At 41.0% G+C, this 64553-nt stretch overlaps 2 protein-coding genes and 5 gene segments (V, D, J or C); all 7 read left to right on the top strand.

Moving 5' to 3' along the window:
* Positions 1-2359: 2359 nt before the first annotated feature.
* On the top strand, positions 2360-4550 carry LOC114115792 (T cell receptor alpha variable 22-like). The segment is given in 2 exon segments: positions 2360-2507; positions 2723-4550. Coding segments are annotated over 2 exon segments (621 nt in total).
* Positions 4551-9749: 5199 nt separating this feature from the next.
* On the top strand, positions 9750-10454 carry LOC132659111 (T cell receptor alpha variable 23/delta variable 6-like). The segment is given in 2 exon segments: positions 9750-9871; positions 10011-10454. Coding segments are annotated over 2 exon segments (471 nt in total).
* Positions 10455-19346: 8892 nt separating this feature from the next.
* On the top strand, positions 19347-28302 carry LOC132659110 (protein NYNRIN-like). Its single transcript, XM_060408751.1, has one exon. It carries the CDS (start codon positions 22636-22638, stop codon positions 24091-24093), a length of 1458 nt encoding a protein of 485 aa, XP_060264734.1. The 5' UTR covers positions 19347-22635; the 3' UTR covers positions 24094-28302.
* A 12326-nt stretch (positions 28303-40628) lies between these two features.
* Positions 40629-41923, top strand: LOC101103630 (T cell receptor alpha variable 22-like). The segment is given in 2 exon segments: positions 40629-40696; positions 40889-41923. Coding segments are annotated over 2 exon segments (408 nt in total).
* A 4635-nt stretch (positions 41924-46558) lies between these two features.
* LOC101103880 (T cell receptor delta variable 1) lies at positions 46559-47401 on the top strand. The gene is made up of 2 exons (XM_015105144.3): positions 46559-46691; positions 46908-47401. The coding sequence occupies exons 1-2, from the start codon at positions 46643-46645 to the stop codon at positions 47330-47332; spliced, it is 474 nt and encodes a 157-aa protein (XP_014960630.3). The 5' UTR covers positions 46559-46642; the 3' UTR covers positions 47333-47401.
* Positions 47402-51876: 4475 nt separating this feature from the next.
* On the top strand, positions 51877-54110 carry LOC114115582 (T cell receptor alpha variable 22-like). The segment is given in 2 exon segments: positions 51877-51947; positions 52185-54110. Coding segments are annotated over 2 exon segments (504 nt in total).
* An 8671-nt stretch (positions 54111-62781) lies between these two features.
* Positions 62782-63596, top strand: LOC101122586 (T cell receptor delta variable 1-like; the record flags this gene model as incomplete). The annotated part of the segment is given in 2 exon segments: positions 62782-62886; positions 63103-63596. Coding segments are annotated over 2 exon segments (543 nt in total), but the record flags the coding sequence as incomplete, so codon positions are not given.
* Positions 63597-64553: the final 957 nt, after the last annotated feature.

The following is a 64553-nucleotide window of genomic DNA, read 5'->3' as shown; positions in this document are numbered from 1 at the left end:
CTGCAGGAGGAGCTGAACACAAACCTCCTGGGACACCGCAGTTCAGCCTTTGTTATGTTTAGGAAGTTGGCATGCTCTGTGAAGGCGAACAGTACAGGCAATACAGAATCCTGGAAGTGTTTGGTTCCCATGGACATCTTAGATTTTTCTTTTCTTCATTTTTTCTTGTCTTTTCTATTCTTTTTTCTTTATCATTTCGCAAAGGAAAGACTCCTGTTTTCTGAAATTTGGCAGTTTTGTCCTCTAGAATCAGAATTCTAGAGAAAATGAGGCCATAGAATTTTCAACAAGCTGGAGAAAGAAAGTTACTCCCATGTCATTTGGAATAGTGATGGGCTGAGATATAATAGCTTGAGGTTAGCCATGTGACTTGATACAACACAAGTCAGAGAATTTGCTTTACAATATTAATCTCATCTCTCAAGCAAACAAAAAAACCCCAGGATAATGGCTTATTTCTAACTGCATTATCTCCAGACTATTTTGCTAGTATCCTAAGCATTTTCTTTCCTTAAAGGACTTCAACTCTTTGACTAAAGCATTTGGGACTGGTGCAGCTAATCACTGCTGGCACTTAAGGATGTATATGGGTGACCTTTCCAAAGACAATATAGTGTGAAACAAAAAAAGGCTTCTTTACTCATCAGTCCCCAATAATAGGCTTCCCAGGTGGTGCAGTGGTGAAGAATCTGCCTGCCGATGCAGGAGACACAGGGCACCCTCCTTAACGAGGAGGAAGATGAGGAGAGCCGTGAAGAGGTGGTTAAAGCATCTTACGGGGCAGTTCTTCTGGGCCTGTGTTTATCTTTGGCCAGATCTCTCTCTCCTTTTCCCACAGGAGACCTGTTTTAGGGTACTCCTGAGCGATGCCTGTGCATCTATTCACCAGGATGGACTCCAGCACAGAGCTGTGTGGGCTGCTTGGCATCGTCTGTTGTGAGGTGGTGCCACCTCCTTTTGAGCTCCAAGGAGTCTTTCTGTGCCTGTGCAGTTTTCCTTGACCTCTTGACCTCAGAAGTGGTCACTTTTTCACTCTAGCAGAGCTCAGCTCCTGCTGTTAATTGTCTTAGGTGCTGAGGCTGAGCTCCCTTTGACAGGCTAATTAGCATGACCGGTTAATGACTCTGAGAGCCGAGGGGTTGGGGCAAGGGCTTTATTTGGAAAGCTGGCTGACCGAGAAGATGGCGGACTAATGTCCCAAGTAGTCATCCTGTCCGGGTCTGGACGCCAGGTTCTTTTACAGAAGAGGGAAGGGGAAGGTGAGGAAACAAGTTAAAAAGGCAAACTTAATCTTGTAAACGTCTCCTGGAATGGCAAGCCTCAGGCAGGGGATGTATCAATTTCTTCTTTTCTACCATCCACAGGTGGACAGGTCATGAACAAAAAGCAGTCAGGCAGAGGGCTGATTCTCTGAGGGAGCCCATTATGCACGATTATAATAACAAAAGCAACAAAAAGCAAGTCAAAGGAACAGTTCCACAGGTAGAATTGGTCCTTCCCTCAGTGCTTGGAGTGTGTAGGGAAAACAAAGCTTGAATTTTACTCTGCTTGACACATGCCAGCTGTCTAGCCCAGGGGCCCATCTACCTCCTGCCTCTGAAACTCATCCTGAGGTTTCCAGTGCTCAGTCGGGTCTTGCTCTTTGCCGTCCTGTGGACTATAGCCCACCAGGCTCCCCTGGCCGTGGGATTTTCCAAGCAAGAATACTGGAGCTGGTTGCCATTTCCTTCTCCAGGGGATCTTCCTGACCCAGGGATCAAACCCCCATCTCTTTCGTCCCCTGCATTGGCAAGTATATTCTTTACCACTCCATCCCCTGAAAAACTCTTTCATATGGGGATTAGTAATAATAGAGGAGAATAATTTTGTGTGAAGAAAAGCTAAATCATTATTGGCATATAAGAAGCATGCTTTTTGATGAATATTCCTTTCAATCATAGCTCTGCCTTATTCCTTGATTCAAGCACTAGACATTTATGACCACAATGCAAAATACCTGTATTTGTATTGATTATTATTATCTTTCTATGTCGTTATCTTTATCCATAGCTCTCAGGAAAGTCCCCTGGATCAAACAGGGAGTCATAAACAAAACGTTAGATGGAAAATTTCGAAGTATAGATACCAGCTTTTTCTGACTTTTTTCCACTTTTATTGCCTAAGATTTATTTATTAATATATATCAGGAGAAAATATGAACGTCCATTTCACAAGTTCAAAATTATGTATAAAACATTGAATGTCACCTTTTCCTCCACTCTCACCCCTCTTTAACCTGTTTTTAGTTCAGTTGAGACCAAAGGGTGGGGCTTCCTGTCACAGAGTGTCAGCTGAGCAGGGTTTCTTGGCTGAGCTGATTGGTTGCAGGAGCTGAACCATCCAGACAAGTCATGACACTCACCACCCAGGGTTTGCTATGTATCTTGTGAACATTTTCCAGAAACAAGACAGAGTTATGAAAAGGCTAGTGGACACCGTGCTGGGGCTTTTGTTTGCCCAGGTTTGCTGTGAGTTGGGGCTGCCCCACAGGGGAATCTGAAGGAATGAGCAGCTTCTCTTTTGTTGAAGGAGGGAGAGGAGCTGACAAGTCTTGCAGACTTTCTATCCTTATCATTTATGGGGCTGGCGTTATGGTATTTATGGGGTTATCATTATGGTACTTTCCGGGTTTTGCAGGAGCTCTGTGATCCTCACCTGTGACTGTTTCTCTCCTTCTCATCAGGTGTGAGAGGGATGGATGTGGGGCAGAGTCCCCCAGCCCTGAGTCTCCAGGAGGGAGCCAGCTCTACTCTGCGGTGTAATTTCTCCACCTTCGCAGACAATGTGCAGTGGTATCTTCAGAACCCTGGGGGCCGCCTCATCCACCTGTTTTACATTCCTTCAGGGACAAAGCAGGATGGAAGATTAAACGCCACCACAGTCCCTACAGAGCGCCGCAGCTCACTGCACATTTCCTCTTCGCAGACCACAGACTCAGGCACTTACTTCTGTGCTGCACAGCACAGTGCTCCCCAGGCACCTGCAGCCTCTACACAAACCCTCCGCGGGGCTCAGCCCCTCCTCCAGCCACAGTCACACCCTGAGGCCACCACAGGGCATTTGCAGTGCTTGATGTTACTCACCTACATCAGCACAGTTTTAACCACAGATACTTTTTGGCCCTACAGATTATGGACTTTGGTCTTTATCTTCCCTTCTCAGTCTGTGTCTCCATCTGCACTAGAAACTTCTAACTGGGAACCAGCAGAGTAGTTGATAAGAGGATAGAATTAAAATAAATATTTAACCACTTTTTCCCAGGTGGCTCAGTGGTAAAGAATCTGCTTACCAATGCAGGAGACGCAGGAGACATGGGTTTGGTCCCTGGGTGGGAAGATCCTCTGGAGGAGGAAATGGTAACCCATTCGAGTATTCTTAGGAAACACTGGGAAATCTCATGGACAGAAGAGCCTGGCAGGCTAACAGTCCATGGGGTCTCAAAGAGTTGGACATGACTGAGTGACAGAGCATGCTTGCTAAACTCAAAAATGTTAAAAAGTGAAAGGAATTAAGTGAAATCACTCCAATAAAGATATTATCCAGCTTAGTTGCCTTCTCCAGAATGTTCACGTCTGCCTCACCATGAAGTGTTCCAACAGACACTGCAAATATTTACATGCCATCCTACCACTGTGGAAAGCAAACAAAAAAGGTTTGCTCAATGTTTAATATGAACTTAATAAGTTAAAACAATTAATTCTCTTATAATTCTGGGTTGAAGAAGTATGAAATCAATTTCACTGGTTACAGTCATGATCTTGGCTGGTTGATTCCTTCTAGAGGGTTTAAGGAAGAATCCATTTCCTTGCATTTTTCTAGCTTCTGGAGGTCACTTGATTCATTGGGTCATAGCCCTTCCTTGAATCACTGCAATCTCTTACTTCTACCACCTCAGCTCCTTTCTCTTCTGGAGTCAAATACTCTTCTGCTTCTAAGGTGTAGGAAATAAGTAAATAAACAGAAACTCATTTAATAGAGTTGGGAGAGCGGGAGAGCTCTCATACTCTGTGAAGATAACAGGGTTAAAGGGCAGAAGAAAGATGCCACCTCTTTTCCAGCCCAACACTGGGCCAGTAAAAAACCATGGTCTCTGTTCACTTTGTGTGTGTGTGTGTGTGTGTGTGTGTGTGTGTGTGCGCGCGCGCAGGGGCTCCTCTTGTTGCGAGCACTGTCTCTAGAGGCCGTGGGCTCAGTAGTTGCAGCACATGGGCTCTCTAGTTATGGCACACGGGCTTAGTTGCCTGGTGGCCTGTGGGATCTTAGGTCCCTACCAGGGATTGAACCATATCTCCTGCATTGGAAGGCAGATTCTTAAGCACTGGACCACCAGGAACATCCCAATGGAAACAAATGTAAATGTCTGTTTGCAGTAGCCCTCCCAACTTCTTTTCTTCTCTATAAGACTGTTCTTCTCTCGTCCTGTGGGGACTTGCATGAAGCTTGCCATGGTTGCAGACCCCAAATTGCAATCCTTTGCTGATCCCAAATAAACTCATCTTTCTAGAGAAATATCTGATAGTCTTTTTTTTTTCATCTCAGCAAAGGATGCATGGTTATGTATAGGACCTACCCAGATAATCCAGAATAATTCATATCAAGATCCTGCAACTAATCCCATACCCAAAGTCTACTTTGCCACATTTTAATCTAATTAAAACTTTTAAAATTGTATGGAAAAACCAATACACTATTGTAAAGGAAAAATAAAATTAAAAAAAATTTATAATGGCCAAATACACACACACACACAAACACTTTAGAAATGGATTAATTAAAGTTTCTCTGATAATCTAAAAAAAAAACCTTTTAAAATGGAAACTTAGTTGACTTACAATACTATATTAATTTCAGATGTACAGCATAGTCATTTGATATTTTTGATAAATTATATGCCATACAAAATTATTATAAAATTTGATCATATTTCCTTTGGTGTACATTACAAACATAATTTATTTTATAACTGAGAATGTGTGCCTCTTAATTCTTTCCACCTAGTTCACTCCTACACTCACTCCTCTCCCATCCAGTGACCACTAGTTGTTTCATTGTGTCTGTGAGTCTGTTTCTCTTTTGTTATATTTGTTTGTTTTGTTTTCAGATTCCACATATATGTATTAAAATGTACAGTTTATTTGTCTCACTCTGACTTATTTCAATAAGTATAATACCCTCTGGGTCTATCCATGTTGTCCCAAATGGCAAGATTTTACTTTTTATGGTAATATTTCACTATTTATATCTATATGGCTCTATCTATCTATCTATCATCTAGATCTTCTTTATCCATTCATCTATGATATGAATGAGCACAGAGATATCTTCAGTATCTTGACTATCGTAAATAATGTTTCTGTGAGCACTGGGGTGACTATATATTTTGAACTATCTCTTTTGTTCTCTTTGGATAAACACCCAGGAGTGGAAGTTCTGGATCATGCAGTAGTTCTATTTTTAATTTTTTAAAAAAAATTGTCAGTCAATTTGCTGTTATCTTTCCCGCCACAGCCACCAAGATAGGATTCCAGTCTCTATCTCTCCCCACCAAAAGGTGCTGCCTCCTTTCTGAGCAACTGAGGAAGGATAAGACTCCAGGTCGCAGGCATCATTCCACTTTTAATCTGGGGAGGGCAGAGCAGGGAGACTCTCCATACTGCTTTCCACAGAGGCTGCACCAATTTATATTACTACCAACAGTGCACAAAGATTCCCTGTTCTCCACATCCTCACCAACCCTTGTTATTTCTTGCCTTTTTGATGACAGCCCTAGTAAGGTGATTTGCTCATTTGTTTTTCTGATTTGCGTTTTACTGATGACCGAAGATATTGAGCATCTTTTCATGTGCCTGTTGGCCATCTGTATACCTTTTTTGGTAAAACAGGTCCTCTGCCTAAATTAAAATAAGATTATGTTTTTGATATTAAATGCATAAATTCTTTATATATTTTGGATATTAAATTCTTGTCAACATGTTGCTTGCAAATATCTTTTCCTTTTCAGATTTCCTTTTCTTTGTGTTAATGGTTTTCTTCTCTGTGCAAGAGTTTAGTTTGATTATAAAAAATATTATAAAGATGAATGTCACAGAGCATACTGTCTATATTTTCTTTTAGGAGTTTTATGATTTCAGCTGTTACATTTTAGTCTTTAAAACATTTTGAATTATTTTTATTCATGCTGTGAGAAAAATTTCTAGTTTCATTCTTTTACATGTAGCTGTTCAGTTTGCTCAAAACCTACTTATTGAAGAATCTTTCTTTGCCCCCACTGTATATTCCTGCCTCTTTTGTCATAGATTGATTGATCATAGGTGCATGGGTTTATTTTGGTTCTATTTTGTCCCATTTATCTATGTCTGTTTTTGTGTCAGTACCATACAATTTTGGATTACTGTGACTGTGTACCATATTTTCACATCAGAGAGTGTAGTATTTTCAACTTTTCTCCTTTTTTCTCAAAATTGCTTTGGCTGTTGAGGTCTTCTATGGTTCCATACAAATTTTAGGATTATTTTTTCTAGTTCTATGAAAAATGCCATGGGTAACTTGATGAGGATTGCATTGAATCTGTAGATTGCTTTGGGTGTATGGATATTTTAGCAATATTAACTCTTCCAGTCCATGAACACGAGATATCTTTCTATTTATTTGTATTGTCTTAAATCATTTTTATCAATTCTTACAGTTCACAAAGTACAGGTCTTTCAATTCCTTTGTTGAAATTATTGCTAATTATTTTATTCTCTTAGATTCAATTGTAAATTGGATGTTTTCTTAAATTCTTTTTCTTATAATTCATTATTAGTATATAAAAATGCAAAAGATTTCTATATATTAATTTCATACTCTGCAACTTTACTGAGCTTTACTTTCATTTATTTATCCTAATAGCTTTTTGATGGTACCTTACAATTTTCTATACACAGCATCATGTCATTTGGAAATAGTGGCAGTTTCTTTCTTCACACTTGGATGCCTTTTCTTTCTTTTTCATATCTGATTGCTATGGCTAGGACTCCCAGTAGTACGTTAAATAGAGGTGGTGAGATTTGCAGACTTGTCTTGTTTAAGGTCTTAGAGAAAAAGCTTTCATTTTTTAAAACAATTGATTGTGATGTTAGCTGTTGGTTTGTCATAAATAACCTTCATTATTTTGAAGTACATTTTCCCCATATCAAGTTTATTGAGAGCTTTTATCATGAGTGGATATTGGATTTTGTCAAATGCTTTTTCTGCATCTACTGAAGTAATTATGTGGTTTTTATCTTTCATTCTGTTGTTGTGGTATATCACATTGATTGATCTGAGGATACTGAATCATCCTTGCATACCTGGAATAAATCCTAGATGATCATGGTGTAGGATTACAAAGGGTCTTCTTAGAATAGTTCTAGTTCCCTTGCTTATTGTTTCATTCTGTTGGGGTCTTAAATATTGCTGTGCAGTTGCTGTCTCAATAATAGATTCAATAAATAGTGCGAAAACAAAAACAAGCTAAACTCATGTCATCAGTGTGCAGACAAAAAATAAAAAGAGCAGTACTAAGTGTGGGCAAAATATATAACACAATTTTCTAATTTAGAATCTATTTGAAGACATGGTCTCTTCAGTATAAAGGGCTCTTCTTGATTTGATGTTGCCATTATGGGAAAAAAGACAACTCCTTACACTGATTCAGTCTGAGGGTCAATATTTCAACAAGGCAAAATCTCCTCCTGTCTCAAGAAATCACTGGTTCAAGATGAAGACTTGGTTACTTATTTCAGTGCTCTGATTGATGTTCATAGGTGATAAAATGAATTTTTAAGAAGCTGTATACATTTTTTCAGTGTAACTTCTTTCTATGGCCACAAAGGGGCAATGCTGCTTCGGAGATTACTGTAATGCTTGTCCCACAAACACATATTCTTCAAGTAGCCATAAAGGATCCCTTAAAAATCTACTAAATTTTTATCTCCTATTATGGTTCTGTTTACATCTATCAATCATGTATGAAAGTATGTAAGTTTCTATCTATCCATCCATCTACCTAGGCAGTATCTAGGTATACTGTAGTCTAATACTTTGAAAATATGGCTTTGAAAATCAACACTTCTCTTAATGATGCATGTTGTCCTCAAGGATATGGCCACATTTAGCTTCTCTAATATAAATGTATACCCCACTTAGTTAATCTGTGCCTAGAGTTCAGTCCTCCACCTTTATGGGAAATGTAGTGGTATAAGTTCCAGTTCAAGTATCACCTTCATTAAAACTGTTATCTGGCTGAGTTGAGAAGCAGAGTTTATTACTTTTTTCTTTGTCATATCTTAGAGATACACATTTCTCCTTAGTAGCTTTTTTCTGATTGTACTTGAGTATTGGGCCTCAGTTAACTGAAGATGGGAACTGTCTCTTTCCTTCTTGAGATCCAAGTATTGAATATTAAGTAGTCACTTAGCAACACTCATTAAATATATATTGAGATGCATTCATGAATGAATAAATGAAAAAGAAAACATATCAGAAGTCTAACAAACAATAAAATTTCCCCTTAGAATGATGGGGTAGATGGGATTAGACTGAGGAATGAGAGCTTTTATTATTTCTCCTGTTGGACTGTCATGATGTTTTCTTTGATTGAATTTGAGATGACATCAAATACAGAGAGAAAATTCTGGGCTTCAAAAACATGTGCTCCTTATTTACTTTAACTTTATAAATAGATGGGGCAAATAGATGGGGAAAGAGTGGAAACAGCAGCAGACTTTATTTTGGGGGCTCTCAAATCACTGCAGATGGTGACTGCAGCCATGAAAGTAAAAGATGCTTGCTCCTTGGAAGAAAAGTTATGACCAATCTAGACAGCATTTTAAAAGGCAGAGACATTACTTTGCCGACTAAGGTCCATCTAGTCAAGGCTATGGTTTTTCCAGTAATCATGTATGGATGTGAGAGTTGGACTATGAAGAAGGCTGAGCGCCGAAGAATTGACTCTTTTGAACTGTAGTGTTGGAGAAGACTCTTGAGAATGCCTTGGACTGCAAGGAGATCCAACCACTCCATCCTAAAGGAAATCAGTCCTGAATATTCATTGGAAGGACTGGTGTTGAAGCTGAAACTCCAGTACTTTGGTCACCTGATGAGAAGAACTGACTCAGTGGAAAAGACTGATGCCAGGAAAGATTGAAGGCAGGAGGAGAAGGGGACAACAGAGAATGAGATGGTTGGATGGCATCACTGGCTTGATGGACATGAGTTTGAGTGAACTCTGAAAGTTGGTAATGGACAGGGAGGCCTGGTGTGCTGCAGTCCATGGGGTCGCAAAGAGTAGTACACGACTGAGTGACTAAACTGAACTGATCTCTTCAATAGACTTTAATTTGTGTTTGTAATAATAAAAAAAAAGAGAGAAAAGCTCATCTTGTGATTTCATGGGAGTCCCTCTCTTCGCCTTTGTAAAATAATGTAATCTCTGTTATGATATCAAGTTGTCCTGATACATGATTTTTAACCTTCTTGGAAATGTGAAGAAAGGGGAGAGAACTTCTAAACTAAGCATATTCCATGTGGAAGGAGGGGATTTCTGCTTTTCAATGAAAGTAATTTTGAGCAAGTCTAAGATAGAGAAAATCGGGAAGTGCTTGTTTTGAAAAAAATAGCTTTAGTTAAAAGTACTTGTGAGAAGGTGGGGCCTCTTGAAAGAATTAAAACCGATGCGAACCTTAAGTCAGAGTTCTAGCTGGCTGAGGAGACCAGAAGAAGAACCTGAGCTGTCATTGAACTTTGGTGCCAGGAACAATGGACAAGATGCTGGGAGCATCATTCTTAATTCTGTGTCTTCAAGTAGACTGTGAGTTATGATGGAGAAACCCTAGGATATCTTATTAATTTGAAGGAGTGAGAAAACTGGGGTATGGACAAATTCATGCAGATAGAAACTTAAGGAAATATCAGTTTGTGGACTAATGACTTTTTATCTCTTTAAACAGGGGTGAGCGGACAACAGAAGGAAAAAAGCAGCCAAGAGCAGGTGAAACAGAGCCCTCAATCTTTGACAGTCAAGGAAGGAGAGATTTCCATTCTGAACTGTAGTTATGAGAACAGTTTGTTTGACTACTTCCCATGGTACCGGCAATATCCTGGTAAAGGCCCTGCACTCTTGATAGCCATACGTTCAGTTATGAATGAAATGGAAGATGGAAGACTCACAGTTTTCCACAATAAAAGTGCCAAACAGCTCTCATTGCACATCGCAACTTCCCAGCCTGGAGACTCAGCCACTTACTTCTGTGCAGGAAGTGCACAGTGCTCCCCAGACACCTGCAGCCTGTACCCAAACCTGCAGCCGAGGCTCCAGACACACCCTGCTGTGCAGATGAAATATACACATATACATGTTTGTGCATAAAAAGTCCTAATATAAGGAAACTGAAATTATACAGAATTTATTCTTTCACCAAATTGGAATTGATAGAGAAAATCAGTTGTGAAAAAATGTCTCTAAAAACTCCCAAACACTTGGAATTTAGGCACTAAACTTAAAACAACTCATACATATGTTTAAGAAGCAGTTACAATGACTGTTAAAAAGTATTTGAAAGAAAATATAGAGAGAACACAAACATATACATATGTATGCTGCTGCTGCTGCTGCTGCTGCTGCTGCTGCTGCTGCTGCTGCTAAGTCGCTTCAGTCATGTCCGACTCTGTGCGACCCCATAGACGGCAGCCCACCAGGTTCCCCCGTCCCTGGGATTCTCCAGGCAAGAAGACTGGAGTGGGGTGCCATTACCTTCTCTGACATATGCATGAGGCACAGCTAAAATAATACCTAGAAGGAAATTTATCTCTTTTAAGTACTTTTATTACCAAAGAAAAAAGGTTGAAAAAAATTATCTAACCTTTCAACAAAAGAAGATAGAAAAAGAAATATAAAACCCAATATATCTAAAAGAAAGGTAAAATTAAAAATTCATATTGGTGAACTCTAAAGCAAACAATAGAAATAATCATTAAATATAGTTACTTTTCTTAAAACGATTAATATCATTGATCTATTCCTAGCTAGAATTATCAAGGAAATTATCAATATAATAAAAGAAAATATGAATTATACACATGAGAAAATCATATGCAGTGTGAAAATGGTAATTAAGCAATATTATTAATAAATTTATGCCACTGGGTAATACTATAGTAGTAGACTCACACAAGGAGAAAGCTGATTAATAAAACTGATCTGTTTCTAGGTAGAAGTATCAAGGGAAAAAGAGAAAAAGCATAAATTATGAATATAAAGAATGAAAAAATAAACCATAGTACAGATGCTAAAAGGAATTAAAAAATCATTAGCAAGTTCATGTCACTGAGTAAGAGTATAGAAGTCAACCCATACAAGTGGGGAAAATTGATTTTTTTGACAAAGGTGCAAAGACAATTCAACAGAGGACAGTTTTATCAGCAAATGATACTGGGACAAGTGGATATTAATATGCAAATAATTGGAACTTGGCCTAAATCTCACACCTTATACAACACATTGAATTCAGTTTCAAATGGATCATACATTCAAATGTAAAACTATAAATATTTTAGAAGAAACCATAAGAGAAAATCTTTATAATGTACAGTTAGGCAAAAAGATTTTTCACATGACACTAAAAGTACAATCCATAAAAAAAACTTAGATTTCATTAAAATGAAAAACGATTTGCTCTGTGAAAGCTATTATTAACAGAATGAAAAAGACAAACCACTGAATGGCAGGAAATCTTTGCAGACTATATTTCCATCAAAAGAGTGGTATTCAGAATACAATGGACTCCTAAACTCAGCAGGAAGAAAACAAACAATCCAGTTGAAAAATGAACTAAAGACTAACACAGGTACTTTACCAAAGAGGATATGTAGTAGGGATAAAAGCATATAAACAAGTATATGAGCAAATGTTCAACATCAATAGCCGTTAGGGAATGTAAATGAGAGACACAATGAGATAGCACTCCACGACTGTCATAAAGGCTAAAACTAAAAGTATTAACAATACCAAGTTCTGGCAACGGTGCAGAGAAATTGGATCACTCATGCATTCCTGGTGGGTGAATGGTACAGTCATTCTGGAATACGGTACATCAGTTTCACACAAACTTTCACACAAACACTTTCCTTACAACTCAGCAATCACACTTGTGGTACTGATGCTTGAGAAATAAAAAAACTTATGTTCATACAAAAATCTGTAGATGAATATTCATGGTAGCTCTATTTGTGACGGCCCCAAACTGGAAACATCTTCATTGGGTAAACTGATGGATAAATAGACATATTATTTATAGATTTTCCTCAACTTATGATGGAGTTATGTTCTAATAAACCATTGTAAGTTGAAAATATCGTATTAAGGAGAAAAAAGCATTTACTACATCTAACCCTCCGAACATCTTATTTTAGCTTTATTATGCTCAACAGTTACATTAACTTACAGTTGGAAAAATCATCTAACACAAAGTTTATTTTATAGTAAAGTATAGAAAAATCTCATGTAATTTATTGACTGCTGAGCTGAGAGTGAAAAACAGAAAGGTTGTGTGGGTGCAGAAAGGTTGTTTATGCTCCTGATTCTGGGGCTGACTAGAAACTCAGCTCACTTCCAGCATCACCTGAGAATATCAGGCTGCATTGTGCTAGCCCAGCAAAAGATCAGAATTCAAAGTGTGCTCTCAACTGAATGACTTTCTCACCACCATAAAGTCAATAAGCATAAGTCAAACCATCCTTAGTTGGGGAAAGTCTGTAGTGATTAAAAGGAACAGACTACTGAGACATGCACTCAGCTAGACTGATCTCAAGAGTGTTATGCTGAGTGGAAAAAAGTCTATCTCAGAAGGCTACTTGATGTATAACACTTACTGGATAGTATGGTTATGATCCATAATGATTCCATACATAAGGTATGATACTACTTACATGACATTCTTAAAAGGAAAAATATAGAAATGAAAAGGAGATCAGTAGTTGCCAGGGGTGATCAGGGATTGCAGGGGTGAGAACGTGTGCAAAGGGACAGTTTTTAGAGCTATGGGACAGTTCTGTATTGTGATTTCTGTGACAGTTACAAGAACCTACACATGTGATAAAGTCTCATGGACTTATGCATCAAAAAATGCCTGTAAAAACTGGTGAATCAGAGTAAGTCCTGAGTTTTGATAAAAATTTATCAGTATCAATTTCCTTATATTTATGTCTGTAATTATTCTGTTAATATATATATTTCATTTTATCATGCTACTTCCTAGGCTGCTGTGGGCATCCATGGTCTCTTCTACTTAGTTATAAATAATTGCAAACCAGGGCATCGGCTGCCTGTCTGCACTCCGAGGTGAAATGAGACAGAGGAGTAGACATCTCAACTAAATGCACACTTTTATTCCTGCATCCCTAGTTACCTTGTCCTAAAGTTAAAGGACTGGCACTGTTTTAGAGAACTTGTCTATACTTTCCTTTCTACTTGTCTATTTACCTTTGACTATTTTATGTTAATTCTTCCACTAAAACAATGAAACCAGATGGAAGATTGACAGTTACATTCTACATGATCTGGTAACAGTATACAGAACTTCAGTCACCAGCTTCTGTGGTATTGACAGGTACTAAGTGTCTGCAGCCTGTAGGTACCAATTTTGGCAGGTGTGCATTATAGCATTGTGTCACAGAAAGATCTGGTGTGCTTCTATTGACTTTATTTTACAAAGAGAAAAATAATGAGCCACTAACAAGTGAGACTGAACTCTTTGGGCCAATGACATAGAAAACGTGACATGAGGACAACTCTAGGACACATGGTCTAAGAAGCATGATTGAACTTTGGGAGGCAGCAGGTCTGAATACCCTGATCCTTCTCAAAGTCTAATAAGTAAGACTCAACGTCAGCCTTACAGCTGGAAGACTCCACAAAATACTTTTGTGCAGTCTGGGAACTCACAGTGCTTGAAGTAATGGGAAAGCTGTACAAAAAATGTTTTATTCCTGTTATAATTTCATAACACATAGATAATGGAATACATTCCGAAAGTCAGAAGGACTGATTTGTTATTGTTTGATCTTGAAGTAACTTATTTATAGGAAAACCTAACTAGAGCTCTAGAACCCAGTAAATAAGAGATATATTAACTATTTGGATAAGATTGCCTTTCATTAAAAAAGATGAAGTTCTATGAGCTTCTTAAAAGAGTCATTAGACACTGGATGGAGGAAAGTTGGCATAGGCTAAATGATGACCAGTAAATAGAGTATAAGAAGGGTTCATGGCATATACTAAATTATGCTCTAAATGGGCTGGTAAAGTTATTCTGCTGATCAATTACCAATGTATGTCAACTTGTTTATTCTTCAGGTCTGCTCAACTCAAACCTTTCATGAGAATTGCTTTTTTTAGGTCCCTTTCAGATACTGCATAGGTCATTAGTGATCAGGTAATTCATGACCCGAGAAAGACAAGTAGACAAAATAAAGGTCTGTGGTGAGTCAGACTTTTTCTCATCTGTGCACAGACCACGTGGTCTACAAGCATGACACCTCCCACTTCCTGTTGGGGGAGTCACGCAGGTATTGGGTACTATGTATTTGGGCTGCCAGGTACTCAAAGACACTGAACTCTCATCTTGAGGCAGAACTGAGCACATTCGTGCAGGGGATTCCATGCCTCATGCCGCTCTCCAGTCTGCTCTGGGTGCTCCTGGCCTTCACCTTCTCTGGTAGGGATGCTTGCAAACATGGGTGTGAGTGTTCAGGGTGAAAGGCCTGCACACAGGCACGTGGTGATTCACAGGGACTTGGGGAGGAAAGGAGGATCGGAGGAAAGCATATCTATTATAATTTCAGTTTGGGTTTTCTTCGGGTCTCAAATTAGTCTAATGCCTACATTATTTTGTTCACTACTTCAGCTTGGTTTTCTGATTTTTTTCCACAGGATCTGGTGTGGCCCAGAAAGTTACCCAAGACCAGCCATACATAACCAGTCAAACAGGGCAATCTGTCATTCTGAACTGTCGGTATGAAGTAAGGTGGAGTGGGTACACGCACTACCTTTTTTGGTATAAGCAACTTCCCAGTGGAGAGATGACTTTCCTTATTCGTCAGGAATCTTCTGGCCTGAATGCAAGGAATGGCCGCTACTCTGTAAACTTTCAGAGAGCACAGAACACCATCAGCCTCACCATTTCTGCCTTACAGTTGGAAGACTCCGCAAAGTACTTTTGTGCAGTCTGGGAACTCACAGTGCCTGAAGTAATGAGAAAAGCTGTACAAAAACCCTAGAGCTTAATAAGAGAGAGCCCCCCTGCTGCAGGACCCCAGCTGAAATGCACACCTGCAGACCTCAGACAAGAAATGGTGGTCCTGTGGTTGCTTCATCTGTGGTCTGGATCAGAAGATATAATTTTAAACAAAAACTCCTTCCATGTCATTTGGAAACAGGTGTCCAGAGTAACTTTCTACTAATACATTCTCGGTCTTGAATTTTTGACTTTATTTTTTAATTTAAATGTATTTATTTTAATTGGAGGCTAATTACTTTACAATATTGTATTGGTTCTGCCACACATCAACATGAATCCACCACGGGCGTACACGTGTTCCCCATCCTGAACTCCCCTCTCACTTCCCTCCCCTTACCATAGAACAATCATATGGAACATGCGTTGTCTAAAGTTGAATTCTTGCCCCATAATAGGTCAAAGTGGCAGCTTCACCTAAAGACCGTCACATGACAAACACGGGTCTAGTTATAGTTATCTAGAATCATCATGAAAACCATTCCCTAGTCCTTTCCTCTTAGACTTTGTGTCACTGAAGTTACAATCAGAAAAGCGGAACCACTAGTGGTGTCGAATAGGAGGTCAGTTATTGAGATTAGAACTCAGGCAATTGCTAGAGCTGGAGGAGTCTGTACAAAGCTGTTATCTTTGTATCTGGTGTTGAGACTGAATTCACTGCTAGCCAGCAAGAGTAACATTTGAGGGAAAGATGGGTGTAGACAAAAGCATGGATGAACTGTGACTCATAAGGACATACTAGAACCCTGAGGATAATGAAACCCGCATAACACACCAAAGCTTGTCTCTGAGCTCCTTTAGTGTCTCACAAGAACAAGTGACCTTGAGGAGAAGAGTGTCACCTGCTGTTATGCTGCATGCATACTTGGCCCAAGACGACAGAAGATTTGGGGATCTGGTGGGAGGCGGAAGAGCTGTGTGTCACCAGTAAGATGACATAGTGGATCAGCAGCAACATGTGTGAGTTGCCACAGTGCCTGGAGCCCTGCACCAGCCAGCAGAATATAAAAATATGGCTACCTCCTGACAAGTGCCTTCCAAATCGATTTCTAGATAGTTAGGCTGGGGCAGTACAAAGTTACTGCAGTAGCTTAACTATTTAATTGATTTGTTAACTAGGCGTCCATCAGTACCTCTTTTAACAACACAGCTTTGTCATAAAGTCAACAGGAAAACTATTCTTCCTGCTGATAAAATGCAATAATTCCTCATTCAACCAATATAAGTTAACTCCCTTCTGCAAAATTATACCAAGTTCATTTATCTATTTTTTGGGTGATGTTCTTTCCTCTTCTAGCTGAATCACACTCTTGCATTGAAACCTGTACCTTAATAACTGAGATACAATGAGAATAAGATTAACTTATATTAGCACATTGTATGTTACTACAGGCAAGAATATGAGACAGGGGATTTAAAAATAATTAATGTATGTGTAAATATATTCATATCAAAATGAAAAACATTAATAGCATTTTACTTTTTTGTTACTGAAAATGACCACATAAGTGTCACTGGTATTTATAACTACTTCCGTTACCCATTCCATAACCTATTTGCTTATAGGAAGCACCTCCTATAAGCACTGCTATATTGGCTTCCTCCACAACAAGGTCCTTATTCAGGAGCAATGTTACATGAAATGCCATAAAGATGAATAAGGAATTCTGCAAGTGGGCCATTGTGGTTTTGGCAGAAGTTTGCAAGGCATTGAAGAAGAATCCCAGGGTCTATTTAAGTGGAAATAATCTTGTCAATACCCACGGAAAAGTGATACATTGTATTCTGGGAAACACCATTTGAATGATACCTGTTTTCTTATCAGAAGCAATAGCAGTCACCAAAAGAAAGCAGTTCTACAGTTCTTAAAGAAAACAAACAAAACTTTCAAGCTAGCTTCTTATGAACATGAAAATGTATTTTTACGGGGATGACCCAGAGGGATGTTGTGGGGAGGGAGGTGGGAGGGGGGTTCATGTTTGGGATCGCATGTACACCTGTGGTGGATTCATGTCAATGTATGGCAAAACCAATACAGTATTGTAAAGTAAAATAAAGTAAAAATAAAAATTTAAATTAAAAAAAAGAGTCTTTATTAAAAAAAAATAACTGCCAAGAGGATAGAAAGTCAATTGCAGACTAGTAGACCATATTTGCAATGCATATTTCTAAAAAAGAACTCAAGTGCAGGATACATGAAAAGCTCATAAATCAAAAAGAAAAGAAGATAGTTAAACAGAATGGAGAAATCTTGGAGACCAATTTAGAAATATCATATCCAATAGCCAGTAAACATACAAAAATGACCTTGATTTTATTATTCATTAGGGAAATCAAAATAATACCTACCTCCTCTGGGTGTTCCTTTCGTGTCTTTTCTGCACCCTGAGAGTATCAGTGCATCAGTGTAGCTAGTAGATATAACCCTAAAAGTATAGAGAAGAGTAATGAGTCTCCAGGAGAATAAGTGATTAAATATCTTTCTAGAAACTCCCATCGCTGACCTGATATGGAGGGGGCAAAAGGAGCAGAAGGTTACAGACCTGGACATTGAAGGAAAGGTAGGTTTTACTAGAAAAAAGAAAGTTGATATTTATTGTGCTTACTACATTTCAGGCAATGTAGGATGCATTTCAGATTCATTATCTAATTTAAATATCAAAACTATGATTTTATTGTTCCCAAGTTTTTAATCTGTGAGAAATGAGACATAACTTTTCTAACTGTGATGCTGCTAAGTCACTTCAGTCGTGTCCAACTCTGTGAGACCCCATAGACAGCAGTCCACCAGGCTCCCCCGTCCCTGGGATTCTCCAGACAAGAACACTGGAGTGGGTTGCCATTTCCTTCCCCAATGCATGAAAGTGAAAAGTGAAAGGGAAGTCGCTCAGCTGTGCCTGACTCTTTACGACCCCATGGACTGCAGCCAACCAGGCTCCTTGGTCCATGGGATTTTCCAGGCAAGAGTACTGGAGTGGGGTACCATCACCTTCTCCGATATTTAAAGTCTAAACCACCCTAAAAACTACCCCTAAAATCATGCTTATGTAAAACCTGCCTGGAATAGATTAGATACAATACATATAAACACATATATACCACTCTCTAGTATAAAATTTTTCAAAAAACGTATGGACAATACAATAATTTATAAAGAACAGTTGTTTATAGTAACACTGTAATAAAGCACCAACTCAGAAAAAAGTGATCAAGGGTATTACATCTCATGGATAAGGCAACTAATGTTGCCAACTATAGTATTTCAAAATCCTTTACAAAAGGATATATTTACTAATAAATTTTAGCTCAGAGTTTGTGTTACTTTTTCTTCTTTTTCATTTCATCTGCTTCCATTTTAAGCTTAACTTCTTCAGCTGTAATAATCATCTCTAATTTTTATTGCCAGGCAGTGTGTAACATCTTAGAGGGCTCCTAAAGAGAAAGACTTGGACTATGGAGAAGCATTTGACCCCAGCGTGGTGGATGTCTTAATGGTGGTGACATTACCGGTTAAAACGGGAAGTTAAAGGGAACCAGGAAAGAAGATGACAAACCATAGATACAGTTGCCCCAGGATGAGTATATGAGGACATCATCCACTAACCATTTAACAGTGCTGGATGCTTTGTTGTTGTTCAGTTGCTCAGTCGTGCCTGACTCTGCGACCCCATGGACTGCAGAATGCCAGGCTTCACTGTCTTGCACTGTTTCCTGGAGTTTGCTCAAACTCATGTCCACTGAGTTAGTGATGCCATCTGTCAGGCAGGCCGGACGGCTCAGTGAGGTGCATAGCACCAGGGACCTGAGTCATGTTTCCTGTTAGCTGGGAAGAAAAAACAGCATTCCTTGACCAAATTAGGAAGACTTCTCATACACACCAACCAGAAAGAGACAGGACATGCGCTCATCCTGTCTAGCCAGTCATGTAACGCCAGCTACTCTTGTAACTGAGACAAAGAACTGACTGTATATAAACCGCCATATCCCTTTGTTCAGGGTCCCTGTTGGATTCCGCTATGTCGGATGAGACTTGGACCCTAGTGCACTAGAAATAAACTCCCTTCCTGCCTTTTTGCATTACTGTGGAGGACTTGCTTTCTCTCGGTCGGTTCGGAGATATGGGCTCGGTGCATAACATTTGGGGGCTCGTCTGGGATCTCCGTCCCACTGGGGAGGAACAACTCTCCTGGTAGAAGGGGGCCACCTCGTTAGGAGGTAAGAGCTCTGAGCACCGGTGCTAACGTAGCAGAGGCCTAGATTAAGTCCGGGGCCCAGTGCTGGGGAGGCATCTAGGTGTAAAGTGAAGAGGCAAGTCCAGCGTAAGGCCTGGTTCCCGGTAGCATACCGGGAGGGCAGCTGGCACGGAGGACGTCCTGACGGTAAGACACTTGCAAGCAGAGAAGGGGTTACAAGTGCTGTAGAGAGGACTGAAAGTAATACTGGAGTTGGAGTCTGTTTGTAGTGTTGTTTTCGTGTCTCAGTGTGCTGGCACTGCCTGTCTGTGTGAGTCTCGCTGTTGCTGTTAGTGTTCTCTGTACCCATGGGGCAATCTACTTCTACTCTGCTGTCTCTGATGACTGACCATTTTTCTTATTTCAAGTCTAGAGCTCAGAATCTTTCGTTACTGGTGAAGAAGAGCAAATTGGTGACTCTCTGTTCCACTGAGTGGCCCACCTTTGACGTTGGATGGCCACCAGAGGGAACCTTCAATCCCCAGATTGTCCAAGCAGTTAAAGAGCAGGTATTTGCTCCTAGTCCTGCCGGACACCCTGATCAGACTCCCTACATCCTAGTCTGGCAGGATCTAGTGAGGAATCCTCCGGAATGGCTTAAACCTTTTGTTCTTGCTCCTCCTAAACCCCCTAAACCTCCTCGTCCCTCTTCCCCAATCCCAACCTCGCCAAACCCACAGGTATTAGTCATGAAGGCTTCCGAAGAAAAAGAAGGAAAAAAGGACAACAATCAACCAAAGCCAGTCTTCCAGGAATCTTCTCTGTATCCTAATCTGATAGATCTGGAGATCGAATTGTTCCCACCCCCGTATGTGGATCCACATCCACCCTTGCTTCCACAGGTTCCACAAGTTTCATCGGGAGAAGCCCGGAGGAGGGCGGAGCCCTTGGCTCCTCCTAGGGAAGGGGGCCCCGCCCAGGGAACTTGGGGAAGAGTAAGGGAAATAGCCAGCGCAGCGAAAGAAGAAGGCCCGGAAATTCCCTCCTCCACTGTTCACACATTTCCGGTCCGGGCGGGGCCAGCCAGAGAGGGCGGGGAATGGACATATCAGTATTGGCCCTTTTCCACTAGTGATTTGTACAATTGGAAAACTCAGACTCCCTCTTTCTCTGAAAAACCGCAGGGTCTTATTGATCTTTTAGAATCTATCCTCTTTACTCACAACCCCACTTGGGATGATTGTCAGCAACTGTTACAGGTGCTTTTCACTACAGAGGAGCGCGAGCGAATCCTGTAAGCTCAGAAGAACGTGCTGGGGGTAGAAGGGAGGCCCACAATACAGCTTAACCTCATTGAGGAGGGGTTCCCCTTGGTGCGACCCAACTGGGACTTCGAACGCGCTGAAGGTAGGGAGCGTCTCCGAATGTACTGCCAGGTCCTTATGGCTGGCCTTAGAGCGGCCTCCAGAAAGCCAACTAATTTGGCCAAGGTAAGTTCAGTGAGGCAAGAGCCAAATGAGAGCCCGGCAGCCTTCCTTGAAAGGATAATGGAAGCTTTTAGACAGTATACTCCTATGGACCCACAGGCAGATGAGTCTCGAGCAGCAGTTATGCTAGCATTTGTGAATCAGACAGCCCCCGATATTAGGAGAAAGTTACAAAAGATAGAGAGGCTGGGTGAACAGTCCCTGCAAGATCTAGTGACGCCAGCAGAGAGAGTTTTCAATCATAGAGAGACCCCAGAGGAGAGAAAGGACCACATTAGAAGGGAAGAAAGAGAATTTAGAGCTGAAGAAAACCATAAGAACCAACAAAAGCTGGCTCAGATATTTTTCGCCAGAGTTGAAAACAAAAATAGGTTCCAAAAAGGGAAAAAGCTAGACTCAAAGACTGAGGAAAAACTTGCAAGGTGTAAGCTTGAAAAAAACCAATGTGCGTTTTGTAAGGAGACTGGGCATTGGAAAGTTAAATGCCCCAAGAAAAACCTAAAAGAGGGGCCCAAAAATCCCAAGAACGAGACTCCGTCTCCAGACAGTCATATCCTCTACATGGGTGAAGATAGTGATTAGGGGGGTCAGGGCTCGACGCCCCTCCCTGAGTCCTGGGTAACTATAAATGTGGAGGGGAAACCGGTTGGCTTCATGGTGGATACGGGAGCTCAATACTCAGTCTTAAACCAAAGAGATGGACCCATGTCTAAGAAAAGTAGCTGGGTGCAGGGAGCAACCGGGACTAAACGATATAGATGGACTACAAAACAGCATGTGAACTTGGGGGCCCACCAAGTGACCCATTCCTTTCTGGTGATACCTGAGTGTCCAGCGCCCTTGCTGGGAAGAGATTTACTGTCTAAAGTAAATGCCCAAATTCATTTTGACCACGGGCAAGTGTCAGTTTTAGATGGAACCAGGCATCCTCTTCAGGTCTTGTCTCTGGCATTAAAGGATGAATACAGACTGTACTTGCCAGAGGCCCCAGCGACAATAAGTCCCAAAGTACAGCCATGGGTTCAGAGATACCCTCAGGCCTGGGCTGAAACTGCAGGAATGGGACTGGCCAAACAGAGGCCCCCTATTATTGTGGAACTGAAAGCCAGTGCCACACCGGTGAGAGTGCAGCAGTATCCCATGAGTCAAGAGGCTCAGCAAGGAATTACTCCTCACATACAACGCCTCATAGACGCTGGGGTCTTGAGAAAGTGCCGGTCCCCATGGAACACTCCCCTGCTTCCCGTAAAGAAGCCTGGGGGAACTGATTTTTGACTGGTTCAAGACCTGCGAGAAGTCAACAAACGGGTGAGTGACATTCATCCTACGGTTCCTAACCCTTATACATTGCTAAGCAGCTTACCACCAAGCTACGTTTGGTATACTGTTTTAGATTTAAAAGATGCCTTTTTCAGTCTGCCTCTTGCCCTTGCAAGCCAAGAGATCTTCGCCTTCGAATGGCAGGAAGACAGTGGTCAGACTCCTGTGCAGCTGACATGGACTCGCTTACCACAGGGTTTCAAAAACTCACCCACGTTGTTTAACAAAGACTTGGATGAAGACCTCCATGAGTATCGGGTTGAACACCCTACCATTGTTTTATTACAATATGTTGATGATCTTATGCTGGCAGCAACTACGGAAAAAGAGTGCCGAGAGGCAACAGGTGACCTTCTCCAAACCTTGGGGACTTTAGGTTACAGGGCCAGTGCCAAAAAGGCCCAGATTGCCAAGCAAGAGGTCACATACCTCGGTTATAAGATAAAACAGGGCCAGAGGTGGCTAACACAGGCTATGAAAGAAACCATCCTCCAGATCCCTGAGCCGGCCAACCCTAGACAAGTGAGAGAATTTCTGGGAACTGTGGGATATTGCCGATTATGGATCTTGGGGTTTGCAGAAAAGGCCAGGCCCCTGTATGAAGGGACCAAAGAAAACGAAGACTGGAAATGGACTGAGTCAATGACAACGGCCTTTCAGGAGCTCAGGCGTGCCTTGCTGGAAGCTCCTGCCCTTGCCCTTCCTGACCCATCTAAGCCTTTCCAATTATTTATAGATGAAAGGCGAGGGATAGGAAAAGGGGTACTAACACAGAAGTGGGGACCTTGGAAGCGTCCCATAGCTTACCTTTCCAAGAAATTGGACCCAGTGGCAGCCGGATGGCCACCTTGCCTCCGAATCATCACAGCTGCCGTGCTCCTAGTCCATGATGCTGATAAACTGACTTATGGACATAGACTCTTGGTCTACACTCCTCATGCTATAGAGAGAGTTCTGAAACAACCCCTGGGTAAATGGATTTCCAATGCCCGCTTGACACACTACCAGGCCCTGCTACTTGACACCTCACGGATTCATTTTCAAATGCCCTGCACTCTAAACCCAGCTACTCTTTTGCCCAATCTGGAGGGGGATAGCCCCCTCCACGATTGCAATGAGATACTGGCCGGAGTAACGGCAATACGGAAGGACTTAACAGATACGCCACTGGATAACAGTGAGCTAATATGGTTTACAGATGGAAGCAGCTATGTAAAAGATGGACAGAGACGGGCGGGAGCCACAGTGGTAGATGATTCTGGATGGATGATATGGGCGGAGACTCTTTCCCCAGACACCTCAGCACAAAGAGCAGAGTTAATTGCCCTGATTCAAGCATTAGAGAGAGCTAAAGGAAAAAGAATAACTATTTTTACTGACAGTCACTATGCTTTTGGCATGGTACACATCCAGGGCCCAATATATCGGGAATGGGGGTTTTTGACAGCTGAAGGAAAAGAGATTAAAAACTTGCCAGAAATCCGTCGACTTCTGGAGGCTGTGCAGTTGCCTCGGGCTGTGTCAATAGTACATGTACCTGGACATCAAAAAGGGGACAGCCCCACGGCACGAGGAAATCGTGCCGCAGATCTGGCAGCTCGAAAAGCGGCTGATGAAGATTTTATCACTCCGGTGTTGGCGATCGGGCTTCCACCCCCAGGTATGGGAACTTTGCCCCCAACCCCTGAGTATTCATCCACAGACCTTGCCTGGATCCAGGAACGTCCCAACCTCCAACAAGGAGAGGATGGATGGTACTGAGACTCCGATGGTTACTTGATACTCCCTGCTCAGTTGGGATGGCAACTGTGTGAGCATCTACACTCGTCTACTCATCTGGGAGAGAAAAAGACACTGATGCTTTTTCAAACTGCACGCCTGCGATTCCCCCAGCACCAAACAACTGTGAAGAACATAGTACATGCTTGTAAGGCATGTCAACAGATGAGGCCAGGAAAGAGGCAACACGCAGGACTGAGGTATCGGGGAGAAGGGCCAGGGCAGCACTGGGAAATAGATTTCACCGAGGTAAGGCCAGGCAAGTATGGTTACTGGTACTTGTTAGTGTTGGTAGATACCTTCTCAGGGTGGGTAGAAGCTTTTCCTACTAAGGGAGAAACTGCAATGGTAGTGGCTAAAAAGATTTTAGAAGAAATAGTTCCCAGGTTTGGTCTGCCGGTGACTGTTGGCTCTGATAATGGACCTGCTTTTGTGAGCCAAATAGTTCAGAGCCTTGCCCTAGCTCTGGGGACCAAATGGAAATTACATTGTGAATATAGCCCATAGAGCTTGGGGCAAGTTGAAAGAATGACTCGGACCCTAAAGGAAACTTTAACTAAATTGGCTATAGAGACTGGTGGGGACTGGGTGACTCTCCCTCCCTTTGCCCTCTTTCGTGCATGTAATACTCCTTATCAGCTTAATCTGACCCCATTTGAAATTCTGTATGGGCGACCTCCCCCTGTATGTCCAATATTTGAAGGAAAGAAACTTCCACCTCCTACCTTGGGACAATTCCAGGAGGCTTTGATGGCTTTGGGCAAAGTGCATTCTCGTGTCTGGAAACTGCTCCGGGAAATATATGAGGGTCAAAACAAGGGGACTATCCCCTCACATAACATCGGCCCCGGAGATTGGGTGTGGGTCAAAAGGTACCACACCAAGGCACTAGAACCTAAATGGAAGGGTCCTTATGTTGTTCTTCTTACCACCCCAACTGCCCTAAAGGTCGACGGTATCAGGCCTTGGGTGCATTGCAAACACATACGCACAGCTACTTCAGCAGAGCGGGAAGATGCTAAAAAAGAATGGGAAGCATCTCTGCACCCGTCCAACCCCCTGAGGCTGAAGCTCCGGCGTCGTCGACAGGACCAAGACAACTCGCCTGGACCATCTTATAGATGACCATGTTACTCTGCTCTGAAGCTGCCAGCGTGAACCTGCACCGACCCGTCAAAATCACCTGGAAACTGCAAAATGGACTAACACGTGAGATGCTTAACTCCACCACCGCAATGCATCCACCAAATACTTGGTGGCCAGACTTATACTTTGACCTTAGGCCGGTGGTAAATGTACCTTGGAAGAGGGGCTACCTCCGGAATCATGCATTCTGGGCATGTCCAGGTGCACCCAGGCACAACTGGAAGATCTGTGGGGGGATACAGGACTCTTATTGTAAATCTTGGGACTGCATAACTTCTAATGATGGGTCAGAGACTCCAGGGTATAGACGGTGGGATGTAGGAAATCGGTACTTGCCCATAGCCAGGTGGCTAATACCACGGATGGGAGGATGGTGGGTCTGTTCACATACGGGGCTGACTCCGTGCTTACACAGCTCAATCTTTGACCCTAAAAAAGAATTCTGTGTTATGGTGGCTGTAATACCAAAGATACTGTATCGACCAGAAGAAGCTGTATATGATTATTGGGCCCACAAATTTACTCTTAATCAATAAGAAAGAGCTTATAAAGTTAAGAGAGAGCCCATTACTGCCATAATCATAGCAACTACGTTCGGTCTGGGAATAGCCGGGGCCAGAACTGGAACAGCAGCTCTGTCCATGCAAAGTCAAGGATTTAACTCTTTAAGAGCGGCCATAGATGAAGACATTACCCATATAGAACAATCTATTAGTCATTTAGAATCATCTTTAACTTCACTATCTGAAGTGGTCCTGCAAAACAGGAGAGGTTTAGATCTGCTTTTTCTGCAACAAGGAGGACTTTGTGCAGCCTTAGGAGAAGAGTGCTGTTTTTATGCTGATCACACCGGAATAGTCAGGGAATCTATGGCCAAAGTGAGAAAAGGATTAGCCCAACGTAAAAGAGAACGTGAGGCTCAACAAGGGTGGTTTGAGTCTTGGTTTCAACAGCCCCCTTGGTTGACCACCCTAATCTCCACATTGCTGGGACCCCTATTAGTACTTTTATTAATGCTTACCTTAGGCCCATGCATTATCAATAGACTTGTAGCCTTTGTAAAGGAACGCATAAATACAGTACAGCTGTTCATGCTTCGGCAACAATATCAGACTGTGTCTCAGGAACCAGTGGAAGATTCCTCTGTATGATCTAAGAACAGGGGGGAATGTCAGGCAGGCCGGACAGCTCAGTGAGGTGCATAGCACCAGGGACCTGAGTCATGTTTCCTGTTAGCTGGGAAGAAAAAACAGCATTCCTTGACCAAATTAGGAAGACTTCCCATACACACCCACCAGAAAGAAACAGGACATGCGCTCATCCTGTCTAGCCAATCATGTAACGCCAGCTACTCCTGTAACTGAGACAAAGAACTGACTGTATATAAACCGCCATATCCCTTTGTTCAGGGTCCCTGTTGGATTCCGCTGTGTTGGATGAGACTCGGACCCTAGCGCGCTAGAAATAAACTTCCTTCCTGCCTTTTTGCATTACTGTGGAGGAATTGCTTTCTCTCGGTCGGTTCGGAGATATGGGCTCGGTGCATAACACCATCCAACCATCTCGTCCTCTGTTGTCCCCTTCTCCTCCTGTCTTCAATCTTTCCCAGCATCAGAGTCTTTTTCAATGAGTTGGCTCTTTGCATCAGGTGGCCAAAGTACTGGAGCTTTGCCGGGAGCCAGCGTGAGGAACTCCGCCCATGGCAAAGGTCATGAGGAAGGAGGCTTGGCATATGCAAAGGCGTGATCAAGCCTCAGGAAACCCCCTGTTCCCGAGCATCTAACCCCAAAACCAGAGTCTGTTTTATGCTCTCACCTACACCTCTGACTTTATGGGGGGCTCTCCCCATAACCGTTTCTCTCGGAGGAGGAGTAAACATGCAGCTCCAAGGCAATAAAAATTCCTGGGCATGACAAGACTGTTTCAGCTTATGGACTCCTCTGAAGGTTATCTAGCCCACCTGTATAGGTTCGTCCGGCCACATGTGATTGTTTATAGCCTCCCAACCTGAGAGGCATGAGATGTTTTAGACTTATTAAAGGCAAATTCTTTTGGGGAGTTAGAAATTATTAATATAGTGGGTTGGTTAGGAATTATATTGGTGAAGGGTTTTTCATTTGTTGTGTCAATAATTGCTGCTAATTCCCTGCTCTGGGTGGGACAAGGATGTCTCAGGTCAAACCTCTCTGCTGACAGACTAGCTTGTGTGACAGGATTATCCATACTGCTGCCACTACCACATGATTGTTTACTACCCCTCAACCATAAACAGCACAGAGAGTTTTGGAGTATTTTGAGAGTCTTAATTAGCACAGGGCTTTTTCTTCTTGTTGAGTCAATGATTGCCGCCAGGCCTCCGTATCCTTAGGCACCTGGGAATATATTAATCAATGTATTTGGAATATAGAAAAGGAAATATAGTAGTTTTTGCTGTTAGCAATACTAGACTTTTTGAGTTAATGGATTTTCTCTTTTGTAATAGATCACTGTGCTTTGTTATAAACCACTGTGTCCTTGTTATGTAAAAATGTAACTTTATCACTATCTTAAGACCAAATAGATCTTAAGGGGAACATTGGTGAAAGGATTTTCATTTGTTGGGCTGATGTTTGCTGCTAAATCTCCATGTTCCCTACCCTTATAATGCATATAACTAACATATAGGAGAAATAAGTATTAACCTTTAAGCATATAGGAGAAATAAGTATTAACCTTTAAGACTAATCATGTTAACCTTGGGTTAAATAAATTCCTTTCTTGATTGTAACTCACTACACCCTCACACTATAGGAATGTAACTTTATTTGGAGGGTGGTGCCTGATTTAAGAAAAAACACCCTTGGAAAAAAATAAGTTTTTTGGTTATCAGAAAGAAAGGATCATAAAATCCCTAAGACCTTTTTATGTGAAGCACCTGATTTTGATAAAGGTCAGGACTGCTGACCACCCCCCCCCCCGTGACTCTGTATTCATCCCTATGTGTAACAAAAGGTATATAAGCAAACCTAAAAATAAAGAAATCGGATCAGTTTCCGGAAAGACTGATTCCCCCATGTCGCTTCTTTCTTGCTCCCTGTTTTTCTGGCTGAATTCCCATCTGGAGCATGGATGCTATTCCACGTAATCCAAGTTATTCAGCCTCTTTTTCTCCACTAATCTTCCTACTACACTATCCGTTTCTAATCTCTCACTATATCTGTAATTAAATATGTATTTTTCCAAGGACGCCGACTCCGTCCCCACCTTCGAATCATCCTGGATCCACCAGGGCTGGACCCCGGCAAAGCTTCAGCTTCAGAATCAGTCTTTCCAATGAATATTCAGCTGAATGCTTTAGCAAGTTTCTTATGCAATAGTGTTCTAGGAAGAATAAGTGGCTACAGAGAAAGAAGAGATATTATTACTTAAACACTCTAAACATGTTTCTATATCAAGACTTGTGTCCCTTGCCTTTGCCGTCTCTACTGTGGCGCTATTACCCAAAACACCTACACGGTGTATCTCTGAACGTCCCTTACATCTTTACCCGAATGTCACCCCTTGGTGAATGCTTTATCTAAATGTTTCTATTTTCACTCCTAGAGAATCAGGTTCCAGCACAGTGGATGCAGCAAGAATGAAAGCTGGAGCACTGACACCTGGTGTCCCACTCAAACACTTTGTGGGGGCTACACTAGCCTCCTTGCTCCCCTCAGAGATCCTGGGTCAAATTGTGCAGAAGCCCAGGCACCAATTTTAGATCCAGCCACACGGGGGCAGCATCCGCAAACCCGCCCTGCTTTTTAAGATGTGTGAGTGAAATAGGGGTAAGTCTGATTGGCTGTCTCAAAGGGCAGTCACTCCTTTCTGTTTTCTTTGCAAAAGGCCGTGTAGACCACAGAAAGGTGTGTGGGGCTGGAAAAGCTTTTACAAGGGAAACCCTTTAGGAGCAGGCAGATTCAGCAACTCTTCCTGACGAGGGAGAAGAGGGAAATGCTGCTCATAGCACCAGTGTTGATCTTATGGATGCAAATACCACGTGAGTTTGGGGTTTCCCTGATTGCTTCCAGAGAATTCTGCACAGTGGAATATGATCTGCAGGAAACTGTAGAAGTGAGATTTTCTGATAGAGAGGAGGATGTTGAGACAAACTCAGAAACTAAAAAGTGGAAAGACGGAGGGAATTGTGCAGGGAGACATGGAAAGGAGAAAAATACACAAGAAGAATGAGAGAGACCGTTGGGGCTGAGAGGATAGACATGTGATTAGACCTTCTCTGATACTTCTCACCGTTTTCTCAACAGAAGTGAACGCACAACAGATAAGTCAAATTCCTCAATTCTTGTTTCTACAAGAAGGAGAGAACTTCACCACGTACTGCAATTCCTCAAGCACTTTACCCAACTTACAGTGGTATAAGCAGAGGCCTGGGGGAAGTCCTGTCCTCTTGATGATACTAGCTAAGGGTGGAGAAGTGAAGACGGAGCAGAGACTGACAGGTCGGCTTGGAGAGACCAGAAAGCACGGCTCCCTGCACCTCGCGGCTGCCCAGCTCTCAGATGCAGGAACCTACTTCTGTGCAGGGCACAGTGCTCTGGAAGCACCTGCTGTCTGTCCCCAAACCTCACTGTGGGCTCCAGGGGTCGCTCCTCTTCATCTCTCCTCAGGGCAGGGGCCAGAGAAAGCTGAAGTCACGATATCTATGAAGAAATTGAATTTTTAATTTAAAAAAATCCCTGGACTCAGACAGTGTTACTAGATAATTCTACCAATCTTTTGAAGTGTTAGCATGAATTATGCACTATTTCTTCCAGGAAAAAAAAAAGAAGAAAAGAATCCCTCACTCATTTTGTGAAGCTAGTGTTACCCTGAAATTAAAATCAAACAAAGATTATAACAGAACTGCAAAGAAACATATTTCATGAATATAGACATGAAGTTTCTTAAAAATATTAGCAAGTAAAATTCATCTATATAAAAAGAGTACTATACCAAGCACAAATGGATTTTTTCAAGGATGCAAATGACTTCAAATTGAAAATCAGTTGATGAAATTCACCATATTAACAGGATAAAAAAGAAAAATTACATCATATTAATCTATGTAGAATAAACTTTTGCCAAAATTCAACAGTCAACTATGGTGAAGACTTTGAGGAACATGGGCATAGTGGGGAAGTTCCTCCGTAGCTAGCAGTATGCTTACTAACAAAGGACTGTATATGTTTCCCTAAGACTGGGAACAAGGCACGCACATCCACTCTCATCTCTCTCCTTCAGCACAGAGCTAGATGTCAGAGCCAGTGCAATACAGAAAGTAGATGTAAAGACAGTCTTGGACCAGAAAAGAAGTGAAACTGCCAGGCAATATGATTATCTATATAGAAAATCTCAAAGAACATATCCCCCAAAACTCTCAGACCTATTGAGTTCAGCAACACCATAGGAAATAAGATAAATGTATGTAATCAACTGTATTTCTATATATTAGTGATGGATATGTGGACCTCGAAATTAAAAGTATAATACCATTTACAATGACTCGAAAAAAGACCCTGAGTGGTCTTTTTTGTACAGAAAACATGTACAGAAATTTTAAGCTGAAAACTACAAAACACTGAAGAAAGAAATTAAAGAAGACAGATGACGAGACATCATGAGTTTGCAAACTGGAAATTTCAAAGCAGTAAACATGACATGTCTATCCAGATTTATATACACATGTTATAAAACTCCTGTTAAAATCCATCAGGATTTTAAAAAACAAATACAGGCAAGATTATTCTAAAATTTATATGAATAAGGAGAGACTCTGGAATACTTTTTAAAATCTTGAAGAAATAAATCAGGACAATCGGTCAATCTGATTTCAGGCTAGAGTCATCGGGTTATTTGGTACTGGTGCAGGGATAAACACACAGTTCAGTGGAAATGAACAGAGAACCCATAAATAGATCTGCACAAATATACCCAACTGACCTTTCCTGGCAAAGTGCCAAATAAATTTGATAGAAGAAGGATAACCCTTTCAACAGATAGTGTTGGAGAAAGTTGAAATCCATTGGCAGGAAAAATTAACCTTGATTCAGGTCTCATACTTCATACATAGATTCTTTAAAATGGATCACAGACTTAAATGTAAAATGTTAAATTATAAAAAATTTTAGGAAAAAATACGGGACAAAAGTTTGATGTGTGTATGGGCCAAGAGCCTTTGTACTTGACAACAAAACAACAGTCTATAATTTTTTTTTTTAATGACAAACTAGACTTCAAAATTAAGATCTTTTGCCCTGCAAAGCAACTGTAAGAGCATGAAAAGATAAGCTCCCAACTGTGAAAAACTATTATTTGGAAACCATATATTCCACAAGGAAGTAGTATCTAGAATATATAAATAACTCTGAAAGCTAAACAGTATTTAAATAAGGCAAACATTTCACTTAGATCATGGGGAAAGAGCTATTTCATGAAAGAAGTATACAGATAGCAAATAAGCATATAAAAATATATTCAACATCATAAATCATTGGAGAAATACAATTAAAACCACAATAAGATATCACTGAGAGCACAGTCTAGAGTTTGTGTGGTAGCAGCACAAGGTGGGGGCTTCCCAGGTAGCTGAGACGGTTCTGCCTGCAGTGTGGGAGACTTGAGTTAGATCCTGGGTCTGGAAGATCCTCTGGAGAAGGGAATGACAAGCCACTCCAGTATTCTTACCTGGAGGATTCCATGAACAGAGGAGCCTGGCAAACTAGAGTCCACAAGTTTGCAAAGAGTTGGACAAAACTGAGTGACTCAGGGAGGAGGGAAGGAGCACAAGGTGGATTTAATTTACATTTGTTGATGAGTAATGGTGTTGACATCCCCTCAATCATCGAAAAAGCAAGAGAGTTTCAGAAAAACATCTATTTCTGCTTTATTGACTATGCCAAAGCCTTTGACTGTGTGACATGAAGTCGCTCAGTCGTGTCCAACTCCTTGCGACCTTGTGGACTGTAGCCTAACAGACTCCTCTGTTCATGAGACTTTCCAGGCAATAGTACTGGAGTGGATTGCCATTTTCATAAACTGTGGAAAATTCTGAAAGAGATGGGAATACCAGACCATCTAACCTGCCTCTTGAGAAAGCTATATGCAGGTCAGGAAGAAACAGCTAGAACTGGACATGGAACAACAGATTGGTTCCAAATAGGAAAAGGAGTACGTCAAGGCTGTATATTGTCACCCTGCTTATTTAACTTATCTGCAGAGTACATCATGAGAAACGCTGGGCTGGAGGAAGCACAACTGGAATCAAGATTGCCGGCAGAAATATCAATAACCTCAGATATGCAGATGACACCACCCTTATGGCAAAAAGTGAAGAGGAACTAAAAAGCCTCTTGATGAAAGTGAAAGTGGAGAGTGAAAAAGTTGGCTTAAAGCTCAACATTCAGAAAACGAGGATCATGGCATCTGGTCCCATCACTTCATGAGAAATAGATGGGAAACAGTGGAAACAGTGTCAAATTTTATTTTTCTGGGCTCCCAAATCACTGCAGATGGTGACTGCAGCCATGAAATTAAAAGACGCTTACTCCTTGGAAGGAAAGTCATGACCAACCTAGATAGCACATTCAAAAGCAGAGACATTATGTTGCCAACAAAGGTCCGTCTAGTCAAGGCTATGGTTTTTCCAGTTGTCGTTTATGGATGTGATAGTTGGACTGTGAATAAAACTGAGTGCAGAAGAATTGATGCTTTTGAACTTTGATGCTGGAGAAGACTCTTGAGAGTCCCTTGGACTGCAAGGAGGTCCAACCAGTCCATCCTAAAGGAGATCAGTCCTGGGTGTCCTTGGAAGGACTGATGCTAAAGCTGAAACTCCGATATTTTGGCCACCTCATGCAAAGAGTTGACTCATTGGAAAAGACACTGATGCTGGGAGGGATTGAGGGCAGGAGGAGAAGGGGATGACAGAGGATGAGATGGCTGGATGGCATCACCGACTCGATGGACATGAGTTTGAGTGAACTCTGGGAGTTGGTGATGGACAGGGAGGCCTGGCGAGCTGCGATTCATGGGGTCACAAAGAGTCGAACATGACTGAGTGACTGAACTGAACTGAACTGCACTGAATGGTGTTGAACACATTTTCCTAAGCTTAATCGCCATTTGGGTGATTTCTTTGAGAAATATCGCTTTGCTTATGTATTTTTAGGTTGTAGATTATTTTTTTAATCATTTTAAAATGTATAGGCATGTTTGTTATTCTGTATTCAAGTTGTTTATCAGATATGTGCATGCATACGTGCTCAGTCCATTTCAGTCATATCCTACTCTTTGCCACGCTATGGACTGTAGCCTGCCAGGCTTCTGTGTCCAGGGGGATTCTCCAGGCAAGAATACTGGAGTGGGTTGCCATGCCCTCCTCCAGGGTCTCTTCCCAAGACAGGGTTGAACCCATGTCTCCTGCATCTCCTGAATTTCAGGCAGATTCTTTACCCACTAAGCCACCTGGGAAGCCCTTATCAGATATACATAACACAGATGTTTTAACCCAGTCTATAACTTGTGTTTTCATTCTCTAGGTGGTGTGTTTGGGAAACAGATATATTTAATTTTGAAAGAGTGAAATTTAATATTTTTCCTTTTCTGATTGGGTTTGTATGTGTGCTTTTGAAGGAATCTAAGCTGTCAAACTTATAAAGAAATTCTCTTGTATTTTTAGGAAGTTTTATAGTTTCATTGATCACGTTTAGATCTTGTATCCACCTAGAGTTAATTTTTTTGTTATGAGGAAGGAGTCAAGGTACTTTCAAAAGATGCAAATGGCCAGTTGCCAGAAATGCAATTAAAACCACAATAAGATATCACTAAGAGCACATTCTAGTGTTTGTGTGGTAGCAGCACAAGTGGGGGCTTCCCAGGTGGCTGAGACAGTAAAGAGTCTGCCTGCAATGTAGGAGAACTGGGTTCAATCCCTGGGTCAGGAAGATCCCTTGGAAAAGGGGATGGAAACCCACTCCAGTATTCTTGCCTGGAAAATCACATGGACAGAGGAGGCTGACGAGCTACAGTTCATAGCATCACAAAGAATCCGACATGACTAGCTGTTATCCCAGAAAGACCATCTTTTTCCCCATAGAACTGCATAGACCCCTTTGGAGAAAATCAATTGGTGATATATACATATGAACCTATTTTTTGATTTGATCCTGCTTACTCATCTTTATTTTATTCTCTTTCCAACAGAACATTCTGTCCTAGTTACTGGGGCTTCATATACATTTTGATATCTGGAAATGCAATTCAAACTTTCTTCTTTTTCAAGGTTTATTTTAGGTCTTTGAATTTCCACCAAACATAGAATTAGCTTCTCAACGTGTACCAAAAATCATTGCTAGTAGTTAGGCTGGGCTTGTGTTGAATTTATGGATTCATTTGGGACAAGTTACATCTTGACATATGGAGTCTTATGTTATCCCCTTTTATGTAGATACTGTCTTTTTTTTTTTTTTTTGGTAGAGGACTGTATGCTACTGCTGCTAAGTCGTTTCAGTCATGTCCGACTCTATGTGACCCCATAGATGGCAGCCCACCAGGCTCTGCCATCCCTGGGATTCTCCAGGTAAGAACACTGGAGTGGGTTGCCATTTTCTTTTCCAATGCATGAAAGTGAAAAGTGAAAGTGAAGTCTCTCAGTCGTGTCTGACCTTCAGCAACCCCATGGACTGCAGCCTACCAGGCTCCTCTGTCCATGGGATTTGCCAGGCAAGAGTACTGGAGTGGGGTGCCAGACGGTATACCTTGTGTTAAATTAATTCTTATGTATTTAATAAATGAAATTTAAATTTCACTTTATAATGATTTCATTAGTATCTAGAAATAAAATTTATATTCGTGTTTAGTGACTGTATCGGAGAAGACAATAAAAGATTATATTATAGTGCTCTAGTGCTCAGTTGTGTCTAACTTTTTGAGACCCCATGAACTGCTGTAGACTGCCAGGCTGCTCTGTCCATGGCATTGCTCAGGCAAGAATACTGGAGTGCATTGCCATTTCCTCCTCCAGGGGATCTTCCCGACTCAGAGGCTAAACCTGCATCTCCTGCATCTTCTCCACTGGCAGGCAGACTCTACCACTGAGCCATGCTGCTGCTGCTGCTGCTGCTGCTGCTAAGTCGCTTCAGTCATGTCTGACTCTGTGTGACCCCATAGACGGCAGCCCACCAGGCTCCTCTGTCCCTGGGATTCTCCAGGCAAGAACACCGGAGTGGGGTGCCATTGCCTTCTCCGACCATTGAGCCATACCAGTGGACTTTTGGCCTGGGTTTACTTCCGCAGTTCATTGACTCAGTCACTGGAGGGGGCCGCTTCAACTGAAAACAGCTGTCTTTTCTGGGAGAAGGAAAGGGAAACGTATTTTCCATTGATGTGCCAAAGAAAAAGGAAAAATGACATAGTTCCATTCTCTCTCCCTCTTCTTTGAATGTTTAAACATTCATTTTCATGTTAAAAAGAACAAGTTACCCTGTGGTTAGAATACCTTTATGCTGAACTACAAAATCACTTTTATTTCTGAAAGAGTTCCAGGAAAAAAAAGAAAGAAAAAGTAAGGAAGAGTAAGATCAAAATGTTTTGGTAGATTCCATCCACAGTCCCAACAGAAGCCATTCCCTCTAAAGGCTGCATCTCTAATTCAGGGCATTTCATGATATTAGCTTCTGATGTTTCCCATCATCAATTTAGACATTTCTGAGCAGGCTGTCTCTACATTTAAAAGCTACAGCTTTGCATGCTTTTATTTGAAAAGGTATTTATCCCAACACACCTTTCAGTGTTTTAATATATTTCCTATATTACATACAAAAAATATATGCTATCCATATTTGAGCATAACTTTTCCACCACCCATAGTGTTCCTTTACATAACAGGTGACACGTGATATATTACACATAGTACAGTTTTGAGGGAGGAGATGGTTGTTGGGTTTATAGACCACCTATCTTGCCATTTGCAGAGACTAGAATGGAGGACTGAGGCTGTTTTTGAGTTGATGAGAATAGAAAGGTGATGAAGGAAGGATTCAGATGGAACCACCCTTTGTGGTCAGTGGAGCTGGAATGAGTGATCTTCCCTGACAGAGACTTTACAGTGGTCCCAACATCCCAACATTGGGAAGATGTTATTCTCTTTTGACAGCTTGTACTTTATAATCCCTGGCTGAGTGTCTGTGGTCAAGGATTCTGGGCATCTTAGCCGAACAACCTAAGCCCTTTCCATGTACCTTCCTGAACACTACTTTCTCTGTTTCCCTCCTCTGATTATCTTTTCCCTTCCCTATTACTTATGCTTTTATCCCTTCCCCTGACCTTTTCTACTACTTACATCCACCCTACACACCGCCTCGACTTTGTTTGCATTCCTTCCTGTCTTTTCTCTCTGCTTCAGCATCCTTGGTGCACAGCACCTACAAGCAAGGGCATAGAGAACACGAGGATTAAAGATCACTCCTCAAGAAGAATGAGGTGAACACCATCTGAGTCATCAGTTACTATATCAAGAACAGATGCATTGAGAAATGTTTACCTAGATGGTGGTAGACACATGATTCCAAGGACCTTTACAGGAGCCCAGAACTCCAGGTTGTATAGCTTTAGTCTCAGCGTTATTAATATTTTCTGTCCTCCAGAGAACATCACTGCCTGCTCTGGATTTCACATACATTTTCTGGAATGTGAATGGAAATTTTCATCTCCTTACAACAGAGAGCTTAGTACAGTTTTCTGGTATTAATTAATGTTTTCCATACGCTTCATAGAACACCAGCCAATTTCTTTAAGGAACCAAATGATAGAACAATGACTCTAGAAAGACGTATCATTGTGATTGGTGTTCCTTTTACGGAGCCAGACTTTAAACTTCACAGAGGGTGGCAGCAGACACCGTGTGAGTTGGGGATGACTCTCCTTCTTTGGAGGACATGACTAAAACAGGGGAGGAAGACCTAGACAAGGAGCTGCTTGATCATTGGCTGGCAGATCCTGGCAACAACACACTGATGCCTGCTCTGGTTCCAAGTCTCCACCAGCAGCAGTTCTTTCTGTTTTGTGGAAACAAGCCTAGGAGCAGACACAAGTCTGAGCTCTGAGCCCATGACCCTGGTTTGTCCTTGAAGTATGAGGCTGGTGACTGTAGTGACCGTGTTTCTGACCTTGGGTAAGTGTTCTGTGTCTACAAGGGATGACTTGAGGTCAAAGGGCCATGAAGTGTTATTTGCTCTCTACTCTCCCTGAGCTCTATTTAGCATTATAACGATGGAATTGAGATCTGATCTATGCATTTGCTAGGGAGCACAAACTTCTACATGATAGGTTAAATCATAGCCACGATCCCAGAAGAGCACTTAGCAGTAACCAGTTTGTAAGAAATCCCTGGGTTTACTGAGCAAAGGACCCATGAGATAAAGGCTATAGAGTCTCAGATTCTTGACATGTGTCTTTGGTCTCTATATAAACATCAGTGATATTTTGCAGGACATAGATAAAAACAGTGGAATAGGGGGTAGGTCCAGACAGTTATAGGAATGTTATATGCTTGATCCACAGAATTACACTGATTTGTGGTCAGGGGCTAATTTTATTTTCTTGACCCTTCTAGGGACTGTGATTGATGCTAAGACCACACAGCCCAACTCCATGGATTGTGCTGAAGGAGAAAATGTAAACCTGCCTTGTAACCACTCTACCATTGGTGGAGATGAATATATACATTGGTATCGGCAAAATCCCCATCAGAGTCCACAGTATGTCATTCATGGCTTATGAGGCACAGTGAAAAGCAGCATGGCCTCTCTGACCATAGCTCCAGAGAGAAAGTCCAGCACCCTGGTCCTGCCCCAGGTCACCCTGGGAGACGCCGCTGAATACTACTGCGTCCTGAGAGAGGCACACTGGGACAGACGGGGCTGCACCTGTGCAGCATCTCTGGTGGGAAGAAGGGGGGACACAGCAGGGAGAGCAGTCACGAGAGCAAATCTAGAGTCATCTAGAAGGAGAGTCAGAGAGCAGTGAGAGATGAGGAAAATGAAGGGAAGGAGAAGGGAGGAAGGTGGCTAAAGAAAAGAAGAGAAAGAGGACAAAGAATAAGCACTTAGTTTACTGATGTAGCTGAGAAGAATTTTGAGGAATGTCAGAATCATAATTTTAGCATAGCAATAAAGTAAAGAGGTGTTAATAATTTGTTGTGGCTCCTCCTCATGTCAATAAAATTTTGGTTTTAGTGTGCTAGTCCAAACATAAGAAGTGGGAAACATACAAATAATTCTCCTTGTACCAAAGGCTTCTTTCATTTGGATCCAGGGCCAAGTCCAGACTCGGATGTGTTATAGTTGTTCCACTTACCAGAAATAAACTACTCTTTCTCTGAGAAAAATCCGAAATGTTATTGTTGCTAGTCTAGGACATTCATATTTCCCATGAAGAAGTTTTTTGAAAGAAACAAAAATTAAGCGAATAATAATTTTTCACTTTCTAGGCAAGTCTGGAAACCCTGCTTCTATAAAGAATTTTCATCATTTTTGATATTCCCTAAGCAGCCCTTTGGCTCAGCAGTAAACAATCTGCCTGCTGCAGAAGCTGCAGGAGAGAGACAAGGGTTTGATCCTAGGGTTTGGAAGTTCCCCTGGAGGAGGGCACGGCAGCCCACTCCAGTGTTCTTGCCTGGGGAATCCCATGGACACAAGAGCCTGGTGGACTACAGACCCTAGAGTTGCAAAGAGTTGGACATGACTGAAGAGACTTACCATGCAGGCATGCAAACAGCATGTGGGGCTTACCCTGGTGGCTCAGTGGTAAAGAATCTGCCTGCCAATGCAGGGGACACAGATTCAATCCCTGGCTGGAAAACTAAGATCCCACATGCAATTAGGAGCAATTAGGCTTACGTGTTGCTACTACTGAAGCATCGTTGAACTGTCCATCTGAATGTTAGTGCCTGAAGATCACTTCACTTTCACTGCAGGGAAAATATACAGGTCCTCATCTTCCATCCCTTTTACCCCCAAATCTACTGACAGAGAATCGATATTATTTATGGAGTCTGAGATAAGGGCACAAACTAAAATTATCTTCATATGGTTTCAAAAATATTTATTTTTCTCTAAAATCACTTAGTAAAATTAACAAGTAGAATAGAAAACTAGTAAGCAACAGTTTAAAAAATGTATTTACAATAGGAATTTTAAAGTAATTTATTTAAAAATTAAAATTATAGATGTTTTAATAAAAATAAAACTATTACAATTCAATTTTCAATGTCCAGCTAGTGGTTAAGATAACTAATATTGCTCTTTATGCAGCCCTAGTCTAAAAAAAATATGTATAACTTTTAAAGTAATCGGTACCATTTTTACAGAATCCATATGAATGCATTAATATGCGATATTTGTTTTTCTCTTTCTGACTTACTTCATTTTGTTTAACAAGCTCTAGTTTCATCCACCTCACTAGAACTGTCTCAAACGTGTTTTTTTTTATGGCTGAGTAATGTTCCACTGTATATACGTACTACAACTTTTCTATCCGTTCATCTGTTGATGGACCCTATTCGCAGGACAAAAATAGAGATGCAGACATAGAGAACAGACTTTGGCCACAGTAGGGGAACGAGAGGGTGGGATGAATTGAGAATAGCATTGGAACATATATTACCATATGCAAAAGAGATAGCTAGTGGGAAGTTGCTGTATGATTCAGGGAGCTCAAAACGCTGCTCTGTGACAACCTAGAGGGGTGGGGGGAAGTTTCAAAGGGAGGGGACGTATGTATACTTCTGGCTGATTCACATCATTGTATGGCAGAAGCCAACACAACATTGCAAAGCAATTATCCTCCAATTACAAAATACATTTAAAAATACCGTTTAATACAGCAAAGTATTCCAGCCAATAGGAGAAACTTCTGATACTGTGCTGATTCATGAGCACCCTTCAGAACCACAAGAGAGAGCATAAGAGAAGCAAAAGCTGCATCCTCAGCACTTCTGGGAAAAAGCATTTCATTATGGAAGAATCTACCGCATCCATGCCATGTGAGAGGAAGACGGGGCTATACAGTTAATTCTTGCTTTCTTTTCCCTAAAATTCCCCCCAGTTCCAAATCAGAGTCTGCCTTCTCCTAAATGTTCTCAGAAAGTATCCCTTAAGTCATAAAATAATGATCTTTCTATTTCCTACTCTACCCCTGGCCAGCACGTTCTGAGTTGGTTGCGGTGGGGGTGGGGCGTCCTGTCAGTGTCCCCTGAGCAGGATTTGCTGGGTGAGCTGATTGGCTGCTGAGCAGGAACGACTTAGGACACTCACTCCCTCGGGGTTTTGTTAAGTGTCTTGCAGTGAAAATGTCCCAATAAGAGGGAGCATCATGGAGAGGCTAGCAGGCGCTGTGCTGGGGCTTTTGTTTGCCCAGGTTTGCTGTGAGTTGGGGCTGCCCCACAGGGGATCTGAAGGAATGAGACGCTGCTCTATTGTTGAGAGAGGGAGAGGAGCTGACAAGTCCTGCAGACTTTTTATCCTTCTCGTCATCTATGGGGATGGGGAGGGCACTTTCAGGGTTTAGTAGGAGTTACAGTGACCCTCACCAGTGACTGTTTCTCTTTCCTCATCAGGTGTGCGAGGGGTGGATGTGGAGCAGAGTCCCCCAGCCCTGAGTCTCCAGGAGGGAGCCAGCTACACGCTTCAGTGTAATTTTTCCACTTCCCCACAGAGTGTGAATTGGTATCTTCAGAACTCTGGGGGCCACCTCATACAGCTGTTTTACATTCCTTCAGGGACAAAGCAGGATGGAAGATTAAAGGCCACCACAGTCCCTGCAGAACGCCGCAGCTCACTGCACATTTCCTCTTCACAGACCACAGACTCGGGCACTTACTTCTGTGCTGCGCAGCACAGTGCTCCCCAGGCACCTGCAGCCTGTACTCAAACCTGCAGCCGAGGCTCCAGCCACACCCTGCTGTGTAGATGAAACACATACATACAAACACACACGCATCAGCGTGTGCATAACAATCTTAATATATTTAATAAAACTGAAATATACAGAATTTATTCTTTGACCAAGAAGGAAATGATATAGAAAATCAAATGCAAAGAGATATCTCTAGAAACTCCAAAAATTTGGGTTACATGCACTAACTTTAAAATAACTCTAGGTTAAAGAAACAATTACAATGGCTAGTAGAAAATATTTTGAAAGTAAATAGTGTGAGAGCACATTATATAAATATGCATGAGATGGAGCTCAAATAATACATAGAAGGAAATTTATCTTTTTAAGTACTTATATTACTAAAGAAAGATGTTGAAAACTGTTATGAAGACTCAGCAAAAAATGATAGAAGAGCAAATTAAACCCAACCTAAAATGAAAGATGTAATAATGAAATGTTTAATTGGTGAAATATAAATAAAACTATGGCGATAACCATGAAATACAAATTTAATTTTGTTTAATGATTTATAAAGTTGATATATTCCTAGGTGTAATTATCAAGGAAAAAAGAAAAAAGACAAATTATTAATATAAATATAAGTAATAAAAAGAGAACCCTTCTACAAGCTCTGTAATGTTATAAATATAATGAAAGAATATCATCAACAAGTTTATGTCCCTGAGTAAATGTATAGAAGTAGATCCACACAGGAAAATTTATTTTTTGACAAATGCAAAGACAGTTCAATAGAGGTAACAACATAGTCTTATGAGCAAATGAGGTTGGAATGATTGCATATTCTTGGGAAATAATTGAAAATTGACCTAAATATCACATCTTGTACAAAAAATTGTGTACAGTCTCAAAATGAACTATACATCCAACTATAACATGTAATATTAAATCTTTTAGGAAAAATATAAGAGAATATCTTCATGATCTATGGTTAGACAAAAAGATTTTTGACATGACACCAAAACACAATCCCTACAACATAAATAACTTAGATTTCATCAAAATTAGAAATGTTTGCTCTGTGAAAGACACTATTAAGAGAAGGAAAAAGATAAACCACAGAATGGCAGGAAATATTTGCAAAATACATTTTCATCAAAAAACTATTTAGAATACAGTGAACTGTTCTAAACTCAGCAGGAAGAAACAAACAATCCAGTTGAAACCTGGGCAAAAGATTCAGACACTTTACTAAAGAGCTATGTAGTGAGGAAATAAGCATATACAGACATGGTCAGTGTTATTAGTAGTTAGGGAAGTGCAAATTAAGCCACAAAGAAATACCACTTTACATCTATCCTTAAGGCTAAAATTAAAAATACTGACAATACCAAATTCTGGCAAAGATGCAGAGAAATTGGATCACTCATACATTGCTGGTGGATGAATGGTCCAGTCATTCTGGAAAACAGTCCAAGTCCAAGTTTGCATAAGCTTAAATACTCACTTACCTTACAACTCAGCAAAGCACACTCCTGGGTATTTATGCTTGAAAAATTTATATTCACACAAAAATCTGTACCTGAATATTCTTGGCAACTATATCTGTGGTCACCCAAAACTGGAAATCAGCCAGGTATCTTTCACTGGGTAAATGCAAGTGTAATACATCTGTACAATGACATCTTATTTACAGATTTTTCTCAACTTTCAATAGAGCTGTGTCTCAATAAACCATTTTCAATTGAGAATATCATAGATGGCAAATGCATTTAATATACCTAACCCAGCCTCCCTTAAAGGTGCTCAACATTTACATTAGCCTACAGATGGGAGAAATCATCTAACACTAAGTCCATTTTATACAAAAGTGTTGAAAATCTCATGTAATTTATTGAGTACTGTACTGCAAGTGGGGCTTCCCGGGTGATGCTAGTGGTAAAGAACCTGCCTGCCAATGAGGGAGACATATAAGACACAGGTTCAATCCCTGGATGGGGAAGAGTCCCTGGAGGAGGACACGGCAGCCCACTCCAGTATTCTTGCCTAGAGAATTCCAGGGACAGAGGAGCCCAGTGGGCTACAGTCCAGAGTGTCACAAAGAGTCAGACACGACAGCAGCGACTTAGCACACACACACTGAAAGTGAAAACCAGGATGGTTGTGTGAGTACAGAATGAATGTAAGTGTGTCGGTTATTTACCCTCATGATTTCAGGGGTGGCCAGGAGCTCAGCTCACTGCTGCCGCCCAGAGTCACCAGGGAATATTATGCCACATGTTGCTAGGATTGGAGAAGGCAATGGCACTCCACTCCAGTACTCTTGCCTGGAAAATCCTATGGGCGGAGGAGCCTGGAAGGCTGCAGTCCATGGGGTCGCTGAGGGTCGGACACGACTGAGCGACTTCACTTTCACTTTTCACTTTAATGCATTGGAGAAGGAAATGGCAGCCCACTCCAGTGTTCTTGCCTGGAGAATCCCAGGGACGGCGGAGCCTGGTGTGCTGCCGTCTATGGGGTCACACAGAGTCGGACACGACTGAAGCGACTTAGCAGCAGTAGCAGTTGCTAGGATGGGAAAAGATCAAATTAAAAAATTCCAAGTATGGTTTCTACTGAATGTGTATCACTTTCTTACCACTGGAGAGTCAAAAAACCAAAATCAATATCATAAGTTGGTGACAGTTTTATAGCTATTAAAAGAAACAGACTACTGATACATTTAGTAGCCTAGATGGGCCTTCCTAGGTGGATCAGTGGTAAAGAATCTGCCTGAAATGCAGACCTGGGTTTTATCCCTGGGTTGGGAAGATTCCCTGGAGAAGGAAATGGCAACTCAGACCAGTAGTTTTGCCTGGGAAATTCCATGGACAAAGGAGCCTGGTGGGCTACAGTATATGGGGTCATAAAAGAGTCAGACAGGACTTAACCACTAAACAAATATAGCCTACATGGATCTCAGGATGCTATGCTGGATGAAAAAAAAAGTCAATCTCAGAGGCGACATGGTGTATGATCACACTTATTGGATTATTATGATTATATACCTAATATGATTCTACTTATACAACATTCTCAAAAGGACAAAATACAGAGATGAAAAGGGGATCAGTAGTTACTAGGGTTATAAAGAATGGCAGGGATAAGGAGGGGATGCAAAGAGGGTTTCTTTAGAGAAATGGAACAATTCTGTGTTATGATTTTAATGGTGGTATAAGAACCTATATACATGATAAAACTTCATAGAGCTTCATATCAAAACCAAAGAGCACATATAAAAACTGATGTGTAATATTATGGTCTGTATTTTGATAAAAATTTTTATCAGGATCAGTTTCCTAAAATATATGTAATGATTATATCAATATATATCTATATTCTATAATATCCTGCTGCTGCACAGGCTGCTGTGGTCATTCATGATCTCCTCTGCTTCAGTTGAGTTCAGTCGCTCAGTCGTGTCCAACTCTTTGCGACCCCATGAATCGCAGCATGCCAGGCCTCCCTGTCCATCACCAACTTCCGGAGTTCACTCAAACTCACATCCATCGAGTCGGTGATGCCATCCAGCCATCTCATCCTCTATCGTCCCCTTCTCCTCCTGCCCCCAATCCCTCCCAGCATCAGTCTTTTCCAATGAGTCAAGACTTCACATGAGGTGGCCAAAGTACTGCAGTTTCAGCTTTAGCATCATTCCTTCCAAAGAAATCCCAGGGCTGATCTCCTCTGCTTAGTTACAAATAATTTCAAGCCCAGGCATTCATTGCCTATCAGCACTCAGAAGTGAAATGGGACAGAAGGTGTTTATCTCAGATAAATACAACCTTTCCTTTCTGCTTCACTCATTCATGAGTTACTTTGATCTTAAATTACGTGAACTGGCACTGTTTTAGAACTTGTCTGTATTTTCTTTTCTACTTGTCTATTTGCTTTTGGTTCTTTTATATTAATTCATCTATTACAGCAATGAAACCAAATGGAAGATTGACAGCTACATTCCACATGAACATGAAACAGTGTACAAAACTTCAGTCACCAACTTCTGTGGGGTTGACAGGTACTAAGTGTTTGCAATGTAGATGTTAAGTTTCATAGGAGTGCATTATAGCATTACATCAGAGAAAACTCCAGCATGTCTACCTTAACTTTATTTTACAAAGAGAAATAATAATGAGTGACTAACAAGTGAGACTGGATACTCTGGACCAATGAGACAGAAAATATGACATGATAATTCTAGGACACATGATCTAATAAGTACAATTCTACATTTAGAGGTAACAGGATTGACTACCCTGATCCCCCTCAAAGTCTAATACATATGAATCAATATCAGATTTCAAAAGAATATTTTATTCCTGTTATAATTTCATTTAAATACAAACCACTGAATAGGCTCTGAAATTCAGATAGACTGATTTTTAAAAAATCATTTTATGTTGAAGTAATTTTATTTATTGAAAAATCTGAGTAGAGCCCTGGAACTCAGTATATAAAAAAAGATACATTAATTATTTTGGATAAGATTGCCTAAGATCTGTGAATGTTTTCAAACAGTCATTAGATTCTGGATGGAGACAAGTAAGTAAAGGCTAATGAATGACTAATCAGTAGATTAAAAGAATGTTTCATAGGCTACATGAAATTATATCTTTAACACGATGGAAAAATCATTTTACGGAATAATTACAGATGTATGTCAACTTGTTTAATCTTCAGTTTTCGTCAGTTCAAACCTTTAATATTAATTGCTTTCTTCATGCCCCTTTTCAGGATCTTCCAAACGTAATGACCAGGGAAAAATAGGTAGACAAAGTAAAGGTTTGTGGTGAGCCAGACGGTAGTCATACTTAAAGCTATGGTTTTTCCAGTAGTCATGTATGGATGTGAGAGTTGGGCCATAAAGAAAGCTGAGTACCAAAGGACTGATTTTGAACTGTAGCATTGGAGAAAACTCTTGAGAGCCTCTTGGGCGGCAAGGAGATCAAACTAGTCCCTCCTAAAGGAAATCAGTCCTGAATATTCATTGAAAGGCCTGATACTGAAGCTGAAACTCCAATACTTTGACCACCTGATGCGAAAAACTGACTCATTTGAAAAGACCCTGATGCTGGGGAAGATTGAAGGCAGGAAGAGAACAGGATGACAGAGGATGAGATGGTTGGATGGCATCACTGACTCAACGGACATGACTTTGAGTAAACTCTGCAAGCTGGTGATGGACAGGGAAGCCTGGCATGCTGCAGTCCATGGGGTAGCAAAGAGTCGGAAAGGACTGAGCGACTGAACTGAACTAGACTTTTTCTATCTGTGCACAGACCATGTGTTGATCTACATGACAAACCCCACTTCCTGCCTTGGGGGAGAGTCACAAGGAACCCAGGTACTATGCATATGTGCTCTCAGGCACTTAGAGACACTGAACTCGCAGCTTGAGGCAGAATTAAACAGATTTGTGCAGGGGAATCCATGCCTCATGCCGCTCTCCAGTCTGCTCTGGGTGTTCCTGGCCTTCACCTTCTCTGGTAGGGATGCTCTCAAACATGGGTGCGCGTGTTCAGGGTGAAAGGACTGCACACAGACATGTGGAGATTCACCAGAACTTGGGGAGGAAAGGAGGACTGCGGAAAAGCAAGCATCTTAGGATTTCAGTTTAGTTTTTATTTTGGAGACCTAAATGAGTCTAATTCCTACACTATTTTATTCACTGCTTCATCTCTCTTTTCTGATTTTTTCCACAGGATCTGGTGCGGCCCAGAAAGTTACTCAAGACCAGCCAGACATAACCCGTCAAGTGGAGCAGTCAGTCACTCTGAACTGTCTGTATGACATAAGTTGGTACATGGGCGCCTACTCCATTTTTTGGTTCAAGCAGCTTCCCAGGGGACAGATGATTTACCTCATTCGTCAGTATTCAGAAGATGGGAATGCAAGGGACGGCCGCTACTCTGTAAACTTCCAGAAAGCAGATAAGTCCATCAGCCTCACCATTTCAGCCTTACAGCTGGAAGATACTGCAAAGTACTTCTGTGCTCTCCGTGAACTCACAGTGGTTGAAGTAATGGGAAAAGCTGAACAAAACCCCCAGAGCTTAATAAGAGAGAACCTCCCTGCTGCAGGACTCCAGCTGAAATGCACACCTGCAGATCCCAGCAAGAAATGGTAACCATGTGGTTGCTTCATCTGTGGTCTGGATCATAGAATTTAATTCTAAATAAAAGCTTCTTCCTTGTTATTTGATGTCCAGAGTAATTTTCCACTGTTAACATTCTCCTCTTGAATTTTTGACTTTAAATCAATCATACTGAGCATGTATAAAGTTGTCTAAACTTGCTCCATAAATAATTAAAAGTGACAGTTTCACTAAAATACACTCACATCACAAATCTGGGTATAGTTATTTGGAACCATCATAAAAATAATTTCCTTAGTCCTTTGTTCTTAGTCTTGTGTTGCTGAAGGTACAATCAAAGAAGCAGAACCAGCAGTGGTGTGGAATAAGAAACTGGTTATAAAGATTAGAACTCAGGTAATTGCTAGATCTGGTGGAAGAGTGTATACGAAACTGTTATCTTGGTATCTGATGTTGAGACTGAACTCATTGTTTGTCAGCTAGAATAATATTTGAAGAAGAAAGTTGGATATAGACCAAAGCAGGGACAAACTATGACTCATAAGGACAAACCAGAGCCATGGGGTAAATGGAAACTACAAAGGCACACTAAAATTTGTCTCTGTCTCACCTCCTTCTGTCTCATAGTAGTGGGTGACCTTAGGAGAAGTGGGTGTCATTTGGCTTCATGCTACCTGCATACTTGGCCCAAAACAAAGAGAAGATGAGGACGAGGTTTGGTGGGAAGTGAAGGAGCTGTGAGTCAACAATAAGTTGAGCTATCAGATCAGCAGCAACATGAGTGAGCAACCACAGTCCCTGGAGCCCTGCACCAACCTCCAAAACATGAAACCTGTGGCTGCTTCATCACAGTCACCTTGCAAATGTTTCACAAATTTCTTTGGTGGCCAACCCTAACCAAGAACAATACGGGAAGCACTTTCTGGAAAAGATATTTCCAGTTAGTTTAGATAGTACAAGGCTCCTACAGTACCCTCTTTGTTAACCTGGCACCCATCTGTACTCTCTGAACAATTTTTGAATAAAGAAAGTAAAGCTATGCTTCTTGCTAATGTTGTTGTTGCTGTTCAGTCACTAAGTCGTGTCTGACTTTTTGTGACCCCATGGACTGCAGCATGCCAGGCTCCTCTATCCTCCACCGTCTTCCAGAGTTTGCTCACATTCACGTACCTTGATTTGGTAATGCTATCTAAACATCTCATCCTCTGCTGCCCCCTTCTCCTTTTGTGTTCAGTCTTTCCAAGCACCAGGGTCTTTCCCAATGAATGGCTCTTCTCATCAAGTGGCCAAATTACTGGAGTTTCAGCTTTAGCATCAGTCCTTCCAGTGATTGTTCAGGGTTGATTTCCTTTAGGATTGACTGGCTTGATCTCCTTGCAGTCCAAGGGACTCTCAAGAGTCTTTTCGAACAACACAGTTCTTGCTAATATAATGCTGTAATTCCTCATTTAACTCAAAAGATTCTAACCTCATCTTGCAAAGACTATAGCAAGTTCATTTATCCATTTGGGGGTGAAGTTATTTTCTTTTGTAGCTAAGCCACATTCTCCCATTGAATCATTTATCTTCACTACTAAGATATAATAAGATATAGTTCAGTTCAGTTCAGTTCAGTCGCTCAGTCGTGTCCCACTCTTTGCGACCCCATGAATCACAACACGCCAGGCCTCCCTGTCCATCACCATCTCCCAGAGTTCACCCAAACTCACGTCCATTGAGTCAGTGATGCCCTCCAGCCATCTCACCCTCTATCGTCCCCTTCTCCTCCTGTCCCCAATCCCTCCCAGCATCACAGTCTTTCCCAATGAGTCAACACTTCACACGAGGTGGCCAAAGTACTGGAGTTTCATCATTCCTTCCAAAGAACACCCAGGGCTGATCTCCTTCAGAATGGACTGGTTGGATCTCCTTGCAGTCCAAGGGACTCTCAAGAGTCTTCTTCAACAGTCTATTAAAAAGCAGAGATATCACTTTGCTGACAAAGATCCATATAGTCAAAACTATCATTTTCCCAGTAGTCATGTATGGATGTGAGAGTTTGACCATAAAGTCTGAGCATTGTAAAATTGATGCTTTTGAGTTGTGGTGCTGGAGAAGACTCTTGAGAGTCCTTGGACAGCATGGAGATCAAAACCATCAATCCTAAAGGATATCAACCCTGAATATTCTTTGGGAAGACTGCTGCTGAAGCTCCAATACTTTGGCCATGTGATGCGAAGAGCCAGCTTATTGGAAAAGATCCTGATGCTGGGATAGATTGAGGGCAGGAGGAGAAGATGGTGACAGAGGATGAGATAGTGGGATGGCTTCACTGACTCAATGAACATGAATTTGAACAAACTCTGGGAGATAGTGAAGGACAGGGAGGCCTGGCATGCTGCAGTCCGTGGCACTTCAAAGTGTTGGACACAACTTAGTCACTGAACAACAACAACTTAATATGTGAACCCCTGAAAACACTCATCAAATTAGAATGGGAAGAAATTCAACCCTGGTAAGAAAGGGGAGGAAATACGGCATAAAAGCCTCAAGATGGGATTTGTTCCAATTGCTGTCCTCCAGGGGGTGATGTTGCATAAACCGGAAATGTCACCTCCAACATAAGTTCCATTTCACTCCTATGAGCTTCCGTATCTCTCAGCTCGCTGAAGTATACATTTGAACAGGCTCAACATCAGGAGCAGTCATTGTCAAGGAATCATTTCTTCCTGACAGTCACTATAGTTTACTTAAATAGGGATCTTTTCAATCTTAGATTTCCCTGTAATAGGACTCAGCACACTCTGGCACATTCCTTCAGGCTCCTTAGGGAAGATCTTCCACAATATGGCTCTCAGCTTCCTTTCTGCACAGTCTTGTTCTCCACCACCTTTCTCCTATTGGGAATGCTCTTCACAGGGAAATAGTAACATTATATCCCATGCTCCTGCCTCTATAGAACAAACCAGTTCTGGCTGAAATCTGAATAGAGACACTGTCTTAGTATAGGCAGATTTGTCCTGGTTTCATTGATTTAGCACTAACGTTTCAGGAAGAACTGGAGGCCAGTCAGTGCCCTGCCTGACAATCACATCACTGGCTCTAAAGGGGCCCCCTGAAGTGGAGGTGCAACTATTCCTACCTCTAGTAAACTTCCTTATCTCTTCTTGTATGTCCAGACAATAGAATATGAAGAAGAAAAATGCTTTGTTTATCCAGTGGTCACCTATAACGGGCATTCTAGGTTAAGTACATTTTTGTGGCAAAGTTCCAAGTGACCCACTCTGGTTGCCCCTCTCCTCTTTTCTCTCTTCTAATTCTATTTCTCTAATATCCACTGTGTGGCCAATAATAATTATTATTACTTTTATTTTTCTACACTGTCTCTCACAGTTCCTTTAGTCAACATTTGCAACAGCCTTGAACTGTCCATCTGATCTGAGAGTCTGCAGATCACTTCAGTTTTACTTCAGTGAAAATATACAAGTCCTCATTTTCTATCCCCTTTACCTCTAAATCCACATACAGGGAACCATTATTAATCATAGACTCTGAGAAAAAGCAGAAATGATTTTCATACTTTAAAAAATACTTATTATTCTTTTAAAAAAAAACCTGCTAGAGGAAAAAAGCAGAATACAAATAACAATAATCAACAGTTAAAACGTATTTAGTGTAAAATAGGTAACTAGTGGGAAGGTGCAATATATCAGATGGAGCCCATACTGGTGCTCTGTGAGGAACTAGAGGGTTGGGATGGAAAAGAGGAGGGAGGCTCAAGAGGGATGGTATATATTTGTATATAAAACCATGACTGATTCTCATTGTTGTATGGAAGAAATTAACACAACAATGTAAGCAGTTATCCTCTAATTTAAAAAATAACAAAATAAATAAAATATGATGTATTTAAACCTGAAATTTTATTTAAAATTTATTTTTATTTTAAAATTATATGTTTTAATAAAAATTAAAAATTTTAAAATTCTAATTTCAGTGCCCATCTAGAGATTAAAAATAATATAACTCTTTTTGTAGGTTCAATCTAGAATAAATATATATATATATAATTTAAAAATGAAACTGTTTAATACTGTAAAGTGTTCCAGCCAAGACTGTTATGAATACTGTGCTGATTTGCGAGCACCCTTCAGAATCACAGGTTTGTACACAGGAGATGCCAAAAAAAAAAAAAAAAAGATCCTGAGAACTCCTCAGAAAATATTTCATTATGCAAGAATCTTCTGCATCCATGCCATCTGAGACTAAAACTATGGCTAGATAATTAATTTTTGTTTTATCTTTCCTAAAATCCTCCACAAATTCAAAATCAGAGTCTGCCTTCACTGCAATGTTCTTAGAAAATGCCCCTCAGGTCCTAAAATAATGACCTTTCTATTTCCCACTCTCCTCCACTCCTCTGCAGCCCATTCTGAATTGGCTGAGGTGGGAGGGCGGGACTTCCTGTCACAGAGTGAGGGCCTGAGCAGGACTTGTTGGGTGCGCTGACTGGCTGCAGGAGCAGGAACATTTCCGCAACAGCTTATGACACTCCCTCCCTCAGGGTTTAGCGAAGTGTCTTACAGTGAAAATGTCTCAGTAAGAAGAGGAAGCAGCATGAAGAGGCTAGCAGGCACTGTGCTGGGGCTTTTGTTTGCCCAGGTTTGCTGTGAGTTGGGGCTGCCCCAGAGGGGCATCTGAAGGATTGAGCAGCTGCTGTATTGTTGAGGGAGAGAGAGGAACTGACAAGTCCTGCAGACTTTCTATCCTTCTCATCATCTATGGGAGTTGTGTGTGTGTGTGTGTGTGTGTGTGTGTGTGTGTGTGTGTTTGTGGGGGGGTCACTTCCACGATTTTGTCAGAGTTACACTGACCCTCTCCTGTGACCGTTTCTGTTCCTCATCAGGTGTGCGAGGGCTGGATGTGGAGCAGAGTCCCCCAGCCCTGAGTCTCCAGGAGGGAGCCAGCCGCACGCTGAGGTGCAATTTTTCTGCCTCTGTGACCAATGTACAGTGGTATCTTCAGAACCCCAGCGGCCGCCTTATCCAGCTGTTTAACATTCCTTCAGGAACAAAACAGGATGGAAGATTAAATGCCACGACAATCCCTACAGAGCGCCGCAGCTCACTGCACGTTTCCTCTTCGCAGACCACAGACTCAGGCACTTACTTCTGTGCTGCGCAGCACAGTGCTCCCCAGGCACCTGTAGGCTCTACACAAACCCTCCGCAGGGCTCAGCCCCTCCTTCAGCCACAGTCACACGGTGAAGCCACCACAGGGCATTTGCAATGTTGGCTATTTCTTATCTACACTGGTACAGTTTTAATCACAGACACTTTTCCGCCCTACAGATTATGAACTTTGGTCTTTATCTTCCTTTCTCAATCTGTATTTCCTTCTGCACTAGAGACTTCTAACTTGGAGCTAGCAGAATAGCTGATAAGAGGACAAAAATAAAATAAATATTCAACCACAGTATGCTGAACTCAAAGGTGGTAAAAAGCGAGAAGAATTCAGAGAAAAAAATAACTCCAATAAAGTTGTTCTCCTGATTAGTTAGATGTCTCAGGAATGTTCAGATCTGCCTCACCAGAGTGTGTCCCCAACAGACACTTGCATCATCCCACCCTACAAGTGCAGCAAAGTGAACAAGAACAACAAAGCTTACTCAGTGTTCACTATGAGCTTGGTAACTTATAAGAAACTTATTCTGGGAGCAAGAACTCTTAAACCCATTTAACTGTCTATAGTCAAGGTCTTGGAAGAGTTGATTCCTTCTTGAGATCTAAGGGATAATCCGTTTCCTTGCCTTTTTTAGCTTTTGAAGGCCAACTAAATTATTTGGTTCATGACTCCTTCTTGAATCACTAGATCTTCTTGCTTCCCTCACCTTCCTCTTTGGGAATCAAATATCTTTCTGTCTCTGTCCTATAAGGTATAAAAAAATATTAAACAGATATCTCAGTTAAACAGAGTTGGGAGATGGGGGGAACTCTCATGACCTGTGGACATAGTGGAGAGCAAAGGGAAGATGAGAGATGCCTCTTATTTCCTGGCAAGGACTCGGCCAATGAAAAGCCGTGGACTCTTGTTTACTGTAGCCCTCTCAGCTTCCTTTTTCAATTTACATTGTCTTAAATTCTTTTCAACAATGTCTTACAGTTTTTAGAGAACAGGTCTTTCACCTCATTGGTTAAACTTATTCCTAGGTACTTTTGATTCTTTTTGATTCAACTAGAAATTGGATTGCTTTCTTAAATTCCCTTTCTGATAGTTATTATTAATGTATAGAAATGCAACAGATTTCTGTATATTAATCTTGTGTCCTGTAACTTTCTCTTGTAATCAACTTTATTGATTGTTTCTATTAGTTTTGTTGGTGGTGTCTTTACAATTTTCTATATAGAGTATTATGCTGTCTGTAATTAGAGACAGTTTACCTCTTTCTTTTCAACTTGGATGCCAATGATTTCTTTTTCCGATCTGATTAGTTAGACTAGGACTTCTAGTCCTATGTTAAATAGAAATGGTGAGAGTTGCATCCTTGTCTTGGTACTGATCTTAGAGAAAAAGATTAAGTTTTTTACCATTTAGTATGATGTCAGCTGTAGATTTGTAACAAATAGTCTATTATTTCAAGGCATGCTCTCTTTATACCAAATATGTTGACAGTTTTATCATGAATATTAAATCTCGTCAAAATCTTTTTCTGCATCTATTGACATAGTCATGTAATTTTTATCCTTTATTCTGTTAACATGGTATATCATCTTGCTTGATTTGTGGATAGTGAACCATCGTTGCACATCTGAAATAAATCTCTTGATCATGATGCATGATTCTTTCAAGTTTTGTTGAATTCAGTTTGCTACTATTTTGTTAAGAATTTTTGCATCTAGCTTGGGGCTAGTGCACTGGGATGACCCAGAGGGATGGTATAGTGAGGGAGGTGGGAGGGGTGTTCAGGATGGGGAACACATGTATACCCATGGAGGATTCATGTTGATGTATGGCAAAACCAATACAATATTATAAAGTAATTAACCTCCAATTAAAAATAAATACATTTATATTAAAAAAGAAAAAAACAAAAAGAATTTTTGCATCTATTTTCATCAGAAATATTGGCCTGAATTTTCTTTTTTGTAGAATCTTTGTCTGATTTTGGTATCAGGATATTATAGGCCTCAGAGAATGAGAGTGAGAGCATTTCCTAATCTTTGATTTTTAGGAATAATTTGCAAATGGTGGATACTAATTTTTCTTTAAATATTTAGTTGAATTTCTTCTTGAAGCATATGATCCTGGATTTCTGTTTCTCAGGAAATTTTTGATTACTGGTTCAATTTAATTACTAGTAATTGGTCTGTTCAAATTTTCATTTTCTTTCACATTCTGTCTTGGAAGGCTGTGTGTGTCCAAGAATGTACTGTTTTTACAGTCATATTTTTAGGTTCCAGGCACTAGGAGTTGAATAACTTTGGGAGCCCTTTTTCAGGCTACCACATTTATTACAGCAATTCTGGCTATCCATTTTCCACCTCTCTGGCACTTGCTGTTATCTGCTTGTTTATTTGCCTAGTGACTTGACTATTTCAGGTAAGTTAATTTTTCCCACAGTTTACAGCCCATGATGTTGTTCCTCAAAGGATATAGTCTTGGGTACATTCTCAGACATCCTGATGCAGTAGTGGTTTAGCAAGGCTCTTTAACAGTCTTTTTCTCTAATTTCTATGCTAGACTATTTGCTTCTGTTTGTATTACACCTAGGCAATAGACTCCACTAATTGCTGGCTGGTTTTTTTCAACAGTGCTGCTGTTGCTGCTAAGTCACTTCAGTCGTGTCCGACTCTGTGCGACCCCGTAGACGGCAGCCCACCAGGCTCCCCCGTCCCTGGGATTCTCCAGGCAAGAACACTGGAGTGGGTTGCCATTTCCTTCTCCAATGCATGAAAGTGAAAAGTGAAACTGAAGTCGCTCAGTCATGTCAGACTCTTAGCGAACCCAATGGCTGCAGCCTACCAGGCTGCTCAGTCCATGGGATTTTCCAGGCAAGAGTACTGGAGTGGGTTACCAGTGCCTTCTCCATTCAACAGTGCTATGAAGCCATAAATTGTTCCCAGGTCTCATCTAATTAAATCAAGCCTGTTTGCAGAGCCAGCCTTTGAAACTTTTCTTTGAGATCTTCAGACCAGAGAGGACTTTTCCTAGTTATCCCCTTTTCCTGTACTTGCTGTTAAGATTTTAAGTTGTTGTCTATGAATTAACTTGTTGCTCTCATTGAGTTGCAGCCTTCTGTTAATTGTTTACCATAAGCATCTCCATTGTTTTCAACAGCACCCTTAAACTTGGGCTTCTCAATGATGGTTTCAAATAAAGTCTTCTCAAAGGGAGACCTCTGGTTTTACAGCTGCTTCTCTCCATGGGCATAACATCTGAGCCACGGCTCTGGACCTGTAATAAGGGACATTTGGCTGCTTGTCTCCGAGTGACATCCCTGTGTTATGAGAAGCATGATGGAAGGGAGCAGTACCCTCTGGCCTTCTTGGCTTGCCTTTGCCAGCATGAAACCACCACTCTGTGTACATGAGAGCAAGAGGACCCAGTATTCTCAGTATTCTCTACCATGCCTGACGTAGAACCCCTGTGCTATAAGTGAGGTGAGAAGTGGCCATAGACCTGTCAGCTTTTGTTGTTTGTAATACGGTTTCTGTAACACAGACCTGGGGAGGTAAGAAAGGACAGCAGCCAGCCTCTCTGTAGGAGATATGATTACTCTATACTGTGAACTGGAGAGAGAGGGAGCCTTGTGTCCTTGGTTGTATCCACCTTGAGTAGAACTTCCATCATCTTGAGCTGGGGATGGGGAGTGGGTCATGGTACAATTGCCACAGATTCTTTCTGCTATCATGGAGATTTAGTAGATTTTATGAACAAATGTGTCTCTATTACCCTTTTTATATGCTGTATAACCTAAAGACTGTGTCCAAAGGTTTTAGTTTCTTAAAAATAATTTTCATCTGTTTTAACTGTTTTGTTGGGGAGAGTATCCATAAATCAACTCACAAAGTCTTTCTGGAAGGTACAGTCTTTTATTTACATTATTAGCACAAATAGAATAGGATTAGACAGAATATAATCAAAAGTTGAGCTTTTCTTTCAGATTCATTGGCTTTCTCCACTGACAAAGAAAGCTGTCTTCTTGTCTTTAGCCTAAACCTGCCTCAAACATAATTCTGCCGTGGATCTCCATATTAACACAATCATGTTTTCTGAGAGTACTAATATTGAAAAACAGGAGTATCATATCTTTTCTGAAACACTAGTTGTACTTAGAGCTATTATCCATAGTATAAAGATTAACAGTCATATCTTCTAAGTTTTGTATCTTCAACAGAAAGCATCATTAGTGTTGGTTTTTATAATATCTAATATTAGCATATCAAAGATAGCATAATTATGAGAAGTAGTATAATTTTTCACTAATGAAAATGATGGACAAACTATTTAAATACTCTCTGCCTTAGGTCCTCTTCCTCCGACTCAGACCTTGAGAGGGAGATCCACCAGGTTCCTCCGCCCGTGGGATTTTCCAGGCAAGAATGCTGACTGGGTTGCCGTTTCCTCCTCCAGGCGATCTTCCTGACTCAGGGATCGAACTGGAGTCTCTTAGATCTCCTGCCTTGGCAGGCGGCTTCTTTACCACTAGCACCACCTGGGAAGCCCACTGACTAGGGAAAGGGAAAAAGCCAAACAAGAGGAAGATTTCAGAGGTTCCTATGTTCCGTCTGCCTGATTTTGTACATATCAGACTATACTGTACCACTTAGACAAAAGAATCGGATAGTCACAGAAATCACTTGTTATCTAAGCTGCTGGCAGCAAAACACAAAGAACTTGGGGACTGAGCAGAGATGAAGTTCCTGAAAAAATTTGAGCAAGGTGCCAGCAATGTCTAATATAGCCACTGTGACATTTACTCCTTGGAACCGTCCTGCAGGTTTCACTGCTCTTGCTATTATTCAAGTCAAATTCTCCAATGTTCACTTTGTCTTTGACCTTTCTTTGCCTATCCATCCAACCCTCATCTCTTTCTAGCCACGCATACACATCTTCCCCAGCACTACCCACTTTAATGTTCACACTGCTCTGCTCCCTAAGTGATGAAGGACATTTTCTTATTCACAAACTCATGTTTCTCTCCTGACCCTGGGTATTTCTTCCCCAACCTTTGCTTCAGACCTGTTACTCTTTGACCCTTGATATTGCTTCTCTTATTCATTCTATTTTCCAGAATCATCTTCACCATCCAGAGGTGGTGGATTGTTTTATTCTCTCTCTGATAAAATATCAGCAGAAATGGTCATGTGATCTTAATGACATCAGAAGCTGAGGGACATCTGTGATACCGATGTGTGTGAAGGAAGAGACAGAGTATGCAGTTGTCTTAAATCTGTACAGATTTATAATTTAAAACTCACTTTTTATACTTCAACCTTTATCAAAAGTATTCTGAGCAACCCGACTGTCAGCTTAGGATCCATGATCACCTTGGAAATAATCCATTTGCCTAATTTATATTTTAGGAAAACTATAAATTGAACTTGATTGGTTTTCTATCATTTTTTAGGGTCATGTAAAATGTGGACACATCTGAAAGATTGTGGCAAAATTGAAGTTCCGTCATGGCAAAAGGGCTATATATTCTCTGTTTGGATCCATGACTTAATCTTGTAATGATATATATTATGCTTCTGTGTATCTTCAATAGACTTCAATTAGTATTTATAATAAAGAAGGAAATATCCCTCTGCACACTAATTTGTAACTTCATGAAAGTCTCTCTCTTTCCCATTGTAAAATAATGTAATCTCCATTAACATATCATGCTGTCCTGAGTTTTTCTAAGAGGTGTTAAGAAAAGGAAGAGGTAGAGAGCGGGAGAGAAATTCTAACCTGCTCTTTACCCATGTGTAAGCAGAGTATTTCTGATTCCCAATGAAATTAATTTACAGCAATTCTAGCCTCAATATGGGGAATACTTTCTTTGAGAGAGATAGGTTTAAGTGAAAGCACTTGTAAGAGGATGGGGTCTGTTGAAAGCGTTAAAGCAGATGTGAACTTAAAGTCAGAGTTCTAGCTGGTTGAGAAGACCAGAAGAGGAACATGCGTTGTCATTGACCTTTGGTGCCAAGAACAATGGACAAGATTCTGGGAGCATCATTTTTACTTCTGTGGTATCAATTAGACTGTGGGTTGTGGTGCACGAAAACTAAGATATCTCATTAATTAGGGGGAATGAGAAAATTGGGGAATGGACAAATTCATGCAGATAGGAACTTTAAGAAGGAGATATTCATTTGTGGACCTAATGACTTTTTATCTCTGTAAACAAGGTGGGTGGATAAGAGAAGGAAAAAAGTGACCAACAGCAGGTGAAACAGAGCCCTCAATCTTTGATAGTCCAGGAAGGAGAGATTTCCATTCTGAACTGTAGGAGAGGAGTGCATTTGACTACTTCTCACAGTACAGTCAACACCCTGGTAAAGGCCTTGTATTCTTGATAGCCATAGGTTCAGTTATGAATGAAATGGAAGATGGAAGACTCTGTTTTCCTCAGTACAAGTGCCAAACAGCTCTCATTGCACATCACAGCTGCCCAGCCTGGAGACTCAGCCACCTACTTCTGTGCAGCAAGTGCACTGTGCTCCCCAGACACCTGGAGCCTGTACCCATATCTGCAGCCAAGGCTCCAGACACACACTGTCATGTAGATAAATACACACACACACATTGGTTAGTGCATAAAAAGTCTTAATACATGTAAGAAGACTGAAATTATGTAGAATTTATTCTTTGATTAAATTAGAATTGACTTAGAAAATCAATAGCAAAAACATATCTCTAGAAACTCCCAAATATTTGGAATTTAGGCATTAAACTTAAAAAACCCACTAAATAAATGATAGAAATAACTATGAGATACCAAGTTAATAATTTTGTATTAGGGAAGCTTTTTAATAACTTTGTATTAGGGAAATAAGCATGTAAATAAGCATGTAAACAGATGTTCAGCATCATTAACCATCAGGGAAATGCAAATTAAAGCCACAATGAGATACCAGTCCACATCTTGCTTAATGGCTAAAATGAAAAATACTGATGATAACAAGTCCTGGCTATGATGTAGAGAAACTGGATCGCTCATACACTGCTGGTGGGAAAATGGTACAGTCATTCTGGAAGACAGTTTAGCAGTTCCACATAAACTAAAATGATTAATAAAATATACATTCCTAAGTAAAATTCTCATGGTGAAAAAAGGGCAAGCACAAATTATAACTATAAGGAATGAAAAGTAAGCAATAATACAGATGCTACAGTGTCAATCAGATAGACTCCCTCTGGTGTCCACCTGAAACTGTTACAGCATTAATTGGCTGCTGCTGCTGCTGCTAAGTCACTTCAGTCGTGTTCGAATCTGTGCGACCCCATAGATGGCAGCCCACCAGGCTCCCCGTCCCTGGGATTCTCCAGGCAAGAACACTGGAGTGGATTGCCATTTCCTTCTCCAGTGCATGAAAGTGAAATTAATTGGTTATACTCCAATATAAAATAAAAAGTATAATAAAAATACAAAAAGGATAAAATTCATTAACAAGTATATGCTACTGAGTTATCACAAGAGGGAATGTGGAGAAAGTTGGGAAATCTGACTCTTTGGCAAAGGTGCAGTGACAATTCAATGGAGGAATGATACAAGCAAATGATTTGGGGACAACTGGATATATTCATAGCCAAGTAACTGAAACTGGGCCTAAATCTCACACCTTATACAAAAATTTAAGGAGAATCTCAAAATGGACCATACCCCCATGTGTGAAATATAAAACTATGAATCTTTTTGAAAAAAAGAAAATCTTCAGGACCAATTGTTAGACAACATGATTTTTGTCATGACACTTAAATCACAATCCGTAAAGAATAAACTATTTCATCAAAATTAAAAATGCTTGCTCTGTGAAAGATACTATTAAGAGAATGAAAAAGACAAAGCACAGAATGGCAGGAAATATTTTCACAATGTATTTTCATCAAAGGATGGTTTTCAGAATACAACGTACTCTCTAAACTCAGCAGGAAGAAAACAAGCAATCTAACCAAAAAACGAACAAAAGGTTCACCCAGACACTTCATGCAAGAACTTTGTATTAGGGAAATAAGCATGTAAATAAGCATGTAAACAGATGTTCAACATCATTAACCATCAGGGAAATGCAAGTTAAAGCCACAATGAGATACCATTCCACATCTTGCTTAATGGCTAAAATGAAAAATACTGATGATACCAAGTCCTGGCAATGATGTAGAGAAACTGGATCGCTCATGCACTGCTGGTGGGAAAATGGTACAGTCATTCTGGAAGACAGTTTAGCAGTTCCACATAAACTAAAATATTCACTCACCTTACAGCTCAGCAGTCATACTCCTTTACGAGCATTTATACTTGAGAAATGAAAACCATGTTCACACAAAAATCTGTACATGAATATTCATGGCAGCTGTGTTTGTGGTGGCCAAAAGCTGGAAACCAGCCAAATGTTCTTCATTGTGTGAATAGATAAATATGCTGTGGTACACCCATACCACAAAATATTACTTATAGATCTATCTCAACTTGAAATAGGGTTATGTCTCAATAAACCAATTTAAGTCAAAAATATCATAAGTAGAACATGAATATAATAGACATTGTGAATCAGAGTTTAGCCTAGCCTAACCTTAAGGTGTTATACTGAAAGTGAAAAACGGAATGATTGCATGAGTGCAGAATGGTTGTAGTGTATCTGTTGTTCACCCGCATGATCCCAGGGCTGACTGAGAGCTCAGCTTGCTGTTGCTGTTCAGCATCATTAGAGACTGTCATACAGCATGTTACCAGCATGGGGAAAGGTAAAAATTGAAAATACAAAGTATGGTTTCTAGTGAATGTATATATGCCTTTCTCATAACCATAAAGTCAAAAATTCGAAGCTGGTCCATCGTAAGCTGGGGACAGTCTATAGTGATTAAAAGAAATATGCTATTGATACATGCAATAGCCTAGATGGATCTCAATGTTGAGTGAAAAAAGTATCTCGTAAGACTACATGGTACATGCTTACACACTATATTATTACAGTTGCATACACAATGTATGAGTTTACTTTTACAGCATTCTCAAAAGGACAAAATATAGATACTAAGTTTTGCTGGAGTACATTATAATACTATGGCACAGGAAGATCCAGCATGCTTATTTGTAGTGTATTTTGCAAGAAGAAAAATAATAAGCAATAACTAGTGAGACTGAATAATTTGGGCCAGTGGGATAGAAACTGTGACATGAGGACAATTCTAAGACACATGATCTAATAAGTACAATTCTACTTGTGGAGGCAATGAGACTGAATATTCTGATCCATCTCAAAATCTAATAAATAATACTCAATATCAGGTTTCAAAAGTATAATTATTTTATTCCTGTCATAAATTCATATAAACACAATCAATAGAATAGACTCTTAAAGTCAGAAGGACTGATTTTTTTTAATCATTTGATGTCAAAGTAATTTTACATATTGAAAAAACTAAGTAGAGCCCTAAAACCCAGAAGAAAATACATTAAAAATTTTGGATAAGACTACATTTCACATAGAAGACCAAAGATCTGTGAGTTTTTAAATAAAGTACTTAGATTCTGGATGGAGCAATATAACTGTAGGCTAAATAAATGACTAGTAAGTAGATTACAAGAAGGGTTCATAGCTTATACTAAATTTTATTTTAGATCTGTTCATGTTGCAGCAAGTGGTATTATTTTATTCTTTTTTTATAGCTGAAAGGTTTCATCATGGGTTTCCCTGGTGGCCCGGCAGTAAAGAATGCATTTGCCAAGCAGGAGACACGGGTTTGACCCCTGGGTCAGGAAGAAACTCTGGAGAAGGAAATGGTACCCCACTCCAGTATTCTTGCTGGAAAGTTCCATGGACAGAGTAGTCTGGAGGGCTACAGTCCATGGGGTTGAAAAACAGTGGGACATGACTTAGCAACTAAACAACAACGGTAACAATTTCATTGTACATATGCTCCACATCTTTATCCACTCCTCTGTTGATGGAGATTTCATTTTGCTGTACAGCAGAAGCTAAGACAACACTGTAAATCAGCTACACTCTATTGTGTTGAATAATTATCAGTGAATGTCACCTAGTTTGTTCCTCAATTTCCCTCAGCTCAAACCTTTATTACTAACTGCTTTTGTGAAGCCCCCTTTCAGGATCAGCCTAACTTAATCACCAGTGAAAGAAAAATTGACAAAGTAAAAGTTTGTGGTGAGCCATACTTTTTTTCCCATCTGTGCACAGACCACATGACGTATGGAAATGACAAACCCCACTTCCTGTTTGAAGGAGTCACACAGGACCTGAGGTTATATGTGTATGTGCTGCCAGGCACTCAAAGACACTCTCAGCTTGAGGCAAAACTGAGCACATTTGAGCAGGGGAATCCATGCCTCATGCTGCTCTCCAGCCTGCTCTGGGTGTTCCTGGCCTTCACCTTCTCTGGTAGGGATGCTCCCAAGCATGGGTGCGCGTGTTCAGGGTGAAAGGCCTGCACACAGGCACGTGGTGCTTCATGCGGACTTGGGGAGGGAAGGAGGACTGGAGAAAAGCAAGCGCCTTATGAATTCAGGTTATTTTGAGGGGTGGTGGTTCTAAATGAGCCTAATTCCTACATTATTTTATTCACTGTTTCATCTCTGTTTTCTGATTTTCCCACAGGATCCAGTGTAGCCCAGAAAGTTATTCAAGACCCGCCAGACATACCCAGTCGAGTTGGGGAATCAGTTATCCTAAACTGTCGGTATGAAACAAGTCGGAGCAGTTACAGCATTTTTTGGTACAAGCACCTTCCCAGTGGAGAGATGATTTTTCTTACAAGGGATGGCCGCTACTCTATAAATTCTGACAGATCACGTAAATCCTCCAGCCTCACCATTTCAACCTTACAACTGGAAGATTCTGCAAAGTACTTCTGCGCTCTCTGGGAACTCACAGTGCTTGAAGTAATAGGAAAAGCTGAACAAAAACCCACAAGTTTAATAAGAGAAAGCCTCTCTGCTGTAGGACCCAGGCTGAAATACACACCTGCAGATCCCAGACAAGAAATGGTAGTCCTGTGGTTGCTTCATCTGTGGTCTGGATTAGAAGATTTAATTATAAATAAAAGCTCCTTTCGTGTCATATGGAAGCAGGTGTTCAGTAACTTTCTACTGGTACATTCTCCTCTTGAATTTTTGACTTTAAATCAACCATACAGAACACGTGTAAAGTTGCCTAAATTTTAAAACTTGCCTCATAATAATATAAAGTGACACTTTCACCTAAAAATCCTCACATCACAAATCTTGATATAGTATCTGAAATTGTCATGAAAATAATTTCCTTAGTTCTTTCCTTTTAGGGCTTCCCAGGAACTAGGGTAAGAACTTGCCTGCCAATGCAGGAGACGTAAGAGGCACAGATTTGATCCCTGGTTTGGGAAGTTCCCCTGGAGGAGGGCATGGCAACCCACTCCAGTATTCTTTCCTGGAGAATCCCTGGACAGAGTTTAGTGGGCTACAGTCCATAGGGTCGCAAAGAGTAGGACATAATTGAAGCGACTTATTATACAGCCCTTTCCTCTTAGATCGTGTCAGGGCATAATCAGAGAAGGAGAACTACCAGTGATGTAGAGTAAGAGGTTAGTTATAAGGATTATTCTACTTCTCTTGTGGCTCAGCTGGTAAACAATCTGCCTGCAGTGCAGGAGACCTGGGGAGAGTCCCTTGGACTGAAAGGAGATCAAACCAGTCAATCCTAGAGGAAATCAGTCCTGAATATTCATTGGAAGGACTGATGCTGAAGCTGAAACTCCAATACTTTGGCCACCTGATGTGAAGAACTGACTCATTGGAAAACACCCTGGTACTGAGAAAGATTGAAGACAGGAGGAGAAGGGGATGACAGTGGATTAGATGGTTGGATGGTATCACTGACTTGATGGACATGAGTGTGAGCAAGCTCTGGGAGTTGATGATGGACAGGGAGGCCCGGTGTGCTGCAGTCCATGGGGTGATCACCATTTGAAGTGATTTTGGAGCCCCCCAAAATAAAGTCAGCCACTGATTCCACTGTTTCCCCATCTATTTGCCATGAAGTGATGGGACCAGATGCACATGATCTTTGTTTTC

This window comes from Ovis aries, unplaced genomic scaffold (genome assembly GCF_016772045.2).
Source record: "Ovis aries strain OAR_USU_Benz2616 breed Rambouillet unplaced genomic scaffold, ARS-UI_Ramb_v3.0 scaffold_244, whole genome shotgun sequence".
In the NCBI taxonomy this organism is placed as follows: domain Eukaryota; kingdom Metazoa; phylum Chordata; class Mammalia; order Artiodactyla; family Bovidae; genus Ovis; species Ovis aries.
Note: the sequence above shows the minus strand (reverse complement) of the source record. Positions and strands in the feature narration are given on the sequence as shown.

What these genes read in the sequence shown, in the direction of transcription:
- LOC132659110 (XM_060408751.1), top strand. Translation starts at nt 22,636, where the DNA reads ATGCTGGCAGCAACTACGGAAAAAGAGTGCCGAGAGGCAACAGGTGAC.
- LOC101103880 (XM_015105144.3), top strand. Translation starts at nt 46,643, where the DNA reads ATGCCGCTCTCCAGTCTGCTCTGGGTGTTCCTGGCCTTCACCTTCTCT. An exon ending in CCTGGCCTTCACCTTCTCTG is followed by an intron (nt 46,692 to 46,907) that starts GTAGGGATGCTC and finishes TTTTTTCCACAG; the next exon opens with GATCTGGTGCGGCCCAGAAA.